Source organism: Excalfactoria chinensis, chromosome 8 (assembly GCF_039878825.1).
Source record: "Excalfactoria chinensis isolate bCotChi1 chromosome 8, bCotChi1.hap2, whole genome shotgun sequence".
In the NCBI taxonomy this organism is placed as follows: domain Eukaryota; kingdom Metazoa; phylum Chordata; class Aves; order Galliformes; family Phasianidae; genus Excalfactoria; species Excalfactoria chinensis.
In genome coordinates this window covers 28,050,195-28,122,283 of record NC_092832.1, presented here as the reverse complement: position 1 = coordinate 28,122,283, position 72,089 = coordinate 28,050,195, and the positions used below count along the sequence as shown (strand labels likewise).

Sequence of the window (72,089 nt, the reverse complement as noted above, 5' to 3'; positions counted from 1 at the left end):
AGGCTCCTCCAGGCCGTGGGCGTTGGTTCCGGGGCTGGGTCTGCCCTAACTAACAAACAAATGGGCTCGCCCAGCCCCGGAAGCAAGACCAATTTAAAGCCAATTGGCTGATATAATTTGGAAAGCTAAAGCCAATTTAGTTGAATTAATTTGATATCAAAGTTAAAGCCAATTAGGTTGAATTAAATTGATTGAAAAGCTAAAGCCAATTTGGTTGAATTAAATTGATTGCAAAGCTAAAGCCAATTTGATTGAAGTTATTTGATTGCAAAGCTAAAGCCAATGTGGCTGAGTCAAAACCGCTGCACGGCGCTAAAACCAGCGCAAGTCTCAGAGTGGCCGCAAATGGGCACGAGTCTCAAAGTGGCCGGGAAGCAACTAGGCTCCTCCAGGCCGTGGGCGTTGGTTCCGGGGCTGGGTCCGCCCTAACTAACAAACAAATGGGCTCGCCCAGCCCCGGAAGCAAGACCAATTTAAAGCCAATTTGGCTGATATTAATTGAAAGCAAACCTTAATCCAATTTGGTTAAGGTTAAATGATAGCAAAGCTAAAGCCAATTAGTTTAAGATTGAATGACAGCAAAGCTAAAGCCAATTAGTTTAAGATTAGCTTTGGAGTCATTTAAAGCCAATTAGTTTTAGATTAAATGATTGCAAAACTAAAGCCAATTTGGTTAAAGTTAAATAACTGTAAAGCTAAAGCCAATTACTTCAAGATTAAATGATAGCAAAGCTAAAGCCAATTTGGTTAAAGTTAAATAACTGTAAAGCTAAAGCCAATTACTTTAAGATTAAATGATAGCAAAGCTAAAGCCAATTTGGTTAAAGTTAAATAACTGTAAAGCTAAAGCCAATTTGATTAAGGTTAAATGATTACAAAGCTAAAGCCAATTTGATTAAGGTTAAATAATTGCAAAGCTAAAACCGATTAGTTTTAGATTAAATGATTGCAAAGCTAAAGCCAATTTGGTTAAAGTTAAATAAATGTAAAACTACAAGCAATTACTATAAGGTTAACAGATTGCAAAGCAAAAAACCAATTTACTTGTGGTTACGTGACTACTAAGCAAAACCTAATGTGGGTAAAGTGAATTGATTCCTAACGTAAACCTAATTAAATTAAAGTGACTGAATGCAAAGCTAAAGCCAATGTGGGTGAAGTGAATTGATTCCTAAGCTAATACTAATTAGGTTAAGTCAGTGTAAAGCTAAAATAGGACTGTAAATCCTACTGTGTGCAGCTGATGTAGTATCGTAATGGCTCATCGGGCCTCGAAAAACTTTATTAAACGCCAACATAGCAGCAATGGAGTGCTGCGTCACGAGGAAGCATCCGACAACCGGGGAACAGAAGGGCCCTAAGGAAGAAAATGGCAAAGTTAGATCGTGGGCTGAAGCCAATGGAACAAACTATTAGCAATACATTAAGATGTAACTTTAGTGCCACATTGCAAAGTAGATTCAGAGTTAATCTCTACATTTAAAACAAATATCTGTACAGTGACAATAACAATTAACACCACGTATCAGGCTAACAAATTAGGGTTGGGGTGAATGTATAAAGGTCACGTTTATTACCCTTATATTCACAATTAGCAAAACAAAAAGCAAAGACAAAAGAAAAGGCAAAAGCCTGACAGAAGAAAACATCAAAGGCAAACATGAGACAAAGGCGTGCACAAAACCCAAGGGGAAGCTGACGCACAGATCAGACCTGAGACGAGGCTGCAGGCAACACCGAGAGACCAAACAGAACAAAGCAAGGAAGGGTAACGTAGAGGGCAAAGCCCAAAAAAGGCTGAATAGAACTCCAAAAAGGAGCTAAAAGGATGAGAGAACGAGGCAGCAAATGCCAAAATGAAGGACAAGACCCTACAGAATGATGCAGGCAACTCCAAAATGGAGGCCTGCACCAAAGAGAACGATGCAAAAAATGCCAAAATGCAGAACAAGGCCCTACAAAATGATGCGGCGAACGCTGAAAAGGAGGGCGAAGCCCAAGAGAACGACTTAATGAATGCCAAAAGGCATGGCAAGGCCCTACAGAATGATGCAAGGAACGCCATAATGGAGGGCGAGGCCCAAAACAATGATGAAGAGAACGCTAAAATGGAGGGCGAGGCAAAAGCACGACGCGGAAACGCCAAAATGCAGGGCAAAGCCCGAGAGAATGATGCCGCGAACGCCGAAATAGAACGCGAGAAAACAATGCAAACGATGCCAAAATGAAAGGCAAGGCACAAGAGAATGATGTGGGCAATGGCAAAATGGAGAGCGAGGACAACACTGCAAGAAACAGCTGGGAAACAGCACAGATCAAACACAAAAACAAGACAGCACGACAAAAACAGACAGACCGTAAAACACCCCGAAGTGCAGAAATAAGCTCTGAAACTCTACCTTAAGTCGCAATATGGAACAGATAAAAAACAGGCAGTGTGTGCTGCCCTTACCTGCTGCGCTGATAGTTACCGGTCTGCAAAGCTGGTTCTGCGGTGTTCCGGACATGCGGGTTTCTGTTCCTCGCTGTTCTCATTGGGAGCCGCGCATCTCTCGGGGCTCTAATTAGGGAAACAATGAACGCCATTAGGGAAACAATTAATGCTATTTATATGTTTAAATTTGCACTAAGTTTAACAATTCCATTCCACGCTATGATTACAATGAAAGTAACATTCACATACAACACAAGGCATCAATTTTTATGGCTACATTTAGCTTAACAGACATCTTTAATATTGCGTTAACAATTATATTTACAGAAACGCTACAGGTTACTATAATTACCACTAGAGCCCCCATTAAAATAGGGAAACGGATAAAAATTAACTTGAATGCCATAAGCCAGGAAATCCCAGAGAGACAAAGGCAAATTCAAGCAAGAAGCAGACAAAAAAACCCCAAAAAAGCAAAACAGAGCAAGCAGCCAACAGTAAGGCAAAAACAAGAGAAAAGGCAAGAGAAAGCCAAAGCAAAAGCAAGGGCAAAGAGACTGTGGTAGGTCATAGAAAAAACAAAGTCCAAAGGAAAGGCAGCGTAGGAGGCCAAGACAAGAACAAAGGGAACGCTAAAACAGAGGGCAAAGCCCTAATGAACGCTGCAGAAAACTGCAAAACAAAGGGCGAGGCCCAAAAGGGCGCTGCAGGGAACATAAAGATGGATGGCAAAGTCCAAAAGAACGCTGCAGGGAACATCAAGATGGAGGGCAAGGCCCAAGACAATGCTGCAATGAACGCTGACATGGAAGGTGAGGTCCAAGAGAACAGCGCAGGGAACATCAAGATGGATGGTAAGGCCCAAAAGGGTGCTGCAAGGAACATTAACGTGGGGGGCAAGGCCCAAAAGGGCACTGAAGGGAACATTGAAATGCAAGGCATGGCCCAAGAGAACATTGCAAAGATCATCAAGATGGAGGGCAAGGCAGCAGAGGAAATTACTTGGAACTCCAATATGGAATGAAAGGCTGGAGGAAATGCTGCGGTGAGCACCAAAATGAACAACAAAGCCCATAGAATGCTGAACAGAACAGCAAAAGTGAGAGCAAAGAAAACACTGCATCAAAACCCAAAACAACAGCAAAGAGCAAAGGCAAGAAAAAAGGCAAAAGGAGAAAAGCACGCAGCCCATAAGACACCCAAAACTGCAAAAATAAGCTCTGGAACTCTACCTTAAGTCACAATATGGAACAGATAAAACACAGTCAGTGTGTGCTGCTCTTACCTGCTGGACTGAGAGTTACCGCTCAGCAAAGCTGGTACTGCGGTGTCCCGGGCAATGCAGGTTTCTGTTCCTCGCTGTTCTCATCGGGAGCCGCGCATCTCTCGGGGCTCTGCTGGCACCTGTTGGACACGACACGGCAATGAAGGCGCTGCCCACATCTGCAGGTACCACACTGTGAACATTACACTAACTGTGATGGAAGGGAGCAGTAGAATTAATGCTATTAGGGATAGAAGTAATGCTATTTCTAAGGTTAAAAGTGCAGTTACTTTACAAGTGGTATTTTGCACTAGGATTAGAATTAAGGTTACTTAAACAAAAACAAAGGGTTCTACTTACACATACTCTGCAGACAAATGCAATTATCACTAGAGCTCCCACTAAGGTGCAGCTTCAGGTCAACATTAACATGAACGCCGCCTCCCAACAAATCCCAGAGAGCCAAAGGCAAATGGAAGCAGAACGCCCACAGAAAGCCCCCAAAAAAGAAAAGCAAAGCAAGCAGCCAACAGTAACACAAGGGCAAAAACAAGAGAACAGCAAAGGGAAAGCACAAGGGAAAGTCAGGGCAAAGAGAGAGTGGTATGAAACACTAAGAACAGAGGCCAAAGGGAAGGCAGCGCAGGAGGCCAAATGGAAACACCAAAAGAACACTGCAGGAACACTAAACAGGGGGGCACGGTGCAAGAGAACATTGCAGGGAACATCAAGATGGAATGCAAGGCCCAAAAGGGCACAGCAGGGAACATCTAGATAGGAGGCAAAGCCCAAAAGGGCACAGCAAGGAACAGTAAAACAGGTCAAGGCCCAAAAGGGCACTGCAAGAAGCATAAATGTGGGGACAAGGCCCAAAAGGGCACTGCAAAGAACACTAAAACAAAGCACAAGGCCCAAAAGGGCACTGCAAAGAACACTAAAACATAGCACAAGGCCCAAAAGGGCACTGCAAGAAGCATAAATGTGGGGACAAGGCCCAAAAGGGCACTGCAAGAAGCATAAATGTGGGGACAAGGCCCAAAAGGGCACTGCAAGAAGCATAAATGTGGGGACAAGGCCCAAAAGGGCACTGCAAGAACCACTGAGATGGAGAGCATGGCCTCCAAGGCTGCAGTGAACAAAAGAATGGGATATAAGGCACTAAAGAAAGCTGAAAGGGACTCTGATATGGGAGGAAAGACCCAAGAGAATACAGGAGAGAACACCAAAACAGAAAACAAACCTAACAGAATGCTGAAAAGAACAGCAAAACTGAAAACAAAGAGAACACTGCAGGAAATACATGAGCAGTGACAGAGTGCAAAGGCAAACAGAATGCAGAAGGACGAGAGCAGACAGCCCGTAGGGCACCCCAAAAGTGCAGAAAGGAGCTCTGGAACTCTACCTTAAGTCACAATATAGAACAGATAAAACACAGTCAGTGTGTGCTGCTCTTACCTGCTGGGCTGAGAGTTACCCCTCAGCAAAGCTGGTTCTGCGGGGTTCCAGGCAATGCGGATTTCTGTTCCTCGCTGTTCTCATCGGGAGCCGCGCATCTCTCGGGGCTCTGCTGGCACCTGTTGGACACAATACTGCAATGAAGGCACTGCCCAGATCTGCAGGTACCACACTTGTTCATAATGCTTCTTACCTGCAGCAATAGGGCTGGGAACACACAAGTAGAAGGCTGAGGTACTCAACCACATTTTTACCTCTGTGTTCTCTGATCGCTGCTCATTATACACAGCCCTCGCCTTTGCTTTGGGAGGGAGGGATGGAGGAAGCGACACCAGCCCTGATGGTTCCCTCCTTGTCCCGCGCTGTGAGTGACATCCACCTTTAGATGTCCTAAGGACCTGAAAACCAGGACTCTGTGGATCCTGATGAGACGCATCACAGAGTGAGGAGGTAATTCAGTGCTGCAGTCACCGAGCTGCTCTCAGTGCTGTGTGAGAAGTGGTGGCAGTCAGGTGCGGTCCTGGTGAGCAGAAACACGGCCAACATCGCACTCCTGTTTAGGAAGCGTAGAAGGGATGACGATGGGAACTGCTGACCCGCCAGTCTCGCTGCTGTGCTGGGAACAACCACCGAGCAGATCCTCCTAGAAGAGAGCCAGGGCACGTGGAAGCTGGATGTGATGTGGGAGAACCGGCGTGGCTTCACCGAGGGCAAATCCTGCTTGACCGACCTGGTGGCCTTCTGTGACGGTGTCGGTGCAGGGATGGAAGGGGAAGAAAGAGCTGCTGATATCATCCAGCTGGAACTCAGCAAGGCCTCTGACGTGCGAGCCCACAACATCCTCGGCTCCAAATGAGGAAGACACCAACTGGATGGGTGGACTTAGGATGCATGACCAACTCGCTGTACAACCAAGTCCAGACAATGGCGGCCAAAGGCTCCACGTCCAGATGGAGATGATGAAGATGGTGATGATGGAGATGATGACGATGATGACAACTGCAGCGACAAGCGGTGTGCCACAGCAATCACAGCTGTAGGAGATACTCTGCAATACATAATCATAGAATCATATGATGGCCTGCGCTGAGAAGGATCATTAACTATCATCTCCTTCCAACCCCCCTGCTATGGCTAAAATAACCAAGCACCACAGCAGGCTACACGCAGCCTAAACAGCTCCAAGGATGGGACAGACCAACTTGTGCCCCCTGTTCCACCCCGCTTCCTTCACCCCCAAAGCCCTGAAATAAAGAAAGGATGGGAAATGGCTCACCCAGCTCTCCAAAGGAAGCGGATTCCAGACACAAATGCTGCTCCTTCTTCCCATCCTTAAACGCAGCCAAGAACCACAAAAAGTGGAAATCTAAAACCCAGTAATAAAGAAGGAATTTCTTACCGCACTGCAAAGCCCAACACTCACTGTGCAGCCCAAAGGAAAGGCTCTCCAAGCAGAGACAAGGCCCATACGGCATCCAGCAAGAAAGAGCAAACACTCATTGGAATGCTCTCTTGGAGGCACCGCAAGGAGCTGATGCTGCCCCCTGCCCTGCACAGCCCTTAAATGTGGCTCAAGGAGAGGGGTGGAGCCAGGCTGGGCCCAATCAGCTTCCAGCCCTGAACTGCTCCCACCTGTGCTCACTGGCTGCCCACGCCCCCCAGCAGGTAAACAATCAGGCTGTTACGTAACAGCTGCAATCAATACTAAAGACATATACTATAGTATAGACAATACTATAGACAATACTAGACAATACTATAGACAATACTAAAGTCATAACCAGCCAACAATCACATCTACCTGTAAAGAAAGGGGGGTGCATCAGTAGATGAGAAATGACGGCACGTGGATTCCGTCAGGGGGGTGACATGCGGGTGATGCAGGGGGTGATGCGGGGGGCGATGCCGGGGGGGACGTTGGGGTGCTGCAATAGAAATGCTGAGTCATGCAGGAAGCCATGATTGGGGGCAGACATGGCAGCAGAGCACAGCTGCAGGCAATGCACCTGATTGGCTGCAGGGCGGACCCTGGCTCCGCCCCCTCTCAATCCTCATATAAGGGCTGCCAGTGGAAGGGAGAATGTTTTTGTTGCAGCTCCTTCTGCCGGAAGCTCTGCCCACATTGAGGAGCTCCTCTTCTCTGTTCTGCCTTCGTAGCTGCTGTGTGTGACCGTTACCTGCCGTGCTGTGCTCCTGGACTGCGCTTCTCTGCCAGTGCTGCTGCATTGCCTGTTCTATTACTGCACTACAGCAGGTAAGGCCTTGCTCTGAGACTGCACTGATGGTGTGGGGTGAGAATGTGGGGCAGAGACAATGTGAGAGTTGATGGGAGTGAGTGACACTGTGGGGCAATGAGGGAGAGTGAGACGGTGGAGTGATGTTGACTTAGTGTTGGAAGGCCAGCAAGGACTGAAGGGGGAACTTTGCTGGACTGACCCGTAGGACTGATGTTCCTGAAGTGACCCGTAAGGCTGATAGGGCCGCCATAGGGCCATAATGCTGTGCTGATGCTGTAGATAAATAGCAGGCATGGGAAGTTGGAGCTGTCACTGGGACGAGACACTGAGCTGATGTTTGGCACTGAAGCTGTGTGTAGATCTGGAGGCATCGTTGGTGTTACACAGCAAGGAGCCGTGCTGGATTGACGCTGTAAGGGACGCTGTGTGGCAATGCTGAGAGCTCATGGAGGGGGAATCGGGTACAGAGTTAGTAGAGAATTAGAACAAGGGAATGATTACGGTCAGAGGCAGAGAATGATGACAATGAGAGGCAGCAAAATAGAAGAGAAATGAGGCAGAGAATTGCTAGAATGAGTGAGGGAGAAGAACTGTACCTGGTGGCAAGGAATGGTTGGACAAGGAGAGGAAAGAACGGTAACACAACGAGAAGCAACCAGGGATGCCAGAATAAGAGGCAGACAGTCATTACAACAAGAGGCAGCTAATTAGTACACAATGAGAGGCAGAGAGCTACGACATTTGTGGGCAGAGCGCTGATAGAAAATGCTGGGCAGTGAGGGGTGCCCAGGGATGGACAGACAGAATGGTTGGACACTGAGTGGAATGAACGGGGAGAGAATGAGACAGAACGACTGGACAATGAGTGGCACTGAATGGGGAGAGAATGAGACACGGAAAATGGTTGGACAGTGAGGGGCAGGGAATGGGTACAGACTGAAACACAAAGAACGATTGGACAAGGAGCAGCAGGGAACTGTGACAGAGTGACACGCAGAAAATGATTGGACAGTGAATGGCAATGAATGCGGAAAGAACGTTCATAAACCCCATAGGATCCCCTAAGACCCCATAGGGCCCCATTAAACCCCATAGAGAGCCCAGAGAAGCCCCAAATGATATCATAAGACCCCATATGCCCACATTAGACCCCATAGATACCCCACATAGACCCATAAGACTCCATAAGCCTCATTGAACCTTATAGAGACCATATAGGACATTGACAGCAGCAATCTGAATCTCCCTTTGCTTTGCAGCCCTATTAACAGCAATGAGAGCAACAACCTGGTGGACACAACGCAGATCTGCAATGGAGGAGCAACAGCAGCAATAAAGAACTGAATGGAACCACGGGGGAACAGAAACGAACTTGGGGGGCAGAATATGATGGCTGGACATGGGGGCAGAATGTGATAGCGGCACTTATGGGGCACAACATATAGGCTGGACTTGGGGGGCGCGATGATTAGGCTGTACTTGGGGGCTCGATGCATAGGCTGTACTTGGGGGGCAGAAGAGAATGGCAGCACTTAGGGGTCTCAACGCATAGGCTGTACTTGGGGGGCAAAAGAGGATGGTGGCACTTGGGGGGTGCAACGCTTAGGCTGTACTTGGAGGGAAGAAGAAGATGGCAGCAATTAGGGGTCTCGACGCATAGGCTGTACTTGGGGGGAAGAAGAGGATGGCAGCAATTAGGGGTCTCAACGCATAGGCTGTACTTGGGGGGAAGAAGAGATGGTTGTACTTGGGGGGCGCGACGCATAGGCTGTACTTGGGGGTTCGATGCATAGGCTGTACTTGGGGGCTTTGATGCATAGGCTGTACTTGGGGGGTGTGATGCATAGGCTGTACTTGGGGGGTGCAATGCATAGGCTGTACTTGGGGGGCAGAAGAGAATGGCAGCACTTAGGGGTCTCAATGCATAGGCTGTACTTGGGGGGTGCGATACATAGGCTGTACTTGGGGGGCTCGATGCATAGGCTGTACTTGGGGGGCAGAAGAGGATGGCAGCAATTACAGGGCGCGATGCTTAGGCTGTACTTGGGGGGCGCAATGCATAGGCTGTACTTGGGGGGCAGAAGAGACTGGCAGCACTTAGGGGTCTAAACACATAGGCTGTACTTGGGGGGCAAAAGAAGATGGTGGCACTTGGGGGGCGCGACGCTTAGGCTGTATTTGGGGGGAAGAAGAGGATGGCAGCAATTAGGGGTCTCAACACATAGGCTGTACTTGGGAGACAGAAGAGGATGGCAGCACTTATGGGGTTTCAACGCATAGGCTGTACTTGGGGGACAGAAGAGGATGGCAGCAATTAGGGGTTTCAACACTTAGGCTGTACTTGGGGGGAAGAAGAGGATGGCAGCAATTAGGGGGCGCAACGTATAGGCTGTACTTGGGGGGCTCGATGCATAGGCTGTACTAGGGGGGCACAATGCATAGGCTGTACTTGGGGGGCGTGATGCATAGGCTGTACTTGGGGGGCAGAAGAGGATGGCAGCACTTAGGGGTCTCAACGCATAGGCTGTACTTGGGGTCCAGAAGAGGATGGCTGGACTTGGGCAGCAGAAGAGGAAGGCGGCAGTTAGGGGGTGCAATCCTTAGGCTGTACTTGGGGGGCACAATGCATAGGCTGTAGTTGGGGGGCAGAAGGCAATGGCTGCCATTGGGGGCAGCAAGAAGGGCACTGCATTCAGCATTCAGCACTGCAGTGCAGCAATGAGCTCTGGCTCATGAGCTCAAGTCCCACTAAGGAACAGATCCAACACAGTCAGTGTGTGCTGCTCTTACCTGCAGGGCAGGCAATCCCGGCCAGCAAAGTTGAGTTCCGAGGCGTTCCAGGCAATGCAGGTTTCTGTTCCTCGCTGTTCTCATCGGGAGCCGCGCATCTCTCGGGGCTCTGCTGGCACCTGTTGGACACGACACGGCAATGAAGGCGCTGCCCACATCTGCAGGTACCACACTGTGAACAATGCTGTTACCTGCAGCAATAGGGCTGGGAACACAAGCAGGCACTGAGTGAGTAACATGGATGGAGGCTGATTGATTAGCAATGGAGTCTTATTTATTGGCAATGGAGTCTTATTTATTAGCCATGGAGTCTTATTTATTGGCAATGGAGTCTTATTTAATGGCAATAGATTCTTATTTATTGGCAATGGAGTCTTATTTATTGGCAATGGAGTCTTATTTATTGGCAATGGAGTCTTATTTATTGGCAATGGTGTCTTATTTATTGGCAATGGTGTCTTAATTATTAGGAATGGAGTCTTTTTAGCAATGGATTGTTATTTATTGGCAATGGAGTCTTCGATATTAGCAATGGTATTTTTTTAATTAGCAATGGAGTCTTATTTATTGGTCATAGGGTCTTAATTATTGGGAATGGTGTCTTAATTATAAGCAATGGAGTCTTTTTCACTGGCAATATAGTATTATTATTGGCAATGGAGTCTTAATTGTTGGCAATGGAGTCTTATTAATTAGCAATGGATTCTTATTTATTGGCCTTGGAGTTCTATTTATTGGCAATGGAGTTCAATTTCTTGGCAATGGAGACTCATTAATTGGCAGCGGAGCCTTACTTATTCACAATGGAATCTCATTATTACCAATGGAGATTTATTGATTAGGAATTGAATCTTATTTATTGTCAATGGAGTCTTATTTATTAGCAATGGAGTCTTATTTATTAGCAATATAGTCTTCCTTTGCAATGGAGTCTTATTTATTGGCAGTGGAGTCTTATTTATTGGTAATGGAGTCATAGTAATTAGCTAAGGAGTCTAATTAGCAGTGGATTCTTATTTATTGGAAATAGACTCTTACTTATTAGCAATGGAGTTTAATTTATTGGCAATGGATACTAATTAGCAATGGAGTCTTATTTATTGGGAATGGACTCTTATTTATTGGCAATGGAGTCTTATTATTAACACTGGAGCTTTACTAGCTCTAAAGCGGAATTAGTATTTGACGGAGCATTATTAATTAGCAATTGGCCATTATTATTATGATGGAGGTGATGATGATGGAGATAGATGATCCTACCGCACACAATGGGGTCCTTCAGGCACGGGATGATCCTACCGCACACAATGGGGTCCTGCAGGCAATAAGATGATCCTGCAGCCAATCGGTGACTGGTGTTTCATTGTGCACACAGATGCTGAGCTGACACACATGGATGCGGAGCGGCAACAATCTGGACTCAGTGGAGGAATCCAACGTGCAGCATGTGAGGATGGAAAGCAGGGAGGATTAATAAAGGCATCAGCACTGCAATAGGAACAACAGGATGGATATGGGGTATAAGGGATATATATATACACACACACATATACACACATCAAACCCCATTAATACCCCATAACTCCCCATTACACCCCTTACGGACCCCATCAATTCCCATAGTCTCTATGTACCCCCCATACGGATCCCCAATAAACCCCATAGGACCCCCTTAGACCCCAGAGGTCCTCATTAAAGCCCATAGATGCCCCATATGACCCCGTTAGACCCCATAGGTCCTCATTAAGCACCATAGAGACCTAATATACGCCCCATAGGATCCCCTAAGACCCTATAGGGCCCCATTAAACCCCATAGAGAGCCCATAGAAGCCCCAAATGATATCATAAGACCCCATACGCCCACATTAGGCCCCATAGACACCCCACATAGGCCCCATAGGATTCCATAAGACTCCGTAAGCCCCATTAAACCTTATAGGTATCATATAGGACATTCACAGCAGCAATCTGAATCTCCCTTTGCTTTGCAGCCCTATTAACAGCAATGGGAGCAACAACCTGGGGGACACAACGCAGAACTGCAATGGAGGAGCAACAGCAGCAATAAAGAACTGAATGGAACCACGGGGGAACAGAAACGAACTTGGGGGGCAGAATATGATGGATGGACCTGGGGGCAGAATGTGATGGCGGCACTTATGGGGCGCAACATATAGGCTGGACTTGGGTGGCGCGATGCTTAGGCTGTACTTGGGGGGCGCAATGCATAGGCTGTACTTGGGGGGCAGAAGAGAATGGCAGCACTTAGGGGTCTCAATGCATAGGCTGTACTTGGGGGGCAGAAGAGGATGGCAGCACTTAGGGGTCTCAACGCTTAGGCTGTACTTGGAGGGAAGAAGAGGATGGCAGCAATTAGGGGTCTCAACGCATAGGCTGTACTTGGGGGGAAGAAGAGGGTGGCAGCAATTAGGGGGCGCGATGCTTAGGCTGTACTTGGGGGGTGTGATGCATAGGCTGTAATTGCGGGGCACGATGCTTAGGCTGTACTTGGGGGGCGTAATGCATAGGCTGTACTTGGGGGGCACGATGCATAGGCTGTACTTGGGGGGCAGAAGAGAATGGCAGTACTTAGGGGTCTCAACGCATAGGCTGTAATTGGGGGGCAAAAGAGGATGGTGGCACTTCGGGGGCGCGATGCTTAGGCTGTACTTGGGGGGAAGAACAGGATGGCAGCAATTAGGGGTCTCAACGCTTAGGCTGTACTTGGGGGGAAGAAGAGGGTAGCAGCAATTAGGGGGCGCAACATATAGGCTGTACTTGGGGGGCTCGATGCATAGGCTGTAATTGCGGGGCGCGATGCATAGGCTGTAATTGGGGGGCGCGATGCATAGGCTGTACTTGGGGGGCGCTATGCATAGGCTGTACTTGGGGGGCAGAAGAGGATGGCGGCTTTTAGAGGTGCGAAGCTTAGGCTGTACTTGGGGGGCAGAAGAGGATGGCGGCTTTTAGAGGTGCGACGCTTAGGCTGTACTTGGGGGGCAGAAGAGGATGGCGGCTTTTAGAGGTGCGACGCTTAGGCTGTACTTGGGGGGGCAGAAGAGGATGGTGGCACTTGGGGGGGCGCAATGCTTAGGCTGTACTTGGGGGGCAGAAAAAGATGGCAGCATTTGGAGGTGCGACGCATAGGCTGTACTTGGGGAGCAGAAGAGGATGGCAGCACTTAGGGGTCTCAACGCTTAGGCTGTACTTGGGGGGAAGAAGAGGATGGCAGCAATTAGGGGGCGCGATGCATAGGCTGTACTTGGGGGGCTCGATGCATAGGCTGTACTTGGGGGGCGCAATGCATAGGCTGTAATTGGGGGGAAGAAGAGGATGGCAGCAATTAGGGGGCGCGATGCATAGGCTGTACTTGGGGGGGCTCGATGCATAGGCTGTACTTGGGGGGCAGAAGAGGATGGCTGCAATTACGGGGCGCGATGCTTAGGCTGTACTTGGGGGGCAGAAGAGAATGGCAGCACTTAGGGGTCTCAACGCATAGGCTGTACTTGGGGGGCAGAAGAGGATGGTGGCACTTGGGGGGCGCAACGCTTAGGCTGTACTTGGGGGGAAGAACAGGATGGCAGCAATTAGGGGTCTCAGCGCTTAGGCTGTACTCTGGGGGAAGAAGAGGATGGCAGCAATTAGGGGGCGCGACATATAGGCTGTACTTGGGGGTCTCGATGCATAGGCTGTAATTGCGGGGTGCGATGCATAGGCTGTAACTGGGGGGCTCGATGCATAGGCTGTAATTGGGGGGCGCGATGCATAGGCTGTACTTGGGGGTAGAAGAGGATGGCTGGACTTGGGCAGCAGAAGAGGAAGGTGGCACTTAGGGGGTGCAATCCTTAGGCTGTACTTGGGGGGCACAATGCATAGGCTGTAGTTGGGGGGCAGAAGGCAATGGCTGCCATTGGGGGCAGCAAGAAGGGCACTGCACTCAGCATTCAGCACTGCAGTGCAGCAATGAGCTCTGGCTCATGAGCTCAAGTCCCACTAAGGAACAGATCCAACACAGTCAGTGTGTGCTGCTCTTACCTGCAGGGCAGGCAATTCCCGCTCAGCAAAGTTGAGTTCCGAGGCGTTCCAGGCAATGCAGGTTTCTGTTCCTCGCTGTTCTCATCGGGATCCACGCATCTCTCGGGGCTCTGCTGGCACCTGTTGGACACGACACGGCAATGAAGGCGCTGCCCACATCTGCAGGTACCACACTGTGAACAATGCTGTTACCTGCAGGAATAGGGCTGGGAACACAAGCAGGCACTGAGTGAGTAACATGGATGGAGGCTGATTGATTGGCAATGGAGTCTGCATTATTAGCAATGGAATCTAATTAGCAATGGAGTCTTATTTATTGGCAATGGAGTCTTATTTATTAGCCATGGAGTCTTATTTATTGGCAAAGGAGTCTTATTTAATGGCAATAGATTCTTATTTATTGGCAATGGAGTCTTATTTATTACCAATGCAGGCAAATTAGCAATTGAGTCTTATTAATTGGCAGTGGAGTCTAATTAGCAATGGAGTCTTATTTATTGTCAATGGAGTCTTACTTATTGTCAATGGAGTCTTAGTTATTAGCAATGGTGTCTTATTAATTAGCAACAGACTTTTATTTATTGTCAATGGAGTCTTAGTTACTGGCAGTAGAGTCTTATTTATTGGCAGTGGAGTCTTATTTATTAGAAATGGAGTCTTATGTATTATCAATGGGGTCCGATTAATTGGCAATGGAGTCTTAATTATTGGCAATGGTGTCTTAGTTATTAGGAATGGAATGTTATTTATTATCAATGGAGTCTTATTAATTGGCAATATAGTATTATTATTAGCAATGGAGTCTTATTTATTGACAGTAGAGTCTAATTAGCAATGGAGTCTTTATTATTGGCAGTGGAGTCTTATTTATTGGCTATGGAGTCTTAACTATTGGCAATGGAGTCTTATTTATAGGCAATGGAGTCTTAATTATTGGCAATGGAGTCTTAATTATTGGCTATGGAGTCTTAATTATTGGCAATGGAGTCTTATTTATAGGCAATGGAGTCTTAATTATTGGCAATGGAGTCTTAATTATTGGCTATGGAGTCTTAATTATTGGCAATGGAGTCTTAATTATTGGCAATGGAGTCTTAATTATTGGCAATGGAGTCTTATTTATTGGCTATGGAGTCTTACGTATTAGCAATGGAGTCTCGGACATTGGCAGTGGAGTCTTATTTATTAGCAGTGAAGTGTTATTTATTGGCAATGGATTCTAATTAGCAAAGGAGTCTTATTTATGAGCTATGGAGTCTTATTTATTAGAAATGTTGTCTTATTTACTGGATATGGAGTCTTATTTATTGAATATGGAGTTATATTTATGGGCAGTGGAGTCTTATTATTAGCTACGCAGCATTATTAATTAGCAATGGAATCTTAGTAACAAAGGAGTATAATTAGCAATGGAGTATTATTTATTAGCAATATAGTCTTATTTATTGGCAATGGAATCTTATTTATTAACAATGGACTCTTATTTACTGGTAATTGAGTCTCATTTATAGGCAATGGATACTTCTTTATTAGCAATGGAATCTTATTTATTAGCAAACGAGTCTTATTTATTAGGAATGGAATCTTATTTATTTGCAATGCAGACTTACATATTAGCAATGAACTCTTATTTATCAGCAACGGAGTCTTAATTATAAGCAATGCAGTCTTATTTATTGGCAGTGGAGTCTAATAAGGAATGGAGTCTTAATTGTTGTCAAAGGAGTCTAAATTGTTGGCAATGGAGTCTTATTAATTAGCAATGGAGTCTTATTTATTGGCCTTGGAGTTCTATTTATTGGCAATGGAGTTCACTTTCTTGGCAATAGAGATTCATTAATTGACAGTGGATCCTTACTTATTCACCATGGAATCTCATTATTACCAATGGAGACTTATTTATTAGGAAGTGAATCTTAATTATTGTCAATGCAGTCTTAGTTATTAGCAATGGAGTCTTATTTATTAGAATTAGAGTCTTATTTATTAGCAATATAGTCTTCCTTTGCAATGGAGTCTTATTTATTGGCAGTGGAGTCTTATTTATTGGCAATGGAGTCATAGTAATTAGCTAAGGAGTCTAATTAGCAGTGGATTCTTATTTATTGGAAATAGACTCTTACTTATTAGCAATGGAGTTTAAGTTATTGGCAATGGATACTAATTAGCAATGGAGTCTTATTTATTGGCAATGGAGTCTTATTTATTGTCAATGCAGTCTTAGTTACTGGCAGTAGAGTCTTATTTATTGGCAGTGGAGTCTTATTTATTAGAAATGGAGTCTTATGTATTATCAATGGGGTCCGATTAATTGGCAATGGAGTCTAAATTATTGGCAATGGTGTCTTAATTATTAGGAATGGAGTGTTATTTATTAGCAATGGAGTTTTATTAATTGGCAATGTAGTATTATTATTGGCAATGGAGTCTTATTTATTGACAGTAGAGTCTAATTAGCAATGGAGTCTTTATTATGGCAGTGGAGTTTCATTTATTGGCAATGGAGTCTTATTTATTGGCAATGGGGTCTTAATTATTAGCAATGAGGTCTTATTTATTCGCAACGGAGTCTAATTAGCAATGGAGCCTTATTATTAGCAATGCAGACTTTTATATTGGCTATGGAGTCTTATTTATTGGCTATGGAGTCTTATTTATTGGCAATGGAGTCTTATTTATTGGCTATGGAGTCTTAATTATTGGCAATAGGGTCTTAATTATTGGCAATAGGGTCTTAATTTATTAGCAAACGAGTCTTATTTATTAGGAATGGAATCTTATTAATTTGCAATGCAGACTTACATATTAGCAATGAACTCTTATTTATCAGCAACGGAGTCTTAATTATAAGCAATGCAGTCTTATTTATTGGCAGCGGAGTCTAATAAGGAATGGAGTCTTAATTGTTGTCAAAGGAGTCTAAATTGTTGGCAATGGAGTCTTATTAATTAGCAATGGAGTCTTATTTATTGGCCTTGGAGTTCTATTTATTGGCAATGGAGTTCAATTTCTTGGCAATGGAGACTCATTAATTGGCAGTGGAGCCTTACTTATTCACAATGGAATCTCATTATTACCAATGGAGATTTATTGATTAGGAATTGAATCTTATTTATTGTCAATGGAGTCTTATTTATTAGCAATGGAGTCTTATTTATTAGCAATATAGTCTTCCTTTGCAATGGAGTCTTATTTATTGGCAGTGGAGTCTTATTTATTGGCAATGGAGTCATAGTAATTAGCTAAGGAGTCTAATTAGCAGTGGATTCTTATTTATTGGAAATAGACTCTTACTTATTAGCAATGGAGTTTAATTTATTGGCAATGGATACTAATTAGCAATGGAGTCTTATTTATTGGGAATGGACTCTTATTTATTGGCAATGGAGTCTTATTATTAACACTGGAGCTTTACTAGCTCTAAAGCGGAATTAGTATTTGACGGAGAATTATTAATTAGCAATTGGCCATTATTATTATGATGGAGGTGATGATGATGGAGATAGATGATCCTACCGCACACAATGGGGTCCTGCAGGCACGGGATGATCCTACCGCACACAATGGGGTCCTGCAGGCAATAAGATGATCCTGCAGCCAATCGGTGACTGGTGTTTCATTGTGCACACAGATGCTGAGCTGACACACATGGATGCGGAGCGGCAACAATCTGGACTCAGTGGAGGAATCCAACGTGCAGCATGTGAGGATGGAAAGCAGGGAGGATTAATAAAGGCACCAGCACTGCAATAGGAACAACAGGATGGATATGGGGTATAAGGGATATATATATATACACACACACATATACACACATCAAACCCCATTAATACCCCATAACTCCCCATTACACCCCTTACGGACCCCATCAATTCCCATAGTCTCTATGTACCCCCCATACGGATCCCCAATAAACCCCATAGGACCCCCTTAGACCCCAGAGGTCCTCATTAAAGCCCATAGATGCCCCATATGACCCCGTTAGACCCCATAGGTCCTCATTAAGCACCATAGAGACCTAATATACGCCCCATAGGATCCCCTAAGACCCTATAGGGCCCCATTAAACCCCATAGAGAGCCCATAGAAGCCCCAAATGATATCATAAGACCCCATACGCCCACATTAGACCTCATAGATACCCCACATAGGCCCCATAGGATTCCATAAGACTCCGTAAGCCCCATTAAACCTTATAGGTATCATATAGGACATTCACAGCAGCAATCTGAATCTCCCTTTGCTTTGCAGCCCTATTAACAGCAATGGGAGCAACAACCTGGGGGACACAACGCAGAACTGCAATGGAGGAGCAACAGCAGCAATAAAGAACTGAATGGAACCACGGGGGAACAGAAACGAACTTGGGGGGCAGAATATGATGGATGGACCTGGGGGCAGAATGTGATGGCGGCACTTATGGGGCGCAACATATAGGCTGGACTTGGGGGGCGCGATGATTAGGCTGTACTTGGGGGGCGCAATGCATAGGCTGTACTTGGGGGGCAGAAGAGAATGGCAGCACTTAGGGGTCTCAATGCATAGGCTGTACTTGGGGGGCAGAAGAGGATGGCAGCACTTAGGGGTCTCAACGCTTAGGCTATACTTGGAGGGAAGAAGAGGATGGCAGCAATTAGGGGTCTCAACGCATAGGCTGTACTTGGGGGGAAGAATAGGATGGCAGCAATTAGGGGGCGCGATGCTTAGGCTATACTTGGGGGGTGTGATGCATAGGCTGTAATTGCGGGGCACGATGCTTAGGCTGTACTTGGGGGGCGTAATGCATAGGCTGTACTTGGGGGGCACGATGCATAGGCTGTACTTGGGGGGCAGAAGAGAATGGCAGCACTTAGGGGTCTCAACGCATAGGCTGTAATTGGGGGGCAAAAGAGGATGGTGGCACTTGGGGGGCGCGACGCTTAGGCTGTACTTGGGGGGAAGAACAGGATGGCAGCAATTAGGGGTCTCAACGCTTAGGCTGTACTTGGGGGGAAGAAGAGGGTGGCAGCAATTAGGGGGCGCGACGTATAGGCTGTACTTGGGGGGCTCGATGCATAGGCTGTAATTGCGGGGCGCGATGCATAGGCTGTAATTGGGGGGCAGAAGAGAATGGCAGCACTTAGGGGTCTCAACGCATAGGCTGTACTTGGGGGGCAGAAGAGGATGGTGGCTTTTAGAGGTGCGACGCTTAGGCTGTACTTGTTGGGCAGAAGAGGATGGCTGCACTTAGGGGTCTCAACGCTTAGGCTGTACTTGGGGGGCAGAAGAGGATGGTGGCACTTGGGGGGCGCAATGCTTAGGCTGTACATGGGGGGCAGAAAAAGATGGCAGCATTTGGAGGTGCGACGCATAGGCTGTACTTGGGGTGCAGAAGAGGATGGCAGCACTTAGGGGTCTCAACGCTTAGGCTGTACTTGGGGGGAAGAAGAGGATGGCAGCAATTAGGGGGCGCGATGCATAGGCTGTACTTGGGGGGCTCGATGCATAGGCTGTACTTGGGGGGCGCAATGCATAGGCTGTAAGTGGGGGGCAGAAGAGAATGGCAGCACTTAGGGGTCTCAAAGCATAGGTTGTACTTGGGGGGCGCAATGCATAGGCTGTACTTGGGGGGCACGATGCATAGGCTGTACTTGGGGGGCAGAAGAGAATGGCAGCACTTAGGGGTCTCAACGCATAGGCTGTAATTGGGGGGCAAAAGAGGATGGTGGCACTTGGGGGGCGCGACGCTTAGGCTGTACTTGGGGGGAAGAACAGGATGGCAGCAATTAGGGGTCTCAATGCTTAGGCTGTACTTGGGGGGAAGAAGAGGGTGGCAGCAATTAGGGGGCGTGACGTATAGGCTGTACTTGGGGGGCTCGATGCATAGGCTGTAATTGCGGGGCGCGATGCATAGGCTGTAATTGGGGGGCGCGATGCATAGGCTGTACTTGGGGGGCGCTATGCATAGGCTGTACATGGTGGGGAAGAAGAGAATGGCAGCACTTAGGGGTCTCAACGCATAGGCTGTACTTGGGGGGCAGAAGAGGATGGCGGCTTTTAGAGGTGCAACGCTTAGGCTGTACTTGCGGGGCAGAAGAGGATGGCTGCACTTAGGGGTCTCAACGCTTAGGCTGTACTTGGGGGGCAGAAGAGGATGGCTGGACTTGGGCAGCAGAAGAGGATGGTGGCACTTAGGGGGCGCATTGCATAGGCTGTACTTGGGGGGCAGAAGAGGATGGCTGGACTTGGGCAGCAGAGGAGGAAGGCGGCACTTAGGGGGTGCAATGCTTAGGCTGTACTTGGGGGGCACAATGCATAGGCTGTAGTTGGGGGGCAGAAGGCAATGGCTGCCATTGGGGGCAGCAAGAAGGGCACTGCACTCAGCATTCAGCACTGCAGTGCAGCAATGAGCTCTGGCTCATGAGCTCAAGTCCCACTAAGGAACAGATCCAACACAGTCAGTGTGTGCTGCTCTTACCTGCAGGGCAGGCAATTCCCGCTCAGCAAAGTTGAGTTCCGAGGCGTTCCAGGCAATGCAGGTTTCTGTTCCTCGCTGTTCTCATCGGGATCCACGCATCTCTCGGGGCTCTGCTGGCACCTGTTGGACACGACACGGCAATGAAGGCGCTGCCCACATCTGCAGGTACCACACTGTGAACAATGCTGTTACCTGCAGGAATAGGGCTGGGAACACAAGCAGGCACTGAGTGAGTAACATGGATGGAGGCTGATTGATTGGCAATGGAGTCTGCATTATTAGCAATGGAGTCTAATTAGCAATGGAGTCTTATTTATTGGCAATGGAGTCTTATTTATTAGCCATGGAGTCTTATTTATTGGCAAAGGAGTCTTATTTAATGGCAATAGATTCTTTTTTATTGGCAAAGGAGTCTTATTTATTACCAATGCAGGCAAATTAGCAATTGAGTCTTATTAATTGGCAGTGGAGTCTAATTAGCAATGGAGTCTTATTTATTGTCAATGGAGTCTTACTTATTGGCAATGGAGTCTTAGTTATTAGCAATGGTGTTTCATTTATTAGAAATGGAGTCTTATTAATTAGCAACAGACTTTTATTTATTGTCAATGGAGTCTTAGTTACTGGCAGTAGAGTCTTATTTATTAGAAATGGAGTCTTATGTATTATCAATGGGGTCCGATTAATTGGCAATGGAGTCTTAATTATTGGCAATGGTGTCTTAATTATTAGGAATGGAATGTTATTTATTATCAATGGAGTCTTATTAATTGGCAATATAGTATTATTATTAGCAATGGAGTCTTATTTATTGACAGTAGAGTCTAATTAGCAATGGAGTCTTTATTATTGGCAGTGGAGTCTTATTTATTGGCTATGGAGTCTTAACTATTGGCTATGGAGTCTTATTTATAGGCAATGGAGTCTTAATTATTGGCAATGGTGTCTTAATTATTAGGAATGGAGTGTTATTTATTAGCAATGGATTCTTATTAATTGGCAATATAGTATCATTATTGGCAATGGAGTCTTATTTATTGACAGTAGAGTCTAATTAGCAATGGAGTCTTTAATATTGGCAGTGGAGTTTCATTTATTGGCAATGGGGTCTTAATTATTAGCAGTGAGGTCTTATTTATTGGCCACGGAGTCTAATTAGCAATGGAGCCTTATTATTAGCAATGCAGACTTTTTTATTGGCTATGGAGTCTTTTTTATTGGCAATGGAGTCTTATTTATTGGCAATGGAGTCTTAATTATTGGCTATGGAGTCTTAATTATTGGCTATGGAGTCTTATTTATTGGCAATGGAGTCTTATTTATTGGCTATGGAGTCTTAATTATTGGCTATGGAGTCTTAATTATTGGCTATGGAGTCTTATTTATTGGCTATGGAGTCTTACGTATTAGCAATGGAGTCTCAGACATTGGCAGTGGAGTCTTATTTATTAGCAGTGAAGTGTTATTTATTGGCAATGGATTCTAATTAGCAAAGGAGTCTTATTTATTAGAAATGTTGTCTTATTTATTAGAAATGTTGTCTTATTTACTGGATATGGAGTCTTATTTATTGAATATGGAGTTATATTTATGGGCAGTGGAGTCTTATTATTAGCTACGCAGCATTATTAATTAGCAATGGAATCTTAGTAACAAAGGAGTATAATTAGCAATGGAGTATTATTTATTAGCAATATAGTCTTAATAATTGGCAATGGAATCTTATTTATTAACAATGGACTCTTATTTACTGGTAATTGAGTCTCATTTATAGGCAATGAATACTTCTTTATTAGCAATGGAGTCTTATTCATTGGCAATGGAGACTTATTTATATGCAATGGATTCTTATTTATTAGCAATGGAGTCTAATTAGCAATGGAGTCTTATATATTACCAAAGGAGTCTTATTTATTGCCAATGGAGTCTTATTAATTGGTAATAGGGTCTTAATTATTGGGAATGGTGTCTTAATTATTCACAATGTAGTCTTTTTCATTGGCAATATAGTATTATTATTGGCAATGGAGTCTTATTTCTTGGCAATGGAGTTTTCTTTATTAGCTATGGAGTCTTTCTACTTAGCAATGGAGTCTTATTTATTAGCAGTGGAGTCTTATTTATTAGCAGTGGAGTCTTATTTATTAGCAGTGGAGTCCTATTTATTAGCAGTGGAGTCTTATTTATTGGCAATAGCCTCTTAATTTATTAGCAAATGAGTCTTAATTATTAACAATGGAGTCTTATGTATTAGCAAACGAGTCTTATTTATTAGGAATGGAATCTTATTTATTTGCAATGCAGACTTACATATTAGCAATGAACTCTTATTTATCAGCAATGGAGTCTTAATTATAAGCAATGCAGTCTTATTTATTGGCAGCGGAGTCTAATGAGGAATGGAGTCTTAATTGTTGTCAAAGGAGTCTAAATTGTTGGCAATGGAGTCTTATTAATTAGCAATGGAGTCTTATTTATTGGCCTTGGAGTTCTATTTATTGGCAATGGAGTTCAATTTCTTGGCAATGGATATTCATTAATTGGCAGTGGAGCCTTACTTATTCACAATGGAATCTCATTATTACCAATGGAGACTTATTTATTAGGAAGTGAATCTTAATTATTGTCAATGCAGTCTTAGTTATTAGCAATGGAGTCTTATTTATTAGCAATATAGTCTTCCTTTGCAATGGAGTCTTATTTATTGGCAGTGGAGTCTTATTTATTGGTAATGGTGTCATAGTAATTAGCTAAGGAGTCTAATTAGCAGTGGATTCTTATTTATTGGAAATAGACTCTTACTTATTAGCAATGGAGTTTCATTTATTGGCAATGGATACTAATTAGCAATGGAGTCTTATTTATTGGCAATGGAGTCTTATTATTAGCACTGGAACTTTACTAGCTCTAAAGCGGAATTAGTATTTGACGGAGCATTATTAATTAGCAATTGGCCATTATTATTATGATGGAGGTGATGATGATGGAGATAGATGATCCTACCGCACACAATGGGGTCCTGCAGGCACGGGATGATCCTACCGCACACAATGGGGTCCTGCAGGCAATAAGATGATGCTGCAGCCAATCGGTGACTGGTGTTTCATTGTGCACACAGATGCTGAGCTGACACACATGGATGCGGAGCGGCGACAATCTGGAATCAGTGGAGGAATCCAACGTGCAGGGCGGATTAATAAAGGCATCAGCACTGCAATAGGAACAACAGGATGAGTATGCGGTGTGAGGGGTGTATTACTATACACACACACAGATACACACACAGATATATACACACAACTATACACGCACAGATATACACACAGACAGATATATACACGCACAGATATACACAAAGATACACACAGATATAAACGCACAGAGATATACACGCACAGAGATATACACGCGCACAGATATACACGCGCACAGATATACACGCGCACAGATATACACACGCACAGACATACACACAGACATACACACAGACATACACACACAGATATATACACACACAGATATATACACACACAGATATATACACACACAGATATACACACACAGATATACACACACAGATATATACACACATTTATATACACACACAGATATACACACACAGATATACACACACAGATAGATACAAACAGATATACACACACAGATATACACACACAGATATACACACACAGGCATACACAGGCATACACACACAGATATATACACACACAGATATATACACACACAGATATACACACACAGACATACACACACAGATATACAGACTCAGATATACACACACAGATATATACACACACAGATATACAGACACAGATATATACACACAGATGTACACACACATAGATATACAAAAACAGATATATACACACACAGATATACACACACAGATATACTCACACAGATATACACACACAGATATATACACACACAGATATTTACAAACAGATATACACAATCAGATATACACAATCAGATATACACAATCAGATATACACAATCAGATATACACACACAGATATACACACACAGATATATAAAAACAGATATATAAACACACACATATACACACACGGATATACACGCACAGATATACACACAGAGATATACACACACAGATACACACACACAGATATACACACACAGATATACACACACAGAGATAAACACACACAGATATACGCACACAGTTATATACGCACACTGATATATACGCACACAGATATATACACACACAGATATACGCACACAGATATATACACACACAGATATACACACACAGATATATACACACACAGATATACACACACAGATATTTACAAACAGATATACACAATCAGATATACACAATCAGATATACACACACAGATATACACACACAGATATACACACACAGATATATACACACACAGATATATACACACACAGATATACACACACACATATATATACACACACAGATATACACGCACAGATAGAAACACAGATATTCACGCACACAGATATATACCCAAAGACATACATACACAGGTAAACACACAGACAGACTTACACACAGATACACACACACACAGATATACACACACACAGAAATACATACACGGATATATACACACACTGTTATATACACACACAGATATAAACACAAATATACTCACACAGATACAAACACACCGATACAAACACACCGATACAAACACAGATATACACACACAGATATATACAGACACAGATATATACACACAAAGACATACACACACACTGATACACACAAAGATATATTCAAACACAGAAATACACGCAGAGGTATATAGACACAGATACAAACACAGATATACACACAGAGATATACACACACAGATATACACACACAGATATACACACATAGACATAGACACACAGATATATACACATGCAGATATACACACACACATAAATACACACACACAGATATAGACACAGAAATATACACACAGAGATAAATACAAGCATTGATATACAAACACAGATATACACACACACAGATATTTACAGACAGATATATACACACACAGATCTATACATACACAGACATACACACACTAATACACAGAGATATATACACACACAGATATACACACAAAGATATATACACACAGATATATACAGACACAGATATATACACACAGATACAAACACAGATATACACACACAGATATGTACACATACAGATATATACACACACAGACATACACACACAGGTATACACACAGATATACACACACAGAGAGATATACACACAGAGATACAGACACACACAGATATACACACACACAGATTTATACACACAATTATATACACACACACATATATATACTGACACAGATATTGTTGCGGACAGGGACACCAGGGAGAGACTCAAACTCGTGGGTACTCTAGTGTTGATTTTATTAACAAGCTCAGTACAACAGACATACAGAGCTCGGGTCACTCCTAGTGAATGACATTCAAGCTATACGAAGGTCCTATATTTATATGATCAGAAAAACATTACATCACTTATTTATCCATTCTTAAGACTAATTATTAATAGATCATCAGTTCTTCTTCTCGATGCTGTTTCCCATCTTAGGATCTGGTTCGCGCCGGTTTTCATGCTTCGCGTGTTATTCTTCTTTCATCTAAGCTATCCGGTCTTGACCAGTCCATTCCACCTGTCTCATGGTCTTCTTTCATCCGAGCTATCCAAGCTAGACCAGTCCATTCCATCTGTCTCATGATCACCAACTTATTAACTACTAAATAACAATGTCAGCACTATTTTTGTCTTACTCTACTGTTTATGATTTCACAAAGTCTAACACCCCTACATGGGTCATGGTTCGGGGCTGTACAGGGGATAAATGAGTAGCATATTGGCTGAGGATTTTACCATTTTCCTTATCAGATATACACACACAGATATATGCACTCACAGATATAGACACACACAGATACACACACACATACACACACACAGATACAACCTCAAATATACTCACACAGATATACTCACACAGATATAGACACACAAAGATATACACACACAGATACACACAGAGATATATACAATCATGGATATACACACACAGAAATACAGACAGATATATACAGGCACAAATATACAGACACAGATATATACACACAGAGATATATATACACACACAGACATACACACTAATACACACAGAGATATATACAAACACATATATAAAAAGATATACAGACACAGATATACACACAAAGATATATACAGACACAGATATACACACACAGATATATACACACAGATATGTACAAACTCGGATATATACACACACAGATACAACCTCAAATATACTCACACAGATATACTCACACAGATATATACACACAGATATACACACACAGATACAAACACATATATACACACAGAAATATATACACACAGATACAAACACAGATATACACACACACAGACATACACACACAGACATACACAAACAGATGTACACACACACAGATACACACAAAGATATACACGCAAAGATATACACTCACACAGATATATAAAAACACATATATACACACAGAAATATATACACACAGATACAAACACAGATATACACACACACAGATATAATCACAGATATAATCACACACAGACATACACAAAGAGATATACACACAAACAGATATATACACACACAGATATATATGCACACACAGATATACACAAACAGATATACACACACAGACATACACACGCAGATATACACACACACAGATATATACACACAGATATACACACAAACAGATATATACAGGTACAGATATATACAGGCACAAAAATATACAGGCACAGATAAACACACACAGATATATAGACACACATATATAAACACACAGACATACACACACTGATACACACAGAGATATATACAAACACAGATATACACACACAGATATACAGGCACAGACAGAAACACAGATATTCACACACACAGATATATACCCAAAGACATACATACACAGATATACATACACACAGACATACACACAGATACACACACACAGAAATACATACACAGATATATACACACACTGTTATATACACACACAGATATAAACACAAATATACTCACACAGATATACACACACAGATACAAACACACTGATACAAACACAGATATACAAACACAGATACACACACAGATATATGCACACACAGATATATACACACACACATATATACACACACACAGATATAGACACACAGATATACACACACACAAATACAGACACACAGATAAACACACACAGATACACACAGAGATAAATACATAGATATACAAACACAGATATACACACACACAGATATATACAGATATATACACACACAGACATGCACACACTGATATATATTAACACAGATATACACACACAGATATACACACAAAGATATATACAGACACAGATATACACACACAGATTTATACACATACAGACATACACACACTGATACACACAGAGATATATACAAACACAGATATAAACACACAGTTATATACACACAGATACAGACACAGATATATACCCACAGATATACACACACAGAGATATACACTCACAGATATATGTAGACACAGATATACACACACAGACATACACACACAGATATATTCAAACACAGAAATACACACAGAGATATATAGACACAGATACAAACACAGATATACACACACAGATACACACACAGAGACATGCACACACAGATACATACACAGATATATAGAAACACAGATATACACACACACAGATATACATGCAGATATAAGCACACGCAGATATAAGCACACGCAGATATAAGCACACGCAGATATAAACTCACGCAGATATAAACTCACGCAGATATAAACTCACGCAGATACATACTCACGCAGATACATACTCACGCAGATACACACTCACGCAGATACACACTCACGCAGATACACACTCACGCAGATACACACTCACGCAGATACACACTCACGCAGATACACACTCACGCAGATACACGCACAGATACATGCACACAGATACACACACACAGACATTCACACACAGATATACACACACAATAACATACACACACAGAGATATACACACACAGAGATATACACACACACGCAGATATACACACACACAGATATACACACACACAGATATACACACACACAGATATACACGCAGGTGTACACACACGCAGGTGTACACACACGCAGGTGTACACACACGCAGGTGTACACACACGCAGGTGTACACACACGCAGGTGTACACACACACGCAGTGTGTTACAGAACTTCTTTCTTCTTCCTTATGGTTTCATGATTTCCTTGACTTTTCCAGAATGAAAGATATTTTACTGAGAATCCTCACGTTTTTGTAGATCTTTATTGAAACTTTTTAGTTGTTTAATTGCCAAACCCATCCTGTCGCTTTTATTCCCATACCACTGGCTCAAGTATCTCCGTACAGAGCAAAAAGAAATACAAGCAGTCTTAGAAAACACCATAACAGAAAAGCCCAGAACAACAGATGATTGAGGAACTTTTTATTACTTTTGGTTCAATTCAAGGCTAGCTTAACCTAGGAAGTGTTAAGTCTCCCAAGGCAGAAGCTGGATGGTCTCCAATCCATTCCATTTTCTAAGGTATTTATCCCCAAGCTGCCCACACTTAGTTGAGATCTTAGTTTTGCAGAGCCTTGGATTCGCCTGTGCCCCTGGGAGACCTCTTAGACTTCTATTCTAATGATCACAGCCTGACCCTTGGGACCTCCTGGCCTTCTTCCTCAGGCCCCCAGTCATAACTTGAAGTTATTTCCCACGGTGTCATGAGACAGTGAGAACAACTTCACATCGCCGGGTCACCTGGTGGCAGAATGCAAACAATGGGGTCCAGCAGCCCATGGGATGATCCTAAACCCAATGGGATGATCCTACAGCACACAATGGGGTCCTGCAGCCCATGGGATGATCCTACACCACACAGTGGGGTCCAGCAGCCCATGGGATGATCCTACAGCACACAGTGGGGTCAGTGGTGCACAATGGGGTCCAGCAGCCAATGGGATGATCCTGCAGCCAATCGGTGACTGGTGTTTCATTGTGCACACAGATGCTGAGCTGACACACATGGATGCGGAGCGGCAACAATCTGGACTCAGTGGAGGAATCCAACCTGCAGCATGTGAGGATGGAAAGCAGGGAGGATTAAATAAAGGCATCAGCACTGCAATAGGAACAACAGGATGGATATGGGGTATAAGGGATGGTTAATAAAGGCATCAGCACTGCAATAGGAACAACAGGATGGATATGGGGTATAAGGCAGGGATGGCTCATAAAGGCACCAACACACAACAGGAACAGCATAGGGACAAAACGCCATCCAGCTATGGGATATAGGGCCATTATACAGACAGACACACAGACACACACAGACACACACAGACACACACAGACACACACAGACACACACAGACACACACAGACACACACAGACACACACAGACACACACAGACACACACAGACACACACAGACACACACAGACACACACAGACACACACAGACACACATCTCACATCAGGTCTCTATGGGGTTTAATGGAGGCCTATGGGGTCTTATGGGGTCTCTATGGGGTCCTATGGGGTTCAAATGGGGCCTATGGGGTCTCTATGGGGGCCAGTGAGGTCTTATGGGGTATATGCACACACACACACACACACACATACACACACACACACACACACACATCATGGCCCATAAATATCCCAGAAGATCCCATTAAGCCCCATAAGGACCCCATAACATCCCATAGGCCCTTATTAAACCCCCATAGGGATCCCATAAGACCACATTAAACCCCATCGGACACCCTAAGGCCCCAAAGGCCCCATTAAACCCCATAGAGACCCCATAAAGGCCCCAAATGATCCCATAAAACCCCATAGCGCCCATTAAACCCCATAGTGACCATAGAGGACATTAATAGCAGCAGTCTGAATCTCCCTTTGCATTGCAGCCCTATTAACAGCAATGGGAGCTACAACAGCGCCGCCTTGTGGACACAACGCAGAACTGCAACGGAAGAGCAACAGCAGCAATAAAGAACTGAATGGAGCCATGGGGGAACAGAAACGAACTTGGGGGGCAGAATGTGATGGCGGCACTTATGGGGCACGACACACAGGCTGTACTTGGGGGGCAGAGAGAGATGGCAGCACTTGGGGGGCAAGAGGCAATGGCTGCATTTGGGGGCAGCAAGAAGGGCACTGCAATAAGAATTAAGCACTGAAGTGCAGAAATGAGCTCTGGAACATTATCTTGGGTCTCAGTATGGAACAGATCCAACACAGTCAGTGTGTGCTGCTCTTATCTGCTGGGCTGAGAGTTACCGGTCAGCAAAGCTGGTTCAGGGCCATTCCAGGCAATGCAGGTTTCTGTTCCTCGCTGTTCTCATCAGGAGCTGCACATCTCTCAGGGCTCTGCTGGCACCTGTTGGACACAATACAGCAATGAAGGCACTACCCACATGTGCAGGGCAGCACCTTTTGCACAAGCAGGCACTGCAGTGGTCGGGATACCTAAAAATGGCAGAGCTCACAGCCCTGAAACAAAGCAGAAAACATTCACCCCATCCCAAAGACAAACACTCACCCACAGCCCGCAGGAGGCAAACTCCAGGGAGAAACACCACCCTTACAGCTGCTGACACTGCAATGTGGTCAGGCTGCCCCAGAAATGAGGGCAGCACAGCCCTGACATAAAGAACCCCTCACCCCAATCCAAGGCCCAGAGCTCACCCCACACTCCAAAGGAAGCAGTCCCCAAGGAGAGATACTGCCCTCATGGCTGCCAGCCTTCCAATGCAGCTATGAGCCCCAACAGGGGCAGATCACAGCCCTGCAATAAGGCAGGAATCACTCACCCCTTCCCGAGGAGCGGGGCTCACCCCACAGAAAACAGTCTGCAAGGAGATATGTGTCCCTTGCAGGTGGCACCCCTTAAATATGGTCACAACCCCCTGAGAAAAACAGAGCTCCCAGCCCCAAAATAAAGGAATCACTCACCTCATTCCAGAGACAAACAGCCCACACTCCCAAGGAAGCAATCAGGTACAGATGCTGCTCCTGCCGCTGCCAGCCCTGAAATGGGGTCAGGATCCACTAAAAAGAGAAAAACACAGCCTTAAAATAAGGAAAGGATCACTCACCCCACTCCATGGCTCACCCCATAAGGAAGGGAACACTCACCCCACCCCACAAGGAAGGAATCACTCACCCCACCCCACAAGGAAGGGATCACTCACCCCACTCCATGGCTCACCCCCACACTCCTAAGCAATGGAGGGCTATAGGGGGCAATGGGATGATGGGGGGCTATAGGGGGACATTAGCAGCAATTTTATATATCATAAGTAAACCAACAATAGACGACCATCTATTTCATAGTCACACACACTGCCGGCTTCACACTGCACTGAGTCAGAGCTGCAGGCCTTCTTTCAAGCGCTTTGATAGCACTGACTGCAATACACGGTACCTGGCCATAAGCAATAGATGGGAACAGCAGCACGAACACCCCGTTATCGTTGCCATGGCTGAGAACAGCAACGAGGCAACAACCTGCAGCTCCTGCTGCGACGCTCCCGGACTTTTCCCTGCGTCCAAACGCTGTTCCACGGTCCGACTGTTGTTCCCCGGGCAGGAACTGCCGGCAGCTTTTCTACCCCAGCCGGAACCAACCGGACCCGGGAGCTCACCCGGCCGGGGGCAGCGACGATCGCTGCGCTTCTACCCCGCGTAGGACGGCTCCGTCCGGCTGACGGGCTGCCCTGATCCCACGCACAAACCGCTCCGCCGATGGAGGCTCCTTGTCTGCTCCCGCGGGGTTCGGCTGAGGGAGAACGAACGAGAAACCGCGGGGCGCGCCAAAGGCGGGAGAGAACGCCGCTAAAATAGGAGGTCGCCATTTTGGTCATGCGCAGTAGCGCTTTTCCGCCGCAATTTTGGACATGCGCAGTAGCGCTTCTCCGCCGCCGTTTTGGACATGCGCAGTAGCGTCCCTTCTGCCGCGGTGCATTGTGGGATATAACGCGGCAGGAGGAGGTCGGCATTTTGGACATGCGCAGTAGCGCTTCTCCGCCGCCATTTTGGACATGCGCAGTAGCGTCCCTTCTGCCGCGGTGCATTGTGGGATATCCCGCCAAAATTGGAGGACGCCATTTTGGACATGCGCAGTAGCGCTTCTCCGCCGCCATTTTGGACATGCGCAGTAGCGTCCCTTCCGCCGCGGTGCATTGCGGGATATCCCGCCAAAATTGGAGGACGCCATTCTGGACATGCGCAGTAGCGCTGTTTTCGCCGCCATTTTGTACATGCGCAGTAGCGCTTCTCCGCCGCCATTTTGAACATGCGCAGTAGCGTCCCTTCTGCCACGGTGCATTGTGGGATATCCCGCCAAAATTGGAGGACGCCATTTTGGACATGCGCAGTAGCGCTTCTCCGCCGCCATGTTGGACATGCGCAGTAGCGTCCCTTCTGCCGCGGTGCATTGTGGGATATCCCGCCAAAATTGGAGGACGCCATTTTGGACATGCGCAGAAGCGCTTTTCCGCCGCCATTTTGGACATGCGCAGTAGCGTCCCTTCTGCCGCGGTGCATTGTGGGATATCCCGCCAAAATTGGAGGACGCCATTTTGGACATGCGCAGTAGCGCTGTATTCGCCGCCATTTTGGACATGCGCAGTAGCGTCCCTTCCGCCGCGGTGCATTGTGGGATATCCCGCCAAAATTGGTGGACGCCATTTTTGACATGCGCAGTAGCGCTTCTCCGACGCCATTTTGGACATGCGCAGTAGCGTCCCTTCCGCCAGGGTGCATTGTGGGATATCCCGCCAAAACTGGAGGACGCCATTTTGGACATACGCAGTACCGCTTTTCCGCCGCCATTTTGGACATGCGCAGCAGCGTCCCTTCCGGCAATATAGTTTTATAAGTTGTTAGTTTATTAGTTTATTAGTTTATATTTCCGAAAATATAGTTTTATTTCAATAAATAATAAATAATAATAAAATAAGAATAAAATAAAATAAATATAAAATAAAATAAAAATAAAATAAAATAAAAATAGAATAAAAAAATAAATAATAATAAATAAATAAATAATTTGGGGTATAATGGGGGCCTGCAATACCATTAACAGCCACAAGGCGGCGCTATAATGGAGCCCATAGGGTTTAATGGGGCCCATAGGGTTTAATGGGGCTCATAGGGTTTAATGGAGACCATTGGGTTTAATGGGGACCTGCAATACCCTCAATAGCCACAAGGTGGCGCTATAATAGAGCACATAGGGTTTAAAGGGGCCCATAGGGTATAATGGGGGCCTGCAATACCATTAACAGCCACAAGGCGGCGCTATAATGGAGCCCATAGGGTTTAATCGGGACCATAGGTTTTAATGGGGCCCATAGGGTATAATGGGGGCCTGCAATACCATTAACAGCCACAAGGTGGCGCTATAATGGAGCCCATAGGGTTTAATGGGGCCCATAGGGTTTAATGGGGCCCATAGGGTTTAATGGGGCCCATAGGATATAATGGGGGCCTGCAATACCATTAACAGCCACAAGGCGGCGCTATAACGGAGCCCATAGGGTTTAATGGGGTCCATAGGGTTTAATGGGGTCCATAGGGTTTAATGGGGCCCATAGGGTATAATGGGGGCTGCAATACCATTAACAGCCACAAGGCGGAGCTATAACGGAGCCCATAGGGTTTAATCGGGCCCATAGGGTATAATGGGGGCCTGCAATACCATTAACAGCCACAAGGCGGCGCTATAATGGAGCCCATAGGGTATAATGGGGCCCATAGGGTATAATAGAGCCCATAGGGTATAATGGGGCCCATAGGGTATAATGGAGCCCATAGTGTTTAATGGGGCACATAGGGTTTAATGGGGCATGCGCAGTAGCGCTTCTCCGCCGCCATTTTGGACATGCGCAGTAGCGTCCCTTCCGCCGCGGTGCATTGTGGGATATCCCGCCAAAATTGGAGGACGCCATTTTGGACATGCGCAGTAGCGCTTCTCCGCCGCCATTTTGGACATGCGCAGTAGCGTCCCTTCTGCCGCGGTGCATTGTGGGATATCCCGCCAAAATTGGAGGACGCCATTTTGGACATGCGCAGTAGCGCTGTATTCGCCGCCATTTTGGACATGCGCAGTAGCGTCCCTTCTGCCGCGGTGCATTGTGGGATGTCCCGCCAAAATTGGAGGACGCCATTTTGGACATGCGCAGTTGCGTCCCTTCTGCCGCGGTGCATTGTGGGATATCCGGCCAAAATTGGAGGACGCCATTTTGGACATGCGCAGTAGCGCTTCTCCGCCGCCATTTTGGACATGCGCAGTAGCGTCCCTTCTGCCGCGGTGCATTGTGGGATATCCCGCCAAAATTGGAGGACGCCATTTTGGACATGCGCAGTAGCGCTGTATTCGGCGCCATTTTGGACATGCGCAGTAGCGTCCCTTCCGCCGCGGTGCATTGTGGGATATCCCGCCGAAATTGGTGGACGCCATTTTGGACATGCGCAGTAGCGCTTCTCCGACGCCATTTTGGACATGCGCAGTAGCGTTCCTTCCGCCAGGGTGCATTGTGGGATATCCCGCCAAAACTGGAGGACGCCATTTTGGACATGCGCAGCAGCGTCCCTTCCGGCAATATAGTTTTATTAGTTGTTAGTTTATTAGTTTTTTAGTTTATATTTCCGAAAATATAGTTTTATTTCAATAAATAATAAATAATAATAAAATAAAAATAAAATAAAATAAATATAAAATAAAATAAAAATAAAATAAAATAAAAATAGAATAAATAAATAAATAATAATAAATAAATAAATAATTTAGGGTATAATGGGGGCCTGCAATACCATTAACAGCCACAAGGCGGCGCTATAATGGAGCCCATAGGGTTTAATCGGGACCATAGGGTTTAATGGGGTCCATAGGGTTTAATGGGAACCATAGGGATTAATGGGGCCTGCAATACCATTAACAGCCACAAGGTGGCGCTATAAAAGAGCCCATAGGGTTTAATGGGGCCCATAGGATATAATGGGGCCCATAGGGTTTAATGGGGCCCATAGGATATAATGGGGGCCTGCAATACCATTAACAGCCACAAGGCGGCGCTATAATGGAGCCCATAGGGTTTAATCGGGCCCATAGGGTTTAATGGGAGCTGCAATAACCTCAGCGGCCACAAGGGTATTAATATTAATTAGCAATGGAGTAGTATTAGTGATGGAGCATTATTAATTAGCAATAGGCCATTATTATGGTGATGAAGGTGATGACGATGGAGATAGATGATCCTACAGCACACAATGGGACGATCCTACAGCACACAATGGGGTCCTGCAGCCCATGGGATGATCTTACACCCAATGGGATGATCCTACAGCACACAGTGGGGTCTGTGGTGCACAATGGGGTCCAGCAGCCAATGGGATGATCCTGCAGCCAATCGGTGACTGGTGTTTCATTGTGCACACAGATGCTGAGCTGACACACATGGATGCGGAGCGGCAACAATCTGGACTCAGTGGAGGAATCCAACCTGCAGCATGTGAGGATGGAAAGCAGGGAGGATTAATAAAGGCATCAGCACTGCAATAGGAACAACAGGATGGATATGGGGTATAAGGGATGGTTAATAAAGGCATCAGCACTGCAATAGGAACAACAGGATGGATATGGGGTATAAGGGATGGTTAATAAAGGCATCAGCACTGCAATAGGAACAACAGGATGGATATGGGGTATAAGGGATGGTTAATAAAGGCATCAGCACTGCAATAGGAACAACAGGATGGATATGGGGTATAAGGCAGGGATGGCTCATAAAGGCACCAACACACAACAGGAACAGCATAGGGACAAAACTCCATCCAGCTATGGGATATAAGGCCATTATACAGACACACACACAGACACACACACAGACACACATCTCACATCAGTTCTCTATTGGGTTTAATGGAGGCCTATGGGGTCTTCTGGGGTCTCTATGGGGTCCTATGGAGTTCAAATGGGTCTTATGGGGTCCTATGGGGTTCAAATGGGACCTATGGGTTCCAATTAGGGCCTATGGGGTCTCTATGGGGTCCTATGGGGTTCAAATGGGGCCTATGGGGTCTCTATGGGGGCCAGTGAGGTCTTATGGGGTATATGCACACATACATACACACACACACACACACACACACACACACACACACACACACATCATGCCCCATAAATATCCCAGAAGATCCCATTAAGCCCCATAAGGACCCCATAACATCCCATAGGCCCTTATTAAACCCCCATAGGGATCCCATAAGACCCCATTAAACCCCATCGGACACCCTAAGGCCCCAAAGGCCCCATTAAACCCCATAGAGACCCCATAAAGGCCCCAAATGATCCCATAAAACCCCATAGCGCCCATTAAACCCCATAGTGACCATAGAGGACATTAATAGCAGCAGTCTGAATCTCCCTTTGCATTGCAGCCCTATTAACAGCAATGGGAGCTACAACAGCGCCGCCTTGTGGACACAACGCAGAACTGCAACGGAGGAGCAACAGCAGCAATAAAGAACTGAATGGAGCCATGGGGGAACAGAAACGAACTTGAGGGGCAGAATACGATGGCTGGACTTGGGGGGCAGAACGTGATGGCGGCACTTATGGGGCACGACACACAGGCTGGACTTGGGGGGCAGAAAGAGATGGCTGCATTTGGGGGCAGCAAAAGGCAATGGCTGCATTTGGGGGCAGCAAGAAGGGCACTGCAATAAGAATTAAGCACTGAAGTGCAGAAATGAGCTCTGGAACGTTACCTTGGGTCTCAGTATGGAACAGATCCAACACAGTCAGTGTGTGCTGCTCTTATCTGCTGGGCAGGCAATTCCCGGCCAGCAAAGTTGAGTTCCGAGGCGTTCCAGGCAATGCAGGTTTCTGTTCCTCGCTGTTCTCGTCAGGAGCTGCACATCTCTCAGGGCTCTGCTGGCACCTGTTGGACACAATGCAACAATGAAGGCACTACCCACATGTGCAGGGCAGCACCTTTTGCACAAGCAGGCACTGCAGTGGTCGGGATACCTAAAAATGGCAGAGCTCACAGCCCTGAAACAAAGCAGAAACCAAAGACAAACACTCACCCACAGCCCGCAGGAGGCAAACTCCAGGGAGAAACACCACCCGTACAGCTGCTGACACTTCAATGTGGTCAGGCTGCCCCAGAAATGAGGGCAGCACAGCCCTGACATAAAGAACCCCTCACCCCAATCCAAGGCCCAGAGCTCACCCCACACTCCAAAGGAAGCAGTCCCCAAGGAGAGATACTGCCCTCATGGCTGCCAGCCTTCCAATGCAGCTATGAGCCCCAACAGGGGCAGATCACAGCCCTGCAATAAGGCAGGAATCACTCACCCCTTCCCGAGGAGCGGGGCTCACCCCACAGAAAACAGTCTGCAAGGAGATATGTGTCCCTTGCAGGTGGCACCCCTTAAATATGGTCACAACCCCCTGAGAAAAACAGAGCTCCCAGCCCCAAAATAAAGGAATCACTCACCTCATTCCAGAGACAAACAGCCCACACTCCCAAGGAAGCAATCAGGTACAGATGCTGCTCCTGCCGCTGCCAGCCCTGAAATGGGGTCAGGATCCACTAAAAAGAGAAAAACACAGCCTTAAAATAAGGAAAGGATCACTCACCCCACTCCATGGCTCACCCCATAAGGAAGGGAACACTCACCCCACCCCACAAGGAAGGAATCACTCACCCCACTCCACAAGGAAGGGATCACTCACCCCACTCCACAAGGAAGGGATCACTCACCCCACTCCACAAGGAAGGGATCACTCACCCCACTCCACAAGGAAGGGATCACTCACCCCACCCCACAAGGAAGGGATCACTCACCCCACCCCACAAGGAAGGGAACACTCACCCCACCCCACAAGGAAGGGAACACTCACCCCACCCCACAAGGAAGGGATCACTCACCCCACTCCATGGCTCACCCCCACACTCCTAAGCAATGGAGGGCTATAGGGGGCAATGGGATGATGGGGGGCTATAGGGGGACATTAGCAGCAATTTTATATATCATAAGTAAACCAACAATAGACGACCATCTATTTCATAGTCACACACACTGCCGGCTTCACACTGCACTGAGTCAGAGCTGCAGGCCTTCTTTCAAGCGCTTTGATAGCACTGACTGCAATACACGGTACCTGGCCATAAGCAATAGATGGGAACAGCAGCACGAACACCCCGTTATCGTTGCCATGGCTGAGAACAGCAACGAGGCAACAACCTGCAGCTCCTGCTGCGACGCTCCCGGACTTTTCCCTGCGTCCAAACGCTGTTCCACGGTCCGACTGTTGTTCCCCGGGCAGGAACTGCCGGCAGCTTTTCTACCCCAGCCGGAACCAACCGGACCCGGGAGCTCACCCGGCCGGGGGCAGCGACGATCGCTGCGCTTCTACCCCGCGTAGGACGGCTCCGTCCGGCTGACGGGCTGCCCTGATCCCACGCACAAACCGCTCCGCCGATGGAGGCTCCTTGTCTGCTCCCGCGGGGTTCGGCTGAGGGAGAACGAACGAGAAACCGCGGGGCGCGCCAAAGGCGGGAGAGAACGCCGCTAAAATAGGAGGTCGCCATTTTGGTCATGCGCAGTAGCGCTTTTCCGCCGCAATTTTGGACATGCGCAGTAGCGCTTCTCCGCCGCCGTTTTGGACATGCGCAGTAGCGTCCCTTCCGCCGCGGTGCATTGTGGGATATAACGCGGCAGGAGGAGGTCGGCATTTTGGACATGCGCAGTAGCGCTTCTCCGCCGCCATTTTGGACATGCGCAGTAGCGTCCCTTCTGCCGCGGTGCATTGTGGGATATCCCGCCAAAATTGGAGGACGCCATTTTGGACATGCGCAGTAGCGCTTCTCCGACGCCATTTTGGACATGCGCAGTAGCGTCCTTTCTGCCGCGGTGCATTGTGGGATATCCCGCCAAAATTGGAGGACGCCATTTTGGACATGCGCAGTAGCGCTGTTTTCGCCGCCATTTTGGACATGCGCAGTAGCGCTTCTCCGCCGCCATTTTGGACATGCGCAGTAGCGTCCCTTCCGCCGCGGTGCATTGTGGGATATCCCGCCAAAATTGGAGGACGCCATTTTGGACATGCGCAGTAGCGCTTCTCCGCCGCCATTTTGGACATGCGCAGTAGCGTCCCTTCTGCCGCGGTGCATTGTGGGATATCCCGCCAAAATTGGAGGACGCCATTATGGACAAGCGCAGTAGCGCTTCTCCGCCGCCATTTTGGACATGCGCAGTAGCGTCCCTTCTGTTGCGGTGCATTGTGGGATATCCCGCCAAAATTGGAGGACGCCATTTTGGACATGCGCAGTAGCGCTGTATTCGCCGCCATTTTGGACATGCGCAGTAGCGTCCCTTCCGCCGCGGTGCATTGTGGGATATCCCGCCAAAATTGGAGGACGCCATTTTGGACATGCGCAGTAGCGCTTCTCCGCCGCCATTTTGGACATGCGCAGTAGCGTCCCTTCCGCCGCGGTGCATTGTGGGATATCCCGCCAAAATTGGAGGACGCCATTTTGGACATGCGCAGAAGCGCTGTTTTCGCCGCCATTTTGGACATGCGCAGTAGCGTCCCTTCCGCCGCGGTGCATTGTGGGATATCCCGCCAAAATTGGATGACGCCATTTTGGACATGCGCAGTAGAGCATCTCCGCCGCCATTTTGGACATGCGCAGTAGCGTCCCTTCCGCCGCTGTGCATTGTGGGATATCCCGCCAAAATTGGAGGACGCCGTTTTGGACATGCGCAGTAGCGCTTCTCCGACGCCATTTTGGACATGCGCAGTAGCATCCCTTCTGCCGCGGTGCATTGTGGGATATCCGGCCAAAATTGGAGGACGCCATTTTGGACATGCGCAGTAGCGCTTCTACGACGCCATTTTGGACATGCGCAGTAGCGTGCCTTCCGCCGCGGTGCATTGTGGGATATCCCGCCAAAATTGGAGGTCGCCATTTTGGACATGCGCAGTAGCGCTTCTCCGCCGCCATTTTGGACATGCGCAGTAGCGTCCCTTCTGCCGCGGTGCATTGTGGGATATCCCGCCAAAATTGGAGGACGCCATTTTGGACATGCGCAGTAGCGCTGTTTTCGCCGCCATTTTGGACATGCGCAGTAGCGTCCCTTCTGCCGCGGTGCATTGTGGGATATCCCGCCAAAATTGGAGGACGCCATTTTGGACATGCGCAGTAGCGCTTCTCCGCCGCCATTTTGGACATGCGCAGTAGCGCTGTATTCGCCGCCATTTTGGACATGCGCAGTAGCGTCCCTTCTGCCGCGGTGCATTGTGGGATATCCCGCCAAAATTGGAGGACGCCATTTTGGACATGCGCAGTAGCGCTGTATTCGCCGCCATTTTGGACATGCGCCGTAGCGTCCATTCTGCCGCGTTGCATTGTGGGATATCCCGCCAAAATTGGAGGACGCCATTTTGGACATGCGCAGTAGCGCTGTATTCGCCGCCATTTTGGACATGCGCAGTAGCGTCCCTTCTGCCGCGGTGCATTGTGGGATATCCCGCCAAAATTGGAGGACGCCATTTTGGACATGCGCAGTAGCGCTTCTCCGACGCCATTTTGGACATGCGCAGTAGCGTCCCTTCCGCCGCGGTGCATTGTGGGATATCCCGCCAAAATTGGTGGACGCCATTTTGGACATGCGCAGTAGCGCTTCTCCGACGCCATTTTGGACATGCGCAGTAGCGTCCCTTCCGCCAGGGTGCATTGAGGGATATCCCGCCAAAACTGGAGGACGCCATTTTGGACATACGCTGTACCGCTTTTCCGCCGCCATTTTGGACATGCGCAGCAGCGTCCCTTCCGGCAATATAGTTTTATTAGTTGTTAGTTTATTAGTTTATTAGTTTATATTTCCGAAAATATAATTTTATTTCAATAAATAATAAATAATAATAAAATAAAATAAAAATAAAATAAAATAAATATAAAATAAAATAAAAATAAAATAAAATAAAAATAGAATAAATAAATAAATAATAATAAATAAATAAATAATTTAGGGTATAATGGGGGCCTGCAATACCATTAACAGCCACAAGGCGGCGCTATAATGGAGCCCATAGGGTTTAATGGGGCCCATAGGGTATAATGGGGGCCTGCAATACCATTAACAGCCACAAGGCGGCGCTATAATGGAGCCCATAGGGTTTAATCGGGACCATAGGGTTTAATGGGGCCCATAGGGTTTAATGGGGGCCTGCAATACCATTAACAGCCACAAGGCGGCGCTATAACGGAGCCCATAGGGTTTAATGGGGTCCATAGGGTTTAATGGGGCCCATAGGGTATAATGGGGGCTGCAATACCATTAACAGCCACAAGGCGGCGCTATAATGGAGCCCATAGGGTTTAATGGGGCCCATAGGTTTTAATGGGGCCCATAGGGTTTAATGGGGCCCATAGGGTTTAATGGGGGCCTGCAATACCATTAACAGCCACAAGGCGGCGCTATAACGGAGCCCATAGGGTTTAATGGGGTCCATAGGGTTTAATGGGGCCCATAGGGTTTAATGGGGGCTGCAATACCATTAACAGCCACAAGGCGGAGCTATAACGGAGCCCATAGGGTTTAATGGGGTCCATAGGGTTTAATGGGGCCCATAGGGTATAATGGGGGCTGCAATACCATTAACAGACACAAGGCGGCGCTATAACGGAGCTCATAGGGTTTAATGGGGCCCATAGGGTATAATGGGGCCCATAGGGTATAATGGGGCCCATAGGGTATAATGGGGGCCTGCAATACCATTAACAGCCACAAGGCGGCGCTATAATGGAGCCCATAGGGTTTAATGAGGCCCATAGGGTTTAATGGGGCCCATAGGGTTTAATGGGGGCCTGCAATACTCTCAATAGCCACAAGGTGGCGCTATAATGGAGCCCATAGGGTTTAACGGGGCCCATAGGGTTTAATGGGGCCCATAGGGTTTAATGGGGTCTGCAGTCTCCAGTCTAAAGGGGCGGAGCCCCATATGCTAATGAGCCATGAAGCCACACCCCCGGTAGGCTGGAGTCCAAAGGGGCGGCCACCAGGTGCCGCTCTAACATAAGCTATATGGGACCCCATAGGGTTTAATGGAGCCCATAGGGTTTAATGGGGCCCATAGGGTATAATGGGGGCCTGCAATACCATTAACAGCCACAAGGCGGCGCTATAATGGAGCCAATAGGGTTTAATGGGGCCCATAGTGTATAATGGGGCCCATAGGGTATAATGGGGCCCATAGGGTATAATGGGGGCTGCAATACCATTAACAGCCACAAGGCGGCGCTATAATGGAGCCCATAGGGTTTAATGGGGCCCATAGGTTTTAATGGGGCCCATAGGGTTTAATGGGGCCCATAGGGTTTAATGGGGGCCTGCAATACCATTAACAGCCACAAGGCGGCGCTATAACGGAGCCCATAGGGTTTAATGGGGTACATAGGGTTTAATGGGGCCCATAGGGTTTAATGGGGGCTGCAATACCATTAACAGCCACAAGGCGGAGCTATAACGGGGCCCATAGGGTTTAATGGGGTCCATAGGGTTTAATGGGGCCCATAGGGTTTAATGGGGGCCTGCAATACTCTCAATAGCCACAAGGTGGCGCTATAATGGAGCCCATAGGGTTTAACGGGGCCCATAGGGTTTAATGGGGCCCATAGGGTTTAATGGGGTCTGCAGTCTCCAGTCTAAAGGGGCGGAGCCCCATATGCTAATGAGCCATGAAGCCACACCCCCGGTAGGCTGGAGTCCAAAGGGGCGGCCACCAGGTGCCGCTCTAACATAAGCTATATGGGACCCCATAGGGTTTAATGGAGCCCATAGGGTTTAATGGGGCCCATAGGGTATAATGGAGCCCATAGGGTTTAATGGGGCCCATAGGGTATAATGGGGGCTGCAATACCATTAACAGCCACAAGGCGGCGCTATAATGGAGCCCATAGGGTTTAATGGGGCCCATAGGGTATAATGGGGCCCATAGGGTATAATGGGGCCCATAGGGTATAATGGGGGCTGCAATACCATTAACAGCCACAAGGCGGCGCTATAATGGAGCCCATAGGGTATAATGAGGCCCATAGGGTTTAATGGGGCATGCGCAGTAGCGCTTCTCCGCCGCCATTTTGGACATGCGCAGTAGCGTCCCTTCTGCCGCGGTGCATTGTGGGATATCCCGCCAAAATTGGAGGACGCCATTTTGGACATGCGCAGTAGCGCTGTATTCGCCGCCATTTTGGACATGCGCAGTAGCGTCCCTTCTGCCGCGGTGCAATGTGGGATATCCCGCCAAAATTGGAGGACGCCATTTTGGACATGCGCAGTAGCGCTGTTTTCGCCGCCATTTTGGACATGCGCGGTAGCGTCCCTTCCGCCGCGGTGCATTGTGGGATATCCCGCCAAAATTGGAGGTCGCCATTTTGGACATGCGCAGTAGCGCTGTATTCGCCGCCATTTTGGACATGCGCGGTAGCGTCCCTTCCGCCGCGGTGCATTGTGGGATATCCCGCCAAAATTGGAGGACGCCATTTTGGACATGCGCAGTAGCGCTGTATTCGCCGCCATTTTGGACATGCGCAGTAGCGTCCCTTCTGCCGCGGTGCAATGTGGGATATCCCGCCAAAATTGGAGGACGCCATTTTGGACATGCGCAGTAGCGCTGTTTTCGCCGCCATTTTGGACATGCGCGGTAGCGTCCCTTCCGCCGCGGTGCATTGTGGGATATCCCGCCAAAATTGGAGGTCGCCATTTTGGACATGCGCAGTAGCGCTGTATTCGCCGCCATTTTGGACATGCGCAGTAGCGTCCCTTCTGCCGCGGTGCATTGTGGGATATCCCACCAAAATTGGAGGACGCCATTTTGGACATGCGCAGTAGCGCTGTATTCGCCGCCATTTTGGACATGCGCTGTAGCGTCCCTTCTGCCGCGTTGCATTGTGGGATATCCCGCCAAAATTGGAGGACGCCATTTTGGACATGCGCAGTAGCGCTGTATTCGCCGCCATTTTGGACATGCGCAGTAGCGCTGTTTTCGCCGCCATTTTGGACATGCGCGGTAGCGTCCCTTCCGCCGCGGTGCATTGTGGGATATCCCGCCAAAATTGGAGGACGCCATTTTGGACATGCGCAGTAGCGCTGTATTCGCCGCCATTTTGGACATGCGCAGTAGCGTCCCTTCTGCCGCGGTGCATTGTGGGATATCCCACCAAAATTGGAGGACGCCATTTTGGACATGCGCAGTAGCGCTGTATTCGCCGCCATTTTGGACATGCGCTGTAGCGTCCCTTCTGCCGCGTTGCATTGTGGGATATCCCGCCAAAATTGGAGGACGCCATTTTGGACATGCGCAGTAGCGCTGTATTCGCCGCCATTTTGGACATGCGCAGTAGCGTCCCTTCTGCCGCGGTGCATTGTGGGATATCCCGCCAAAATTGGAGGACGCCATTTTGGACATGCGCAGTAGCGCTTCTCCGACGCCATTTTGGACATGCGCAGTAGCGTCCCTTCCGCCGCGGTGCATTGTGGGATATCCCGCCAAAATTGGTGGACGCCATTTTGGACATGCGCAGTAGCGCTTCTCCGACGCCATTTTGGACATGCGCAGTAGCGTCCCTTCCGCCAGGGTGCATTGAGGGATATCCCGCCAAAACTGGAGGACGCCATTTTGGACATACGCTGTACCGCTTTTCCGCCGCCATTTTGGACATGCGCAGCAGCGTCCCTTCCGGCAATATAGTTTTATTAGTTGTTAGTTTATTAGTTTATTAGTTTATATTTCCGAAAATATAGTTTTATTTCAATAAATAATAAATAATAATAAAATAAAATAAAAATAAAATAAAATAAATATAAAATAAAATAAAAATAAAATAAAATAAAAATAGAATAAATAAATAAATAATAATAAATAAATAAATAATTTAGGGTATAATGGGGGCCTGCAATACCATTAACAGCCACAAGGCGGCGCTATAATGGAGCCCATAGGGTTTAATGGGGCCCATAGGGTTTAATGGGGCCCATAGGGTTTAATGGAGACCATTGGGTTTAATGGGGACCTGCAATACCCTCAATAGCCACAAGGCGGCGCTATAACAGAGCCCATAGGGTTTAATGGGGCCCATAGGGTATAATGGGGGCCTGCAATACCATTAACAGCCACAAGGCGGCGCTATAATGGAGCCCATAGGGTTTAATCGGGACCATAGGGTTTAATGGGGCCCATAGGGTTTAATGGGGGCCTGCAATACCATTAACAGCCACAAGGCGGCGCTATAACGGAGCCCATAGGGTTTAATGGGGTCCATAGGGTTTAATGGGGCCCATAGGGTTTAATGGGGCCCATAGGGTTTAATGGGGGCTGCAATACCATTAACAGCCACAAGGCGGAGCTATAACGGAGCCCATAGGGTTTAATGGGGTCCATAGGGTTTAATGGGGACCATAGGGATTAATGGGGCCTGCAATACCATTAACAGCCACAAGGCGGCGCTATAATGGAGCCCATAGGGTTTAATCGGGACCATAGGGTTTATAAGAGCTGCAATACCCTCAGCGGCCACAAGGTGGCGCTATAATAGAGCCCATAGGGTTTAATGGGGCCCATAGGATATAATGGGGCCCATAGGGTTTAATGGGGTCCATAGGGTATAATGGGGGTCTGCAATACCATTAACAGCCACAAGGCGGCGCTATAATGGAGCCCATAGGGTTTAATCGGGCCCATAGGGTTTAATGGGAGCTGCAATACCCTCAGCGGCCACAAGGGTATTAATATTAATTAGCAATAGAGTAGTATTAGTGATGGAGCATTATTAATTAGCAATAGGCCATTATTATGGTGATGAAGGTGATGACGATGGAGATAGATGATCCTACAGCACACAATGGGACGATCCTACAGCACACAATGGGGTCCTGCAGCCCATGGGATGATCTTACACCTAATGGGATGATCCTACAGCACACAGTGGGGTCTGTGGTGCACAATGGGGTCCAGCAGCCAATGGGATGATCCTGCAGCCAATCGGTGACTGGTGTTTCATTGTGCACACAGATGCTGAGCTGACACACATGGATGCGGAGCGGCAACAATCCGGACTCAGTGGAGGAATCCAACCTGCAGCATGTGAGGATGGAAAGCAGGGAGGATTAATAAAGGCATCAGCAATAGGAACAACAGGATGGATATGGGGTATAAGGGATGGTTAATAAAGGCATCAGCACTGCAATAGGAACAACAGGATGGATATGGGGTATAAGGGATGGTTAATAAAGGCATCAGCACCGCAATAGGAACAACAGGATGGATATGGGGTATAAGGAAGGGATGCCTCATAAAGGCACCAACACACAACAGGAACAGCATAGGGACAAAACTCCATCCAGCTATGGGATATAAGGCCATTATACAGACACACACACAGACACACACACAGACACACATCTCACATCAGTTCTCTATTGGGTTTAATGGAGGCCTATGGGGTCTTATGGGGTCCTATGGGGTTCAAATGGGTCTTATGGGGTCCTATGGGGTTCAAATGGGACCTATGGGTTCCAATTAGGGCCTATGGGGTCTCTATGGGGTCCTATGGGGTTCAAATGGGGCCTATGGGGTCTCTATGGGGGCCAGTGAGGTCTTATGGGGTATATGCACACATACATACACACACACACACACACACACACACACGCACATCATGCCCCATAAATATCCCAGAAGATCCCATTAAGCCCCATAAGGACCCCATAACATCCCATAGGCCCTTATTAAACCCCCATAGGGATCCCATAAGACCCCATTAAACCCCATCGGACACCCTAAGGCCCCAAAGGCCCCATTAAACCCCATAGAGACCCCATAAAGGCCCCAAATGATCCCATAAAACCCCATAGCGCCCATTAAACCCCATAGTGACCATAGAGGACATTAATAGCAGCAGTCTGAATCTCCCTTTGCATTGCAGCCCTATTAACAGCAATGGGAGCTACAACAGCGCCGCCTTGTGGACACAACGCAGAACTGCAACGGAGGAGCAACAGCAGCAATAAAGAACTGAATGGAGCCATGGGGGAACAGAAACGAACTTGAGGGGCAGAATACGATGGCTGGACTTGGGGGGCAGAACGTGATGGCGGCACTTATGGGGCACGACACACAGGCTGGACTTGGGGGGCAGAAAGAGATGGCTGCATTTGGGGGCAGCAAAAGGCAATGGCTGCATTTGGGGGCAGCAAGAAGGGCACTGCAATAAGAATTAAGCACTGAAGTGCATAAATGAGCTCTGGAACGTTACCTTGGGTCTCAGTATGGAACAGATCCAACACAGTCAGTGTGTGCTGCTCTTATCTGCTGGGCAGGCAATTCCCGGCCAGCAAAGTTGAGTTCCGAGGCGTTCCAGGCAATGCAGGTTTCTGTTCCTCGCTGTTCTCGTCAGGAGCTGCACATCTCTCAGGGCTCTGCTGGCACCTGTTGGACACAATGCAACAATGAAGGCACTACCCACATGTGCAGGGCAGCACCTTTTGCACAAGCAGGCACTGCAGTGGTCGGGATACCTAAAAATGGCAGAGCTCACAGCCCTGAAACAAAGCAGAAACCAAAGACAAACACTCACCCACAGCCCGCAGGAGGCAAACTCCAGGGAGAAACACCACCCGTACAGCTGCTGACACTTCAATGTGGTCAGGCTGCCCCAGAAATGAGGGCAGCACAGCCCTGACATAAAGAACCCCTCACCCCAATCCAAGGCCCAGAGCTCACCCCACACTCCAAAGGAAGCAGTCCCCAAGGAGAGATACTGCCCTCATGGCTGCCAGCCTTCCAATGCAGCTATGAGCCCCAACAGGGGCAGATCACAGCCCTGCAATAAGGCAGGAATCACTCACCCCTTCCCGAGGAGCGGGGCTCACCCCACAGAAAACAGTCTGCAAGGAGATATGTGTCCCTTGCAGGTGGCACCCCTTAAATATGGTCACAACCCCCTGAGAAAAACAGAGCTCCCAGCCCCAAAATAAAGGAATCACTCACCTCATTCCAGAGACAAACAGCCCACACTCCCAAGGAAGCAATCAGGTACAGATGCTGCTCCTGCCGCTGCCAGCCCTGAAATGGGGTCAGGATCCACTAAAAAGAGAAAAACACAGCCTTAAAATAAGGAAAGGATCACTCACCCCACTCCATGGCTCACCCCATAAGGAAGGGAACACTCACCCCACCCCACAAGGAAGGAATCACTCACCCCACTCCACAAGGAAGGGATCACTCACCCCACTCCACAAGGAAGGGATCACTCACCCCACTCCACAAGGAAGGGATCACTCACCCCACTCCACAAGGAAGGGATCACTCACCCCACCCCACAAGGAAGGGATCACTCACCCCACCCCACAAGGAAGGGAACACTCACCCCACCCCACAAGGAAGGGAACACTCACCCCACCCCACAAGGAAGGGATCACTCACCCCACTCCATGGCTCACCCCCACACTCCTAAGCAATGGAGGGCTATAGGGGGCAATGGGATGATGGGGGGCTATAGGGGGACATTAGCAGCAATTTTATATATCATAAGTAAACCAACAATAGACGACCATCTATTTCATAGTCACACACACTGCCGGCTTCACACTGCACTGAGTCAGAGCTGCAGGCCTTCTTTCAAGCGCTTTGATAGCACTGACTGCAATACACGGTACCTGGCCATAAGCAATAGATGGGAACAGCAGCACGAACACCCCGTTATCGTTGCCATGGCTGAGAACAGCAACGAGGCAACAACCTGCAGCTCCTGCTGCGACGCTCCCGGACTTTTCCCTGCGTCCAAACGCTGTTCCACGGTCCGACTGTTGTTCCCCGGGCAGGAACTGCCGGCAGCTTTTCTACCCCAGCCGGAACCAACCGGACCCGGGAGCTCACCCGGCCGGGGGCAGCGACGATCGCTGCGCTTCTACCCCGCGTAGGACGGCTCCGTCCGGCTGACGGGCTGCCCTGATCCCACGCACAAACCGCTCCGCCGATGGAGGCTCCTTGTCTGCTCCCGCGGGGTTCGGCTGAGGGAGAACGAACGAGAAACCGCGGGGCGCGCCAAAGGCGGGAGAGAACGCCGCTAAAATAGGAGGTCGCCATTTTGGTCATGCGCAGTAGCGCTTTTCCGCCGCCATTTTGGACATGCGCAGTAGCGTCCCTTCTGCCGCGGTGCATTGTGGGATATCCCGCCAAAATTGGAGGACGCCATTTTGGACATGCGCAGTAGCGCTTCTCCGACGCCATTTTGGACATGCGCAGTAGCGTCCTTTCTGCCGCGGTGCATTGTGGGATATCCCGCCAAAATTGGAGGACGCCATTTTGGACATGCGCAGTAGCGCTGTTTTCGCCGCCATTTTGGACATGCGCAGTAGCGCTTCTCCGCCGCCATTTTGGACATGCGCAGTAGCGTCCCTTCCGCCGCGGTGCATTGTGGGATATCCCGCCAAAATTGGAGGACGCCATTTTGGACATGCGCAGTAGCGCTTCTCCGCCGCCATTTTGGACATGCGCAGTAGCGTCCCTTCTGCCGCGGTGCATTGTGGGATATCCCGCCAAAATTGGAGGACGCCATTATGGACAAGCGCAGTAGCGCTTCTCCGCCGCCATTTTGGACATGCGCAGTAGCGTCCCTTCTGTTGCGGTGCATTGTGGGATATCCCGCCAAAATTGGAGGACGCCATTTTGGACATGCGCAGTAGCGCTGTTTTCGCCGCCATTTTGGACATGCGCAGTAGCGCTTCTCCGCCGCCATTTTGGACATGCGCAGTAGCGCTGTTTTCGCCGCCATTTTGGACATGCGCAGTAGCGCTTCTCCGCCGCCATTTTGGACATGCGCAGTAGCGTCCCTTCCGCCGCGGTGCATTGTGGGATATCCCGCCAAAATTGGAGGACGCCATTTTGGACATGCGCAGTAGCGCTTCTCCGCCGCCATTTTGGACATGCGCAGTAGCGTCCCTTCTGCCGCGGTGCATTGTGGGATATCCCGCCAAAATTGGAGGACGCCATTATGGACAAGCGCAGTAGCGCTTCTCCGCCGCCATTTTGGACATGCGCAGTAGCGTCCCTTCTGTTGCGGTGCATTGTGGGATATCCCGCCAAAATTGGAGGACGCCATTTTGGACATGCGCAGTAGCGCTGTATTCGCCGCCATTTTGGACATGCGCAGTAGCGTCCCTTCCGCCGCGGTGCATTGTGGGATATCCCGCCAAAATTGGAGGACGCCATTTTGGACATGCGCAGTAGCGCTTCTCCGCCGCCATTTTGGACATGCGCAGTAGCGTCCCTTCCGCCGCGGTGCATTGTGGGATATCCCGCCAAAATTGGAGGACGCCATTTTGGACATGCGCAGAAGCGCTGTTTTCGCCGCCATTTTGGACATGCGCAGTAGCGTCCCTTCCGCCGCGGTGCATTGTGGGATATCCCGCCAAAATTGGATGACGCCATTTTGGACATGCGCAGTAGAGCATCTCCGCCGCCATTTTGGACATGCGCAGTAGCGTCCCTTCCGCCGCTGTGCATTGTGGGATATCCCGCCAAAATTGGAGGACGCCGTTTTGGACATGCGCAGTAGCGCTTCTCCGACGCCATTTTGGACATGCGCAGTAGCATCCCTTCTGCCGCGGTGCATTGTGGGATATCCGGCCAAAATTGGAGGACGCCATTTTGGACATGCGCAGTAGCGCTTCTACGACGCCATTTTGGACATGCGCAGTAGCGTGCCTTCCGCCGCGGTGCATTGTGGGATATCCCGCCAAAATTGGAGGTCGCCATTTTGGACATGCGCAGTAGCGCTTCTCCGCCGCCATTTTGGACATGCGCAGTAGCGTCCCTTCTGCCGCGGTGCATTGTGGGATATCCCGCCAAAATTGGAGGACGCCATTTTGGACATGCGCAGTAGCGCTGTTTTCGCCGCCATTTTGGACATGCGCAGTAGCGTCCCTTCTGCCGCGGTGCATTGTGGGATATCCCGCCAAAATTGGAGGACGCCATTTTGGACATGCGCAGTAGCGCTTCTCCGCCGCCATTTTGGACATGCGCAGTAGCGCTGTATTCGCCGCCATTTTGGACATGCGCAGTAGCGTCCCTTCTGCCGCGGTGCATTGTGGGATATCCCGCCAAAATTGGAGGACGCCATTTTGGACATGCGCAGTAGCGCTGTATTCGCCGCCATTTTGGACATGCGCCGTAGCGTCCATTCTGCCGCGTTGCATTGTGGGATATCCCGCCAAAATTGGAGGACGCCATTTTGGACATGCGCAGTAGCGCTGTATTCGCCGCCATTTTGGACATGCGCAGTAGCGTCCCTTCTGCCGCGGTGCATTGTGGGATATCCCGCCAAAATTGGAGGACGCCATTTTGGACATGCGCAGTAGCGCTTCTCCGACGCCATTTTGGACATGCGCAGTAGCGTCCCTTCCGCCGCGGTGCATTGTGGGATATCCCGCCAAAATTGGTGGACGCCATTTTGGACATGCGCAGTAGCGCTTCTCCGACGCCATTTTGGACATGCGCAGTAGCGTCCCTTCCGCCAGGGTGCATTGAGGGATATCCCGCCAAAACTGGAGGACGCCATTTTGGACATACGCTGTACCGCTTTTCCGCCGCCATTTTGGACATGCGCAGCAGCGTCCCTTCCGGCAATATAGTTTTATTAGTTGTTAGTTTATTAGTTTATTAGTTTATATTTCCGAAAATATAATTTTATTTCAATAAATAATAAATAATAATAAAATAAAATAAAAATAAAATAAAATAAATATAAAATAAAATAAAAATAAAATAAAATAAAAATAGAATAAATAAATAAATAATAATAAATAAATAAATAATTTAGGGTATAATGGGGGCCTGCAATACCATTAACAGCCACAAGGCGGCGCTATAATGGAGCCCATAGGGTTTAATGGGGCCCATAGGGTATAATGGGGGCCTGCAATACCATTAACAGCCACAAGGCGGCGCTATAATGGAGCCCATAGGGTTTAATCGGGACCATAGGGTTTAATGGGGCCCATAGGGTTTAATGGGGGCCTGCAATACCATTAACAGCCACAAGGCGGCGCTATAACGGAGCCCATAGGGTTTAATGGGGTCCATAGGGTTTAATGGGGCCCATAGGGTATAATGGGGGCTGCAATACCATTAACAGCCACAAGGCGGCGCTATAATGGAGCCCATAGGGTTTAATGGGGCCCATAGGTTTTAATGGGGCCCATAGGGTTTAATGGGGCCCATAGGGTTTAATGGGGGCCTGCAATACCATTAACAGCCACAAGGCGGCGCTATAACGGAGCCCATAGGGTTTAATGGGGTCCATAGGGTTTAATGGGGCCCATAGGGTTTAATGGGGGCTGCAATACCATTAACAGCCACAAGGCGGAGCTATAACGGAGCCCATAGGGTTTAATGGGGTCCATAGGGTTTAATGGGGCCCATAGGGTATAATGGGGGCTGCAATACCATTAACAGACACAAGGCGGCGCTATAACGGAGCTCATAGGGTTTAATGGGGCCCATAGGGTATAATGGGGCCCATAGGGTATAATGGGGCCCATAGGGTATAATGGGGGCCTGCAATACCATTAACAGCCACAAGGCGGCGCTATAATGGAGCCCATAGGGTTTAATGAGGCCCATAGGGTTTAATGGGGCCCATAGGGTTTAATGGGGGCCTGCAATACTCTCAATAGCCACAAGGTGGCGCTATAATGGAGCCCATAGGGTTTAACGGGGCCCATAGGGTTTAATGGGGCCCATAGGGTTTAATGGGGTCTGCAGTCTCCAGTCTAAAGGGGCGGAGCCCCATATGCTAATGAGCCATGAAGCCACACCCCCGGTAGGCTGGAGTCCAAAGGGGCGGCCACCAGGTGCCGCTCTAACATAAGCTATATGGGACCCCATAGGGTTTAATGGAGCCCATAGGGTTTAATGGGGCCCATAGGGTATAATGGGGGCCTGCAATACCATTAACAGCCACAAGGCGGCGCTATAATGGAGCCAATAGGGTTTAATGGGGCCCATAGTGTATAATGGGGCCCATAGGGTATAATGGGGCCCATAGGGTATAATGGGGGCTGCAATACCATTAACAGCCACAAGGCGGCGCTATAATGGAGCCCATAGGGTTTAATGGGGCCCATAGGTTTTAATGGGGCCCATAGGGTTTAATGGGGCCCATAGGGTTTAATGGGGGCCTGCAATACCATTAACAGCCACAAGGCGGCGCTATAACGGAGCCCATAGGGTTTAATGGGGTACATAGGGTTTAATGGGGCCCATAGGGTTTAATGGGGGCTGCAATACCATTAACAGCCACAAGGCGGAGCTATAACGGGGCCCATAGGGTTTAATGGGGTCCATAGGGTTTAATGGGGCCCATAGGGTTTAATGGGGGCCTGCAATACTCTCAATAGCCACAAGGTGGCGCTATAATGGAGCCCATAGGGTTTAACGGGGCCCATAGGGTTTAATGGGGCCCATAGGGTTTAATGGGGTCTGCAGTCTCCAGTCTAAAGGGGCGGAGCCCCATATGCTAATGAGCCATGAAGCCACACCCCCGGTAGGCTGGAGTCCAAAGGGGCGGCCACCAGGTGCCGCTCTAACATAAGCTATATGGGACCCCATAGGGTTTAATGGAGCCCATAGGGTTTAATGGGGCCCATAGGGTATAATGGAGCCCATAGGGTTTAATGGGGCCCATAGGGTATAATGGGGGCTGCAATACCATTAACAGCCACAAGGCGGCGCTATAATGGAGCCCATAGGGTTTAATGGGGCCCATAGGGTATAATGGGGCCCATAGGGTATAATGGGGCCCATAGGGTATAATGGGGGCTGCAATACCATTAACAGCCACAAGGCGGCGCTATAATGGAGCCCATAGGGTATAATGAGGCCCATAGGGTTTAATGGGGCATGCGCAGTAGCGCTGTATTCGCCGCCATTTTGGACATGCGCAGTAGCGTCCCTTCTGCCGCGGTGCAATGTGGGATATCCCGCCAAAATTGGAGGACGCCATTTTGGACATGCGCAGTAGCGCTGTTTTCGCCGCCATTTTGGACATGCGCGGTAGCGTCCCTTCCGCCGCGGTGCATTGTGGGATATCCCGCCAAAATTGGAGGTCGCCATTTTGGACATGCGCAGTAGCGCTGTATTCGCCGCCATTTTGGACATGCGCAGTAGCGTCCCTTCTGCCGCGGTGCATTGTGGGATATCCCACCAAAATTGGAGGACGCCATTTTGGACATGCGCAGTAGCGCTGTATTCGCCGCCATTTTGGACATGCGCTGTAGCGTCCCTTCTGCCGCGTTGCATTGTGGGATATCCCGCCAAAATTGGAGGACGCCATTTTGGACATGCGCAGTAGCGCTGTATTCGCCGCCATTTTGGACATGCGCAGTAGCGTCCCTTCTGCCGCGGTGCATTGTGGGATATCCCGCCAAAATTGGAGGACGCCATTTTGGACATGCGCAGTAGCGCTTCTCCGACGCCATTTTGGACATGCGCAGTAGCGTCCCTTCCGCCGCGGTGCATTGTGGGATATCCCGCCAAAATTGGTGGACGCCATTTTGGACATGCGCAGTAGCGCTTCTCCGACGCCATTTTGGACATGCGCAGTAGCGTCCCTTCCGCCAGGGTGCATTGAGGGATATCCCGCCAAAACTGGAGGACGCCATTTTGGACATACGCTGTACCGCTTTTCCGCCGCCATTTTGGACATGCGCAGCAGCGTCCCTTCCGGCAATATAGTTTTATTAGTTGTTAGTTTATTAGTTTATTAGTTTATATTTCCGAAAATATAGTTTTATTTCAATAAATAATAAATAATAATAAAATAAAATAAAAATAAAATAAAATAAATATAAAATAAAATAAAAATAAAATAAAATAAAAATAGAATAAATAAATAAATAATAATAAATAAATAAATAATTTAGGGTATAATGGGGGCCTGCAATACCATTAACAGCCACAAGGCGGCGCTATAATGGAGCCCATAGGGTTTAATGGGGCCCATAGGGTTTAATGGGGCCCATAGGGTTTAATGGAGACCATTGGGTTTAATGGGGACCTGCAATACCCTCAATAGCCACAAGGCGGCGCTATAACAGAGCCCATAGGGTTTAATGGGGCCCATAGGGTATAATGGGGGCCTGCAATACCATTAACAGCCACAAGGCGGCGCTATAATGGAGCCCATAGGGTTTAATCGGGACCATAGGGTTTAATGGGGCCCATAGGGTTTAATGGGGGCCTGCAATACCATTAACAGCCACAAGGCGGCGCTATAACGGAGCCCATAGGGTTTAATGGGGTCCATAGGGTTTAATGGGGCCCATAGGGTTTAATGGGGCCCATAGGGTTTAATGGGGGCTGCAATACCATTAACAGCCACAAGGCGGAGCTATAACGGAGCCCATAGGGTTTAATGGGGTCCATAGGGTTTAATGGGGACCATAGGGATTAATGGGGCCTGCAATACCATTAACAGCCACAAGGCGGCGCTATAATGGAGCCCATAGGGTTTAATCGGGACCATAGGGTTTATAAGAGCTGCAATACCCTCAGCGGCCACAAGGTGGCGCTATAATAGAGCCCATAGGGTTTAATGGGGCCCATAGGATATAATGGGGCCCATAGGGTTTAATGGGGTCCATAGGGTATAATGGGGGTCTGCAATACCATTAACAGCCACAAGGCGGCGCTATAATGGAGCCCATAGGGTTTAATCGGGCCCATAGGGTTTAATGGGAGCTGCAATACCCTCAGCGGCCACAAGGGTATTAATATTAATTAGCAATAGAGTAGTATTAGTGATGGAGCATTATTAATTAGCAATAGGCCATTATTATGGTGATGAAGGTGATGACGATGGAGATAGATGATCCTACAGCACACAATGGGACGATCCTACAGCACACAATGGGGTCCTGCAGCCCATGGGATGATCTTACACCTAATGGGATGATCCTACAGCACACAGTGGGGTCTGTGGTGCACAATGGGGTCCAGCAGCCAATGGGATGATCCTGCAGCCAATCGGTGACTGGTGTTTCATTGTGCACACAGATGCTGAGCTGACACACATGGATGCGGAGCGGCAACAATCCGGACTCAGTGGAGGAATCCAACCTGCAGCATGTGAGGATGGAAAGCAGGGAGGATTAATAAAGGCATCAGCAATAGGAACAACAGGATGGATATGGGGTATAAGGGATGGTTAATAAAGGCATCAGCACTGCAATAGGAACAACAGGATGGATATGGGGTATAAGGGATGGTTAATAAAGGCATCAGCACCGCAATAGGAACAACAGGATGGATATGGGGTATAAGGAAGGGATGCCTCATAAAGGCACCAACACACAACAGGAACAGCATAGGGACAAAACTCCATCCAGCTATGGGATATAAGGCCATTATACAGACACACACACAGACACACACACAGACACACATCTCACATCAGTTCTCTATTGGGTTTAATGGAGGCCTATGGGGTCTTATGGGGTCCTATGGGGTTCAAATGGGTCTTATGGGGTCCTATGGGGTTCAAATGGGACCTATGGGTTCCAATTAGGGCCTATGGGGTCTCTATGGGGTCCTATGGGGTTCAAATGGGGCCTATGGGGTCTCTATGGGGGCCAGTGAGGTCTTATGGGGTATATGCACACATACATACACACACACACACACACACACACACACGCACATCATGCCCCATAAATATCCCAGAAGATCCCATTAAGCCCCATAAGGACCCCATAACATCCCATAGGCCCTTATTAAACCCCCATAGGGATCCCATAAGACCCCATTAAACCCCATCGGACACCCTAAGGCCCCAAAGGCCCCATTAAACCCCATAGAGACCCCATAAAGGCCCCAAATGATCCCATAAAACCCCATAGCGCCCATTAAACCCCATAGTGACCATAGAGGACATTAATAGCAGCAGTCTGAATCTCCCTTTGCATTGCAGCCCTATTAACAGCAATGGGAGCTACAACAGCGCCGCCTTGTGGACACAACGCAGAACTGCAACGGAGGAGCAACAGCAGCAATAAAGAACTGAATGGAGCCATGGGGGAACAGAAACGAACTTGAGGGGCAGAATACGATGGCTGGACTTGGGGGGCAGAACGTGATGGCGGCACTTATGGGGCACGACACACAGGCTGGACTTGGGGGGCAGAAAGAGATGGCTGCATTTGGGGGCAGCAAAAGGCAATGGCTGCATTTGGGGGCAGCAAGAAGGGCACTGCAATAAGAATTAAGCACTGAAGTGCATAAATGAGCTCTGGAACGTTACCTTGGGTCTCAGTATGGAACAGATCCAACACAGTCAGTGTGTGCTGCTCTTATCTGCTGGGCAGGCAATTCCCGGCCAGCAAAGTTGAGTTCCGAGGCGTTCCAGGCAATGCAGGTTTCTGTTCCTCGCTGTTCTCGTCAGGAGCTGCACATCTCTCAGGGCTCTGCTGGCACCTGTTGGACACAATGCAACAATGAAGGCACTACCCACATGTGCAGGGCAGCACCTTTTGCACAAGCAGGCACTGCAGTGGTCGGGATACCTAAAAATGGCAGAGCTCACAGCCCTGAAACAAAGCAGAAACCAAAGACAAACACTCACCCACAGCCCGCAGGAGGCAAACTCCAGGGAGAAACACCACCCGTACAGCTGCTGACACTTCAATGTGGTCAGGCTGCCCCAGAAATGAGGGCAGCACAGCCCTGACATAAAGAACCCCTCACCCCAATCCAAGGCCCAGAGCTCACCCCACACTCCAAAGGAAGCAGTCCCCAAGGAGAGATACTGCCCTCATGGCTGCCAGCCTTCCAATGCAGCTATGAGCCCCAACAGGGGCAGATCACAGCCCTGCAATAAGGCAGGAATCACTCACCCCTTCCCGAGGAGCGGGGCTCACCCCACAGAAAACAGTCTGCAAGGAGATATGTGTCCCTTGCAGGTGGCACCCCTTAAATATGGTCACAACCCCCTGAGAAAAACAGAGCTCCCAGCCCCAAAATAAAGGAATCACTCACCTCATTCCAGAGACAAACAGCCCACACTCCCAAGGAAGCAATCAGGTACAGATGCTGCTCCTGCCGCTGCCAGCCCTGAAATGGGGTCAGGATCCACTAAAAAGAGAAAAACACAGCCTTAAAATAAGGAAAGGATCACTCACCCCACTCCATGGCTCACCCCATAAGGAAGGGAACACTCACCCCACCCCACAAGGAAGGAATCACTCACCCCACCCCACAAGGAAGGGATCACTCACCCCACTCCACAAGGAAGGGATCACTCACCCCACTCCACAAGGAAGGGAACACTCACCCCACCCCACAAGGAAGGGATCACTCACCCCACCCCACAAGGAAGGGATCACTCACCCCACTCCATGGCTCACCCCCACACTCCTAAGCAATGGAGGGCTATAGGGGGCAATGGGATGATGGGGGGCTATAGGGGGACATTAGCAGCAATTTTATATATCATAAGTAAACCAACAATAGACGACCATCTATTTCATAGTCACACACACTGCCGGCTTCACACTGCACTGAGTCAGAGATGCAGGCCTTCTTTCAAGCGCTTTGATAGCACTGACTGCAATACACAGTACCTGGCCATAAGCAATAGATGGGAACAGCAGCACGAACACACCGTTATCGTTGCCATGGCTGAGAACAGCAACGAGGCAACAACCTGCAGCTCCTGCTGCGACGCTCCCGGACTTTTCCCTGCGTCCAAACGCTGTTCCACGGTCCGACTGTTGTTCCCCGGGCAGGAACTGCCGGCAGCTTTTCTACCCCAGCCGGAACCAACCGGACCCGGGAGCTCACCCGGCCGGGGGCAGCGACGATCGCTGCGCTTCTACCCCGCGTAGGACGGCTCCGTCCGGCTGACGGGCTGCCCTGATCCCACGCACAAACCGCTCCGCCGATGGAGGCTCCTTGTCGGCTCCCGCGGGGTTCGGCTGAGGGAGAACGAACGAGAAACCGCGGGGCGCGCCAAAGGCGGGAGAGAACGCCGCTAAAATAGGAGGTCGCCATTTTGGTCATGCGCAGTAGCGCTTTTCCGCCGCAATTTTGGACATGCGCAGTAGCGCTGTTTTCGCCGCCGTTTTGGACATGCGCAGTAGCGTCCCTTCCGCCGCGGTGCATTGTGGGATATAACGCGGCAGGAGGAGGTCGGCATTTTGGACATGCGCAGTAGCGCTTCTCCGCCGCCATTTTGGACATGCGCAGTAGCGTCCCTTCTGCCGCGGTGCATTGTGGGATATCCCGCCAAAATTGGAGGACGCCATTTTGGACATGCGCAGTAGCGCTTCTCCGCCGCCATTTTGGACATGCGCAGTAGCGTCCCTTCCGCCGCGGTGCATTGCGGGATATCCCGCCAAAATTGGAGGACGCCATTCTGGACATGCGCAGTAGCGCTGTTTTCGCCGCCATTTTGGACATGCGCAGTAGCGTCCCTTCCGCCGCGGTGCATTGTGGGATATCCCGCCAAAATTGGAGGACGCCATTTTGGACATGCGCAGTAGCGCTGTTTTCGCCGCCATTTTGGACATGCGCAGTAGCGTCCCTTCCGCCGCGGTGCACTGTGGGATATCCCGCCAAAATTGGAGGACGCCATTTTGGACATGCGCAGTAGCGCTACTCCGCCGCCATTTTGGACATGCGCGGTAGCGTCCCTTCCGCCGCGGTGCACTGTGGGATATCCCGCCAAAATTGGAGGACGCCATTTTTGACATGCGCAGTAGCGCTGTATTCGCCGCCATTTTGGACATGCGCAGTAGCGTCCCTTCTGCCGCGGTGCATTGTGGGATATCCCGCCAAAATTGGAGGACGCCATTTTGGACATGCGCAGTAGCGCTTCTCCGACGCCATTTTGGACATGCGCAGTAGCGTCCCTTCCGCCGCGGTGCATTGTGGGATATCCCGCCAAAATTGGAGGACGCCATTTTGGACATGCGCAGTAGCGCTTCTCCGCCGCCATTTTGGACATGCGCAGTAGCGTCCCTTCTGCCGCGGTGCATTGTGGGATATCCCGCCAAAATTGGAGGACGCCATTTTGGACATGCGCAGCAGCGCTGTTTTCGCCGCCATTTTGGACATGCGCAGTAGCGTCCCTTCTGCCGCGGTGCATTGTGGGATATCCCGCCAAAATTGGAGGACGCCATTTTGGACATGCGCAGTAGCGCTTCTCCGCCGCCATTTTGGACATGCGCAGTAGCGTCCCTTCTGCCGCGGTGCATTGTGGGATATCCCGCCAAAATTGGAGGACGCCATTTTGGACATGCGCAGTAGCGCTGTTTTCGCCGCCATTTTGGACATGCGCAGTAGCGTCCCTTCCGCCGCGGTGCATTGCGGGATATCCCGCCAAAATTGGAGGACGCCATTTTGGACATGCGCAGTAGCGCTGTATTCGCCGCCATTTTGGACATGCGCAGTAGCGTCCCTTCTGCCGCGGTGCATTGTGGGATATCCCGCCAAAATTGGAGGACGCCATTTTGGACATGCGCAGTAGCGCTGTATTCGCCGCCATTTTGGACATGCGCAGTAGCGTCCCTTCCGCCGCGGTGCATTGTGGGATATCCCGCCAAAACTGGAGGACGCCATTTTGGACATACGCAGTACCGCTTTTCCGCCGCCATTTTGGACATGCGCAGCAGCGTCCCTTCCGGCAATATAGTTTTATTAGTTGTTAGTTTATTAGTTTATTAGTTTATATTTCCGAAAATATAGTTTTATTTCAATAAATAATAAATAATAATAAAATAAAATAAAAATAAAATAAAATAAATATAAAATAAAATAAAAATAAAATAAAATAAAAATAGAATAAATAAATAAATAATAATAAATAAATAAATAATTTAGGGTATAATGGGGGCCTGCAATACCATTAACAGCCACAAGGCGGCGCTATAATGGAGCCCATAGGGTTTAATGGGGCCCATAGGGTTTAATGGGGCTCATAGGGTTTAATGGAGACCATTGGGTTTAATGGGGACCTGCAATACCCTCAATAGCCACAAGGCGGCGCTATAACGGAGCCCATAGGGTTTAATGGGGTCCATAGGGTATAATGGGGGCCTGCAATACCATTAACAGCCACAAGGCGGCGCTATAATGGAGCCCATAGGGTTTAATCGGGACCATAGGGTTTAATGGGGCCCATAGGGTTTAATGGGGGCCTGCAATACCATTAACAGCCACAAGGTGGCGCTATAACGGAGCCCATAGGGTTTAATGGGGTCCATAGGGTTTAATGGGGCCCATAGGGTTTAATGGGGGCTGCAATACCATTAACAGCCACAAGGCGGCGCTATAATGGAGCCCATAGGGTTTAATGGGGCCCATAGGTTTTAATGGGGCCCATAGGGTTTAATGGGGCCCATAGGGTTTAATGGGGGCCTGCAATACCTTTAACAGCCACAAGGCGGCGCTATAACGGAGCCCATAGGGTTTAATGGGGTCCATAGGGTTTAATGGGGCCCATAGGGTTTAATGGGGGCTGCAATACCATTAACAGCCACAAGGCGGAGCTATAACGGAGCCCATAGGGTTTAATGGGGTCCATAGGGTTTAATGGGGCCCATAGGGTATAATGGGGGCTGCAATACCATTAACAGACACAAGGCGGCGCTATAACGGAGCTCATAGGGTTTAATGGGGCCCATAGGGTATAATGGGGCCCATAGGGTATAATGGGGCCCATAGGGTATAATGGGGGCCTGCAATACCATTAACAGCCACAAGGCGGCGCTATAATGGAGCCCATAGGGTTTAATGAGGCCCATAGGGTTTAATGGGGCCCATAGGGGTTAATGGGGGCCTGCAATACTCTCAATAGCCACAAGGTGGCGCTATAATGGAGCCCATAGGGTTTAACGGGGCCCATAGGGTTTAATGGGGCCCATAGGGTTTAATGGGGTCTGCAGTCTCCAGTCTAAAGGGGCGGAGCCCCATATGCTAATGAGCCATGAAGCCACACCCCCGGTAGGCTGGAGTCCAAAGGGGCGGCCACCTGGTGCCGCTCTAACATAAGCTATATGGGACCCCATAGGGTTTAATGGAGCCCATAGTGTTTAATGGGGCCCATAGGGTATAATGGGGGCCTGCAATACCATTAACAGCCACAAGGCGGCGCTATAATGGAGCCAATAGGGTTTAATGGGGCCCATAGTGTATAATGGGGCCCATAGGGTATAATGGGGCCCATAGGGTATAATGGGGGCTGCAATACCATTAACAGCCACAAGGCGGCGCTATAATGGAGCCCATAGGGTTTAATGGGGCCCATAGGTTTTAATGGGGCCCATAGGGTTTAATGGGGCCCATAGGGTTTAATGGGGGCCTGCAATACCATTAACAGCCACAAGGCGGCGCTATAACGGAGCCCATAGGGTTTAATGGGGTACATAGGGTTTAATGGGGCCCATAGGGTTTAATGGGGGCTGCAATACCATTAACAGCCACAAGGCGGAGCTATAACGGGGCCCATAGGGTTTAATGGGGTCCATAGGGTTTAATGGGGCCCATAGGGTTTAATGGGGGCCTGCAATACTCTCAATAGCCACAAGGTGGCGCTATAATGGAGCCCATAGGGTTTAACGGGGCCCATAGGGTTTAATGGGGCCCATAGGGTTTAATGGGGTCTGCAGTCTCCAGTCTAAAGGGGCGGAGCCCCATATGCTAATGAGCCATGAAGCCACACCCCCGGTAGGCTGGAGTCCAAAGGGGCGGCCACCAGGTGCCGCTCTAACATAAGCTATATGGGACCCCATAGGGTTTAATGGAGCCCATAGGGTTTAATGGGGCCCATAGGGTATAATGGGGGCCTGCAATACCATTAACAGCCACAAGGCGGCGCTATAATGGAGCCAATAGGGTTTAATGGGGCCCATAGTGTATAATGGGGCCCATAGGGTATAATGGGGCCCATAGGGTATAATGGGGGCTGCAATACCATTAACAGCCACAAGGCGGCGCTATAATGGAGCCCATAGGGTATAATGGGGCCCATAGGGTATAATGGAGCCCATAGGGTTTAATGGGGCCCATAGGGTATAATGGGGGCTGCAATACCATTAACAGCCACAAGGCGGCGCTATAATGGAGCCCATAGGGTTTAATGGGGCCCATAGGGTATAATGGGGCCCATAGGGTATAATGGGGCCCATAGGGTATAATGGGGGCTGCAATACCATTAACAGCCACAAGGCGGCGCTATAATGGAGCCCATAGGGTATAATGGGGCCCATAGGGTTTAATGGGGCATGCGCAGTAGCGCTTCTCCGCCGCCATTTTGGACATGCGCAGTAGCGTCCCTTCTGCCGCGGTGCATTGTGGGATATCCCGCCAAAATTGGAGGACGCCATTTTGCACATGCGCAGTAGCGCTGTATTCGCCGCCATTTTGGACATGCGCAGTAGCGTCCCTTCTGCCGCGGTGCATTGTGGGATATCCCGCCAAAATTGGAGGACGCCATTTTGGACATGCGCAGTAGCGCTGTTTTCGCCGCCATTTTGGACATGCGCGGTAGCGTCCCTTCCGCCGCGGTGCATTGTGGGATATCCCGCCAAAATTGGAGGACGCCATTTTGGACATGCGCAGTAGCGCTGTATTCGCCGCCATTTTGGACATGCGCAGTAGCGTCCCTTCTGCCGCGGTGCATTGTGGGATATCCCGCCAAAATTGGAGGACGCCATTTTGGACATGCGCAGTAGCGCTTCTCCGACGCCATTTTGGACATGCGCAGTAGCGTCCCTTCCGCCGCGGTGCATTGTGGGATATCCCGCCAAAATTGGTGGACGCCATTTTGGACATGCGCAGTAGCGCTTCTCCGACGCCATTTTGGACATGCGCAGTAGCGTCCCTTCCGCCAGGGTGCATTGAGGGATATCCCGCCAAAACTGGAGGACGCCATTTTGGACATACGCTGTACCGCTTTTCCGCCGCCATTTTGGACATGCGCAGCAGCGTCCCTTCCGGCAATATAGTTTTATTAGTTGTTAGTTTATTAGTTTATTAGTTTATATTTCCGAAAATATAGTTTTATTTCAATAAATAATAAATAATAATAAAATAAAATAAAAATAAAATAAAATAAATATAAAATAAAATAAAAATAAAATAAAATAAAAATAGAATAAATAAATAAATAATAATAAATAAATAAATAATTTAGGGTATAATGGGGGCCTGCAATACCATTAACAGCCACAAGGCGGCGCTATAATGGAGCCCATAGGGTTTAATGGGGCCCATAGGGTTTAATGGGGCCCATAGGGTTTAATGGAGACCATTGGGTTTAATGGGGACCTGCAATACCCTCAATAGCCACAAGGCGGCGCTATAACAGAGCCCATAGGGTTTAATGGGGCCCATAGGGTATAATGGGGGCCTGCAATACCATTAACAGCCACAAGGCGGCGCTATAATGGAGCCCATAGGGTTTAATCGGGACCATAGGGTTTAATGGGGCCCATAGGGTTTAATGGGGGCCTGCAATACCATTAACAGCCACAAGGCGGCGCTATAACGGAGCCCATAGGGTTTAATGGGGTCCATAGGGTTTAATGGGGCCCATAGGGTATAATGGGGGCTGCAATACCATTAACAGCCACAAGGCGGCGCTATAATGGAGCCCATAGGGTTTAATGGGGCCCATAGGTTTTAATGGGGCCCATAGGGTTTAATGGGGCCCATAGGGTTTAATGGGGGCCTGCAATACCATTAACAGCCACAAGGCGGCGCTATAACGGAGCCCATAGGGTTTAATGGGGTCCATAGGGTTTAATGGGGCCCATAGGGTTTAATGGGGGCTGCAATACCATTAACAGCCACAAGGCGGAGCTATAACGGAGCCCATAGGGTTTAATGGGGTCCATAGGGTTTAATGGGGCCCATAGGGTATAATGGGGGCTGCAATACCATTAACAGACACAAGGCGGCGCTATAACGGAGCTCATAGGGTTTAATGGGGCCCATAGGGTATAATGGGGCCCATAGGGTATAATGGGGCCCATAGGGTATAATGGGGGCCTGCAATACCATTAACAGCCACAAGGCGGCGCTATAATGGAGCCCATAGGGTTTAATGAGGCCCATAGGGTTTAATGGGGCCCATAGGGTTTAATGGGGGCCTGCAATACTCTCAATAGCCACAAGGTGGCGCTATAATGGAGCCCATAGGGTTTAACGGGGCCCATAGGGTTTAATGGGGCCCATAGGGTTTAATGGGGTCTGCAGTCTCCAGTCTAAAGGGGCGGAGCCCCATATGCTAATGAGCCATGAAGCCACACCCCCGGTAGGCTGGAGTCCAAAGGGGCGGCCACCTGGTGCCGCTCTAACATAAGCTATATGGGACCCCATAGGGTTTAATGGAGCCCATAGTGTTTAATGGGGCCCATAGGGTATAATGGGGGCCTGCAATACCATTAACAGCCACAAGGCGGCGCTATAATGGAGCCCATAGGGTTTAATGGGGCCCATAGGTTTTAATGGGGCCCATAGGGTTTAATGGGGCCCATAGGGTTTAATGGGGGCCTGCAATACCATTAACAGCCACAAGGCGGCGCTATAACGGAGCCCATAGGGTTTAATGGGGTACATAGGGTTTAATGGGGCCCATAGGGTTTAATGGGGGCTGCAATACCATTAACAGCCACAAGGCGGAGCTATAACGGGGCCCATAGGGTTTAATGGGGTCCATAGGGTTTAATGGGGCCCATAGGGTTTAATGGGGGCCTGCAATACTCTCAATAGCCACAAGGTGGCGCTATAATGGAGCCCATAGGGTTTAACGGGGCCCATAGGGTTTAATGGGGCCCATAGGGTTTAATGGGGTCTGCAGTCTCCAGTCTAAAGGGGCGGAGCCCCATATGCTAATGAGCCATGAAGCCACACCCCCGGTAGGCTGGAGTCCAAAGGGGCGGCCACCAGGTGCCGCTCTAACATAAGCTATATGGGACCCCATAGGGTTTAATGGAGCCCATAGGGTTTAATGGGGCCCATAGGGTATAATGGAGCCCATAGGGTTTAATGGGGCCCATAGGGTATAATGGGGGCTGCAATACCATTAACAGCCACAAGGCGGCGCTATAATGGAGCCCATAGGGTTTAATGGGGCCCATAGGGCACAATGGGGCCCATAGGGTATAATGGGGCCCATAGGGTATAATGGGGGCTGCAATACCATTAACAGCCACAAGGCGGCGCTATAATGGAGCCCATAGGGTATAATGGGGCCCATAGGGTTTAATGGGGCATGCGCAGTAGCGCTTCTCCGCCGCCATTTTGGACATGCGCAGTAGCGTCCCTTCTGCCGCGGTGCATTGTGGGATATCCCGCCAAAATTGGAGGACGCCATTTTGGACATGCGCAGTAGCGCTGTATTCGCCGCCATTTTGGACATGCGCAGTAGCGTCCCTTCTGCCGCGGTGCATTGTGGGATATCCCGCCAAAATTGGAGGACGCCATTTTGGACATGCGCAGTAGCGCTGTTTTCGCCGCCATTTTGGACATGCGCGGTAGCGTCCCTTCCGCCGCGGTGCATTGTGGGATATCCCGCCAAAATTGGAGGTCGCCATTTTGGACATGCGCAGTAGCGCTGTATTCGCCGCCATTTTGGACATGCGCAGTAGCGTCCCTTCTGCCGCGGTGCATTGTGGGATATCCCGCCAAAATTGGAGGACGCCATTTTGGACATGCGCAGTAGCGCTGTATTCGCCGCCATTTTGGACATGCGCAGTAGCGTCCCTTCTGCCGCGTTGCATTGTGGGATATCCCGCCAAAATTGGAGGACGCCATTTTGGACATGCGCAGTAGTGCTGTATTCGCCGCCATTTTGGACATGCGCAGTAGCGTCCCTTCTGCCGCGGTGCATTGTGGGATATCCCGCCAAAACTGGAGGACGCCATTTTGGACATACGCTGTACCGCTTTTCCGCCGCCATTTTGGACATGCGCAGCAGCGTCCCTTCCGGCAATATAGTTTTATTAGTTGTTAGTTTATTAGTTTATTAGTTTATATTTCCGAAAATATAGTTTTATTTCAATAAATAATAAATAATAATAAAATAAAATAAAAATAAAATAAAATAAATATAAAATAAAATAAAAATAAAATAAAATAAAAATAGAATAAATAAATAAATAATAATAAATAAATAAATAATTTAGGGTATAATGGGGGCCTGCAATACCATTAACAGCCACAAGGCGGCGCTATAATGGAGCCCATAGGGTTTAATGGGGCCCATAGGGTTTAATGGGGCCCATAGGGTTTAATGGAGACCATTGGGTTTAATGGGGACCTGCAATACCCTCAATAGCCACAAGGCGGCGCTATAACAGAGCCCATAGGGTTTAATGGGGCCCATAGGGTATAATGGGGGCCTGCAATACCATTAACAGCCACAAGGCGGCGCTATAATGGAGCCCATAGGGTTTAATCGGGACCATAGGGTTTAATGGGGCCCATAGGGTTTAATGGGGGCCTGCAATACCATTAACAGCCACAAGGCGGCGCTATAACGGAGCCCATAGGGTTTAATGGGGTCCATAGGGTTTAATGGGGCCCATAGGGTTTAATGGGGCCCATAGGGTTTAATGGGGGCTGCAATACCATTAACAGCCACAAGGCGGAGCTATAACGGAGCCCATAGGGTTTAATGGGGTCCATAGGGTTTAATGGGGACCATAGGGATTAATGGGGCCTGCAATACCATTAACAGCCACAAGGCGGCGCTATAATGGAGCCCATAGGGTTTAATCGGGACCATAGGGTTTATAAGAGCTGCAATACCCTCAGCGGCCACAAGGTGGCGCTATAATAGAGCCCATAGGGTTTAATGGGGCCCATAGGATATAATGGGGCCCATAGGGTTTAATGGGGCCCATAGGGTATAATGGGGGTCTGCAATACCCTCAGCGGCCACAAGGGTATTAATATTAATTAGCAATAGAGTAGTATTAGTGATGGAGCATTATTAATTAGCAATAGGCCATTATTATGGTGATGAAGGTGATGACGATGGAGATAGATGATCCTACAGCACACAATGGGACGATCCTACAGCACACAATGGGGTCCTGCAGCCCATGGGATGATCTTACACCTAATGGGATGATCCTACAGCACACAGTGGGGTCTGTGGTGCACAATGGGGTCCAGCAGCCAATGGGATGATCCTGCAGCCAATCGGTGACTGGTGTTTCATTGTGCACACAGATGCTGAGCTGACACACATGGATGCGGAGCGGCAACAATCCGGACTCAGTGGAGGAATCCAACCTGCAGCATGTGAGGATGGAAAGCAGGGAGGATTAATAAAGGCATCAGCACTGCAATAGGAACAACAGGATGGATATGGGGTATAAGGGATGGTTAATAAAGGCATCAGCACTGCAATAGGAACAACAGGATGGATATGGGGTATAAGGGATGGTTAATAAAGGCATCAGCACCGCAATAGGAACAACAGGATGGATATGGGGTATAAGGCAGGGATGCCTCATAAAGGCACCAACACACAACAGGAACAGCATAGGGACAAAACTCCATCCAGCTATGGGATATAAGGCCATTATACAGACACACACACAGACACACACACAGACACACATCTCACATCAGTTCTCTATTGGGTTTAATGGAGGCCTATGGGGTCTTATGGGGTCTCTATGGGGTCCTATGGAGTTCAAATGGGTCTTATGGGGTCCTATGGGGTTCAAATGGGACCTATGGGTTCCAATTAGGGCCTATGGGGTCTCTATGGGGTCCTATGGGGTTCAAATGGGGCCTATGGGGTCTCTATGGGGGCCAGTGAGGTCTTATGGGGTATATGCACACATACATACACACACACACACACACACACACACACACACACACACACACACATCATGCCCCATAAATATCCCAGAAGATCCCATTAAGCCCCATAAGGACCCCATAACATCCCATAGGCCCTTATTAAACCCCCATAGGGATCCCATAAGACCCCATTAAACCCCATCGGACACCCTAAGGCCCCAAAGGCCCCATTAAACCCCATAGAGACCCCATAAAGGCCCCAAATGATCCCATAAAACCCCATAGCGCCCATTAAACCCCATAGTGACCATAGAGGACATTAATAGCAGCAGTCTGAATCTCCCTTTGCATTGCAGCCCTATTAACAGCAATGGGAGCTACAACAGCGCCGCCTTGTGGACACAACGCAGAACTGCAACGGAGGAGCAACAGCAGCAATAAAGAACTGAATGGAGCCATGGGGGAACAGAAACGAACTTGAGGGGCAGAATACGATGGCTGGACTTGGGGGGCAGAACGTGATGGCGGCACTTATGGGGCACGACACACAGGCTGGACTTGGGGGGCAGAAAGAGATGGCTGCATTTGGGGGCAGCAAAAGGCAATGGCTGCATTTGGGGGCAGCAAGAAGGGCACTGCAATAAGAATTAAGCACTGAAGTGCATAAATGAGCTCTGGAACGTTACCTTGGGTCTCAGTATGGAACAGATCCAACACAGTCAGTGTGTGCTGCTCTTATCTGCTGGGCAGGCAATTCCCGGCCAGCAAAGTTGAGTTCCGAGGCGTTCCAGGCAATGCAGGTTTCTGTTCCTCGCTGTTCTCGTCAGGAGCTGCACATCTCTCAGGGCTCTGCTGGCACCTGTTGGACACAATGCAACAATGAAGGCACTACCCACATGTGCAGGGCAGCACCTTTTGCACAAGCAGGCACTGCAGTGGTCGGGATACCTAAAAATGGCAGAGCTCACAGCCCTGAAACAAAGCAGAAACCAAAGACAAACACTCACCCACAGCCCGCAGGAGGCAAACTCCAGGGAGAAACACCACCCGTACAGCTGCTGACACTTCAATGTGGTCAGGCTGCCCCAGAAATGAGGGCAGCACAGCCCTGACATAAAGAACCCCTCACCCCAATCCAAGGCCCAGAGCTCACCCCACACTCCAAAGGAAGCAGTCCCCAAGGAGAGATACTGCCCTCATGGCTGCCAGCCTTCCAATGCAGCTGTGAGCCCCAACAGGGGCAGATCACAGCCCTGCAATAAGGCAGGAATCACTCACCCCTTCCCGAGGAGCGGGGCTCACCCCACAGAAAACAGTCTGCAAGGAGATATGTGTCCCTTGCAGGTGGCACCCCTTAAATATGGTCACAACCCCCTGAGAAAAACAGAGCTCCCAGCCCCAAAATAAAGGAATCACTCACCTCATTCCAGAGACAAACAGCCCACACTCCCAAGGAAGCAATCAGGTACAGATGCTGCTCCTGCCGCTGCCAGCCCTGAAATGGGGTCAGGATCCACTAAAAAGAGAAAAACACAGCCTTAAAATAAGGAAAGGATCACTCACCCCACTCCATGGCTCACCCCATAAGGAAGGGAACACTCACCCCACCCCACAAGGAAGGAATCACTCACCCCACCCCACAAGGAAGGGATCACTCACCCCACTCCACAAGGAAGGGATCACTCACCCCACTCCACAAGGAAGGGAACACTCACCCCACCCCACAAGGAAGGGATCACTCACCCCACCCCACAAGGAAGGGATCACTCACCCCACTCCATGGCTCACCCCCACACTCCTAAGCAATGGAGGGCTATAGGGGGCAATGGGATGATGGGGGGCTATAGGGGGACATTAGCAGCAATTTTATATATCATAAGTAAACCAACAATAGACGACCATCTATTTCATAGTCACACACACTGCCGGCTTCACACTGCACTGAGTCAGAGCTGCAGGCCTTCTTTCAAGCGCTTTGATAGCACTGACTGCAATACACGGTACCTGGCCATAAGCAATAGATGGGAACAGCAGCACGAACACCCCGTTATCGTTGCCATGGCTGAGAACAGCAACGAGGCAACAACCTGCAGCTCCTGCTGCGACGCTCCCGGACTTTTCCCTGCGTCCAAACGCTGTTCCACGGTCCGACTGTTGTTCCCCGGGCAGGAACTGCCGGCAGCTTTTCTACCCCAGCCGGAACCAACCGGACCCGGGAGCTCACCCGGCCGGGGGCAGCGACGATCGCTGCGCTTCTACCCCGCGTAGGACGGCTCCGTCCGGCTGACGGGCTGCCCTGATCCCACGCACAAACCGCTCCGCCGATGGAGGCTCCTT

At 48.6% G+C, this 72,089-nt stretch overlaps 2 long non-coding RNA genes across 7 annotated transcripts; both read right to left on the bottom strand.

Annotated features, from left to right (window-relative positions):
* Positions 1 to 363: 363 nt before the first annotated feature.
* Positions 364 to 6,156, bottom strand: LOC140255665 (uncharacterized). 2 transcript variants are annotated; one of them, XR_011904521.1, is made up of 4 exons: positions 5,154 to 6,156; positions 3,720 to 3,838; positions 2,453 to 2,560; positions 364 to 1,357 (listed from the first exon to the last, which is right to left on the bottom strand). It is a non-coding gene; the product is annotated as an uncharacterized lncRNA (long non-coding RNA). The 2 variants fall into 2 exon arrangements; XR_011904520.1 differs by lacking the exon at positions 364 to 1,357 and having other exon boundaries at positions 2,342 to 2,560.
* Positions 6,157 to 29,107: 22,951 nt separating this feature from the next.
* LOC140255868 (uncharacterized) lies at positions 29,108 to 71,407 on the bottom strand. Of its 5 annotated transcripts, none has more exons than XR_011904584.1 (7): positions 70,439 to 71,407; positions 58,231 to 59,060; positions 48,187 to 49,016; positions 37,628 to 38,457; positions 31,808 to 31,903; positions 31,133 to 31,232; positions 29,108 to 29,914 (listed from the first exon to the last, which is right to left on the bottom strand). It is a non-coding gene; the product is annotated as an uncharacterized lncRNA (long non-coding RNA). The 5 variants fall into 5 exon arrangements; XR_011904585.1 differs by lacking the exon at positions 70,439 to 71,407 and adding an exon at positions 59,590 to 60,027; XR_011904582.1 differs by lacking the exon at positions 70,439 to 71,407 and having other exon boundaries at positions 58,231 to 59,198.
* Positions 71,408 to 72,089: the final 682 nt, after the last annotated feature.